The following is a 72,089-nucleotide window of genomic DNA, read 5'->3' as shown; positions in this document are numbered from 1 at the left end:
GAATAGATTACAAGATATAACCACAACTACAAACCCTCAACCATTTTATCCTTGATAAACAGGCCAAACATGCTCACTGGAAGAATGAAAGTCTCTTTAATAAATGGTGTTGGAAAAACTGGCTCTCCATATGCCAAAAACTAAAACTAGACCCATGCCTATCACCATGTACTAAACTAAAATCTAATTGTACCAAAGCTCTGAATATTAAAACAGAAACACTGAATCTGTTGCAAGGCAAATGGGGTAAAAATCTTGAAGACATAGGGGTAGGTAGAGAATTCATGAACAGGAATAAAACTGCATGGGAAATACTTCCCTGAATCAATAACTGGGATCATGTCTTATTAAAAAGTTTCTGCCTGTCATAAGAAATCTCCAGCATAGTGAAAAGATAACCCACAAACTGGGAAAAAAATCTTAGAGAACTGTCCCTCAGGCAAAGGTCTTCTGTCTAAAACATATAAAGAATTTAAAAAATCAGACCACTGAAATTCAAAGACCCAATTCAAGAATGGGCATCTGAGATGAATCCACAGTTCTCAGATGAAGAAATACAAATGACAAATAAATACATGAAAAAATGTTTTTCATCATTAGTAATTAGAGAAATACAAATTAAAACACTGAGATTCCATCTCACTCCAAAAGAATGGCCAGGATCAAGAAAACTACCAACAACAAATGCTGGAGAGGCTGTGGGGAAAAAAGGAACTCTCCTGCTCTCTTGGTGGGAGTGTAGACTGGTGCAACCATTGTAGAGGTCAGATTGGAGATTTCTCAAAAAGCTGGGATTGGAAGTCCTATTTGAACCAGCTATTCTGCTTCTAGGCATATTCCCAGGGGAAGTGAAAATAGAATACCACAGTGATAGATGTGCACAGTAATAGATGTTTATAACAGCACAATTTGTAATAGTCAAATCTTGGAAACAACCTAAGTGTCTATCAACTGAGGAATGGATAGAAAGTTGTGGTGTTTTTATACAATGGAGTACTACTCAGCTATAAAGAATGATTCACATTGAGATATTTATAAATAAATGGACACAACTTGAGACCATAATCGTAAGGGAAGTAAATCAAACTCACATGTATAAATACCATACAGTCTCCATAGTGTAAGAAATGATAAGAGTACGTAAAAGTTTATGGTGATCATGATTCCTCATTACATTGCTTTGAAGCCTTATAATGTTTCCATTCATTAGTTGGCATGATTTTATCCCGGATTGTTTGATTTTAATATCTGAGATGGTATGAACAGCTATTTTGAAGAAAAGAAGACATTATACTAGCAAGTGCTGATTTAATATCATCTTGTTTTGAAGTCCTATCATACTTTTGTTCTTCTGTTACCATTGGTCATATCATGTGGTATCTTACTGGATTTTATTATGTACGGTAGTATAAACAATTTTTATAGATAATGAGATAATATAGTAACCATTTTTCATTTTTTGTTATTTGGTTCTGAATGCCCTGTAATACTTTCATTCTCTTGAATGGTTTGATACTATTTTGTTTTGTTTGATACTATTGTATATGAAGATATGCTCAACTATTTCAAGGAAAGAGACATTATGGTAGCTACTGCTATACTGGGTTGTCTTGTTGTGAAATACTGTAATTCTTAAATTGTTCTGTTCTAATCTGCTTTGTTATGTCCTCTTTTATCTTAGTCTAGTTAAAATAAAATAATTTTTTAAAAAGAAAATTATTACACCAAACTGTTAGATGTAAGAAGTGCTGATTTTACAGGTTCTCAACACTGAAGAAAAGCTGGATGTGGTGGTACATGCCTGTAATCCTAGACTTGCCAGATTGAGGCAGTTCAAGGCCAGCTAGGTAGTGAGACCGTGTCTCAGGGGAAAAAAAAAAAAAACACCAAACAATGAAGAATGAACCAAAGGAGCAAGTTAGGAAAGTTTTATTGGAAATAAACAGGAGAATCTGGATTTCCAAATGTGTTATCCCTTTGTCAGAGGGAATTTATGCAGCAAAATCACAATGTGGGTATAGTATGTGGCAAACTACTATCAACCTTAGTACCACAAATATATTCACTTAGCTAATCTTGATTAAGTAGGAAAGTGAATAACATATCAAGGGTATATGGAAAGAAAAGAGGCACTTTTAGCAAGGGAGAGGAGTATGTGGTCAGGTGTTCTAGTCACATCCCTATGAGTGGGATCCCTATCTGGGCTCACTGGACCAGGGGGTACTAATGACAGTGCAATCTCAATTTGCTGTTTGGTGAAGCATGCAGGCCTGTCTGCTGCATTTCCATCTGAGCCTGGCTTTCTTCAAATTTTCTCCAACCACAATTGTGATGTCTTTATTTTTGTGCTGCTCTCTTTGAGGACCCGGCCTCTCATGAATATTCTATCTAGCTTAATTACCTACAGTAATATCATCCAAGAAACACCTGATACACAAACCTATAATAATTAGTATAAACTGTTAATTGTATCAAGAATTTCAACAATTATATAAAGAAAACTTGTCACTAAAATATGATACTGATAGTCATATAAGAAACACCAATGTTAGATTTAACATTAAAATTAATCAATGCTAGAAATGAATTTTATTAAAGTGAAAAGTTACCCATGAGAAAATAATATCTCCTTTGTGTATGTCATCAAATTATACAATATTGTGGAAAGGAACTACTTACAAATCATATATTCCATCTCTGGCACTGGGGTCACAGACTTCAAAATGTAAGAGCAATGTGTCCCTAACTATAGATGTGTATCCAGAAGAGAGAACAAACAAACTACTTTTCCTGGAGAAGTATTTCTTGGCATGCACAGTGGTCCTAGAGTTGTTTCTCTCAAGAACTGATTGGACTGTAGCTTGAGGAGTGATAAAATGTAATAAAAATGAAAGCAGCATTCAATGATGGACTAAGTGTTGGACAGTGTGTAATTATTTCTTGTCTGTGAGGAAATCCTGAAAATTCCTGAACTGTACACCGAAAAAGCTCACGATTTTTCCATAGATTCCACCTCCTGCCAGCTAATACTTAATTCCATTTGTGACCACTATGTATGATTAGCACTTTTCTTAAGCATCTGGCCAATAGGGCATATTTACCTGTCCAGTGACTCAAAGGCAGCATGTTCAAAGCTAAATATAACAGCTTGTTTTTCTTACTAATTTCTTTCCGGTGTGAATCTCACTATAACTGGCTCAAAGTCTATATGCAAAGCCTGCTCTCCACTTTCTCCACACTCAGTCTATCAGGTTCTCACCAGTCCACCCACAATCCATTTCTCAGTTTACCCCTAAGGAACTAACCTTTTGTCATACCTTGGAAGGCAATAAAATTTCCCCTTCTCACATCTTCATACCTGTTATCTCATCTCCAACTTCTAGCTACCATGGTCGTTCTAAGGCTGGACTCATTTAAATCATTATAATAAGGGCAAGATGGTCCTTCATGCCTTAACTTCTACAATTTTTCCGAATTTTACTTTTTCCCATTATTACTTCACATCTCAGCTTGGACAAGGTGATGCTTTTCATGTTATAAAATAAACCGAATATTTCTTGACTTAACTGTTGATGAATTGTAAAATTGCTAAAATAAGAAATGCATGTTAGGTGACAAAGAAAAAAAAAATAAGCTATCTTCCCTTGAGGACATATCTTTGGACGAGTACAGAAGTATTCCAACATGGAGATTATAAATGAGTTATCATTCACTATACACAGCCATATCTAAAAATTTAAGTAGTATGTGGAATATTAAAATATCTTTGTCTTCACAATATTCAAACATTTCTTGCCTTTAATGAGTGTGATCCAATGATTTCTATCTTTTTTAAGAGCTTGTGGTCCCCGTCTGAAGGTAAGTGAAGTCAGTAATTTATAGTAAAGCGTGGAGAATTGCTCTTTAGCTAAGTAGTATGTTCAATATATTTGCCACCACATTGTTTTTTTCACTATATATGTGCACAATTCAATCAATGAGTCCTAACGGATACATTATTAAGTACTTCCAAAAGCAAATATTTTTAGTAAGAGAAGTGAGTGATTAACTAGGAGGCAGATTAATAGCTTTTAGAATAACTAAGTGTACTGCTACTATTCTGGTATTTTTGAATTGTGCAATTTCAAAAAACCAATTTAAAGTAATTTTTAGGAGAAAAAAAAACCTAACATGTGCTGCGAAATTAGCTCAATTTTGGATATAAAGTGAGATAAAAATATTCTTTTTCTTCACTTTAAAACTGTAGCAGATTAGCAAATACTGATATTGAAGCAGTACACTTTAGCTCCCTACTTTGGAGACTTAAGTTAGCTCAAAAATAAAAGTTATATGCACTTATTTTGTTTGTATAAACAAAACATGTACACAAAGAGTTTGAAACACCATATAATGAAATATTGCTTGTAATGAAAAACATGGAAATAAATGAAATGCCTAAAAACAAGTTAGCAATGTTTTTAAAAGTACAGTGGTTTCATTAAGTATATTACTGGTCAAAGGAAAATATTCATAATAGTTTGTTAAAAGAGTAAGTTATTCTGAGCATGGGTGGGGTGTACACACACAGGGAGAAACAAGCCAGCTCAAGGTGAGAGAACAACTTGTTTCTGAAGTTATTCTTACTTTTATTTTTGCTTGTCTGTAATTTTAAAATGTTTATGTTATCATTTATTACCTTTACTCTATTTTAAAGTATATCTTCTGACTATACATAAATGTATGTTATCATTCAAACTGATACATTAATGTAGGATGAGATATTCATGCAGCATTGTGTATCATATATACTGTATTATTTGTAATTAATATATATTTATATATATCATAAAACATATAAAATAATATATAGAGTTCAAATTCATACTCCAATGTTAAATAGATGGCTCTTTTATAAGGCGGTCAAATGTCTGAGTGTACACTTTCATGTAATACCGGGAAAAATAACATTCTGTGATCATTTCAATGGGAAAATATATAGACACAAGTGATCTTTCTTGGACTCTTGGTTATATCACTATTCCACTTGTAGCCATATCACTGTTCTTGAAAATAAGCTTCACAGTTCACAACTCATAGTTAGATTTTACATCTGTCAAAGGCATCCTTGTAATTTTTTACTACTGGTTATTAATTTTCTAGAATATGAAGAGATGTGGTATTTATCAGCTGTCCTAATAGATAAATGTTTGATTACCTAAAATAATTTTGATGAACGGTTGAATGTTTTGAAAGATTTTTTTTAACAGGAATTGAATCTGCTTAAACCTACATTTCTTTTTCTTTTTTTTTATTTAAAGAGAAAAAAGAAAGGAAATAAAAAACCTAAGCGGTAAAAGGGTACAAGTAATACAGAATTTCAAGAAAAAAATATACAGTAAGAAATCACTAGTTAATAGGTTATATATTGTCTTCTTAGAAACAGTTGTCCAAATTATAAAATTAAAGCATATAAAGTGGGCATTCATACAGTGAGATTGCAGACCGTTCTGTTCAGTGATCCAACAAAAGCTCAGTAATATGGTTTTCTATCCTACACACTCAAATATACATGCAGTTATATCCCGTAGACCACCTTCCTTTCCTCTCTTTTTTACAATAACAATTACATTTTTTGTGTTTTATTACTCCCACAGTTCTTATTACATTTTTTTTGAAGAGAATAAAACCAAACGTGACTAAGAAAAACAGAGTTAGAACAGAAAGATTGGCATAGTACATGATGCAAAAACAGAATATCAGGTGATCAAAAGTGGTTACCATTGGGCCTCTTCCTATTTTTAAAATGAGTTGCCTGTATCATAAGGTATAATAGAATTGATCAAAACAGTACAGAACAAGACCAATAAAACCTACACTGGAGACCTTATAGGACTTCAAAAAAAGATAATAGTCAAACCATAATGGGCATCATAGTAAATCTTATTGCCTTCAACTTACATTTCTGAAAAGTTACTAGATTATTAACTGAAGGAAATATTGGAAATTATAAAAAATAATAAACAGTGAAATATAATTTGGGCAGTGATAATAAAAAAGGGAAGATTGAATATGCAAATGTTATCTCCAATCCTCTTGCCTTTAAGAAGCTTGTCATGTCTACATATATATCTTACATAGGAAATAAGTCTGATTTATTTTGGTAACATCATAAATTAATTTAAACTTATATTGCACAGGACAGCCCCATAACAGAGAACTTGACAGTTTAAATTGTGAATAGCACAGTTGATTAGAAGCTCTAGTCTACAGTCCTTTTCTCTAATTCACATGTGTTACCCTTCACAAACCCATCACCATGCATTCCCACAGTTAGCCCTGCAATTTCTTCTAATGCTCTTCAGTTTCTTTTACTACTTAGCTATAAATATTGTTACAGGCTAGTATATACTCACTCAACTGCAATTATTTGTCTATATTTATACTGTCTCTAATATAATCATTATTATTTGCTATTAGCAGACTGGACTTAGAAGTATTATAAAAGGAAATATTGCATGTCAAAAAACATATCAATAAATGATAGCACAAAGGCACAAAAAATGAAGGGCATTAAATATTCTTCTAATATGTTTGTTTTTCTTATTTCTGATCTTGCTGCTGTAAATCCTAAAATTATGACAATGCATAAATGTGTTTATTACATTCATAGAAATAATATAAATAAGAGAATGAATGAGAAAGGAGAGAAGACATTGTTGCACTCAAGAGTCTATATTTTCCATAATTAAATCAGTATTAATCAGAATTAAATAGTGAAAAGTTAAAATGTTACACAAATAGCCCAAAATTTTGCTAATCAAGATTAAAAAATTCTAGATATCTACAATATAGCTGCATGAATATAACTAGCAATATGATTTGATATACTTGAATTTTCCTAAAATGTTAGAACTCAAATGATCTCATGGCAATAAAACGAAGGAAAAAAATGAAAGAAAATAAAAGGATAAATATATGAGATTATGAATAGCTCTGTTATCTTAATTGTTGTAATAATTTCATATCATATACAATGTCAAAATATTGTTACATACTTTTAAACCTATAAAAATTTTTATTTGAAAATATATCTTAATTCAGCTGGAGAATAAAAATCTGCATTACCTAATACAATTACCCTTAGGTGCAATATGCTCATTTATATAACAAAAAAGAAGTCAATAGCTGAGAGATGAGGAGCTATATAAAAAGAAAATTTCAAAACACTAAATGAAAATATAATATAGCTAATAATTTTCTTAAATATGCCTAGTCTAAGCATACAAAACAAAAAAATGAGAGACTGTCACACTGGCTAACATAATAAGAAGCTTTTATATGCTATGCATAAGAAATGTTGTTTAAACTGGGCACAAATAAATTGAAAGTAAATAGATAAAAAGTGTACTTCATGCAGAGATTTTCATAATAGAGCTGAAATTTCCTGATGGTAATGCAGGTCTCTTTCATAGAAATAAAAACAAACATAAAAGAAAAATCTGTTTCGTCATGAAGAAAACCAAAGTCCTTATTCTAGTGATGTTTAATAAGCAAACATTTTTATAAAGTATTCCATTGATCTTTTAGTAATCTAACATGGTGATAAAATACACATAAATTCACCATCCTAAGTTTTCCTAGTGTGTATTAAAATGGCATTAACTATATCCTCACTATTGACAAATCTCAAGGACTTTTGTAAAAATGAAATTGTGTGTCCAATGTCTCCTGTATCCATTTCCTTAGTCCTTGGCAATCACCACTTTATTTATTTGATTTCATGTGTTTTTATGTGTTTATTTATTTAATTTATTGTCCTTTTGAGGCAGGGTCTTGTTACGCAGTTCAGGCTGACATTGGCTCACTTTTTAGCCCAGGTTGATCTCGAACTTGCATGGATCCTCCTGTCTCAGTCTCCCAAGCACTGGGAATACATTAGTGTGCCATTATGCCTGGCTTTGCCATTGTATTTTCTATTCCTCTAAATTTGACTGCTCTGTATACTTTATATAATGGCATCACTAGTATCTGCCCTCTGTACTTTAATATACTTGTGGTTGATCAATATTGTAGCATGTAACAGGGTACTTTATTAAAGCTGTCTGTACATTTATGCACTGTGTATCCTTTCATATATCAAGGGACACCTGGGTTGGGTTTCCTTCTTGGCTATGGTGAATAGTGCTACTATGAAAATAAGATTGCAAATATCTTTTTCAGATTCCACTTTTAATTTTTGACAGTTTTGGATATAAGATTGCTGAGTATTTGGGATTTGTTTTGCTTATTTGATTTTGGAGAACCTTCATATTGGTTTCCAAAAGGGCTGTGTTATTTGTGTTATTTTATGTTATGACTGACAGTGCACAAGTTTCTCACACTTTTCTTTCCTTTTCTTTGTTGTTTTCTTTTCTTTCTCTCCTCCCTTCTTCCACTCTCCTCTCCTCTCGTCTCCTCTACTCTTCTCTGGTGTTCTTTTCCTTTCTGTTTTTTCTTTACTTTTTCCTCCCCCTCCTGTCCTCTCTTCCCTTCTTCTCTTCTGTTTTTTTCTCTTTAGTCACTTCTGTTTTCTTTGAAATAGCAGCAGCAGCGATAGATGTGAAATGATAATCGTAAGGTGGCTTTGATTTGTATTTTTCTGGTGATTAGTGACATTGAACATCTTTTCATGTAGTACTTGGTCATCTTTATATCATCATATCATCTTGCAAGCACTGTTTACTTAAACTTTTTAAATCATGTTACATGTTTTGGTTTTGTTATTATTTTGTTAGTTTGCTTTTTATAGGAGTATATAAGCAATATATTACAGTAGATGGTTTAGAAATTACATATTATCTTAGAACAAAACTATTTTAACAAATTATTAAGATCAATTTTTATTCTTTTGAGTATTAATATCTTACATATAATTAGTTCTTATATTTTTTCTAATAAATATTTATTATAAAACATCAAACTATAATTCTTTGAAAATTTACATTATTTTAAGGTAAAATTTTTTCTCCTAGATACTTCTGATGGGTCATAATGCTTGTCAAATAAATAAATTTTTGATAAATTTTAATCTTTAGAAAATTACCTAAAATTATTTTTTTCATAAACAATTCTGCTTTTAACTGTTTAGGAATGTATTCTTTAAAAGACTCAACAATTAATGTACAGAAATTTATAAATGTATTTAATATCCCAAAATATCACACAGAATCAAAAGCCTTGTATCATATATATATATATATATATATATAACGATTTTTCACTTGGTGCATATAGCATAACAAATCATGAAACGCTTTTGTGTCCTCTCAATTCAGCAGACTGAATTTAGAAGCTGTGTTCCATTGGACAAGAAAAACCACTAAAAACATTTCATTTGGATTGTAACCATGATATTTTTAATCATACTTTACAGCCTTTCTTTATTTATTTGCTTTGAGTGTTGTGTATGTAATTGATATACAAGTCTAAAATTTTTACAGTTTTTGAAATCATTTATGGAAAATGATATTTTTACAACATCAATTCATATTCAGACAAAATATGGCTTATCAGATAGCCTCTTTCTCTTTACTTCCCAAAGATTAGTTTCTATGCCTTCATATTATAAAATAAATGAAAATAAATATAAATGATATGTGTACAGCATACTGACAAAAATAAGCAAAAAAAAATCCATTCAAAATCTATTCATTTTTCAAATACTGAAGATGTGTATATTGATTCCTCCATGTACATTTGTGAATCATTGTGAAAAATTGTTCACAGTTGAATGCAAAACCAATTAAGTTCTCTTTATGTCTAATTTATGTCTCCATAATTATATAGTTTCTGATAAAAGACACATTTATTATATGTGAGTCACTTTTCAAAGTGTTTAGCATGGTTATATAATTCAACATAGTTTGAAAAGAGAATTATCAACAGTCCATGGTGGTTTAGGAAGACAAATCTTTCACTGTAAGCATACATTAATATAAGCATATTATGATCACAGTATGATTTACTATTCTGAATAATGCAGATGAGTCTGAATAATTTTAATTTAGTACAATAAAATGTTTTCGTGTTAAAGAACCTAATTGTTCACCATTTTGGATACTTTCTTCTTACATTTTCAAATTTCCAATATCTGTCTTCACTGTAGCCCTGAGGAAAATAGTCAGTGACACAGGAAACAATAATGGTTTGTAACATTTTCTTTGAACAAGTCAGTATGTTCTCAATGTTTCATTCCTATCTTGAAACAGGAGCTTACAATTTCTGAAACAGGAAAGCTTACAATTTCTGTTTGATTCAAGCCACCTTTATTTCTTATTAATCAAGCATATATAAATGTCATACCTACCCAGTTGTCATTTTTTCGGCACTTCCTAGACATGATCAGATATGTCCGTAACGTCAAATGTTAACCTTTACTAAACATGTTCATCTGTCATGGTTATTTCATACAATTTGATAAATTAGATTGTAACTTTATATGATAGTAAAATCATCTCAATTATTTGAGAACTGACTATAAGAATTAGAAGTTTTAAAACAGAAAATAACTACTAATTTAGAGCTAAAGGATTTTTGGCTTAAAATATTTAATATCAGATATGACCTTTTATTAGTCATTTACTTAGAAGTCAATTGTTTCAGATCCCATATTCTGATTATAGTGAAATAGTGATTATATTTCAAGATCAAAGCAAGGCATTGTCTAATTATCATGACCTATATTATAGTAGAAGAAATTAATCAGAATTATTTTTAAGGTCATTATTTATTATAGACAGAGTATGAACATCTGCTAAATATTAAAGTATGCAAGGAAAAAATCCTATTAAGTGATATAAACTGTAGATGAAACTCAAATCTAGAATCTTGACTTAGTTAAGGTGAACACTATACAGATAAAGAGTTAAAAGTGGTGGGGGCTGGGCAGGTGGTCATGGGTTCAATCCCCGGTACTGACAAAAAGAAAAAGAAAAAATGGCATAGGACTAGTAGAAATTATTTGATTGGAAAAATATAATATTAATTTTTAAAAAATTGAAATTTGTATAAATATTTTCCTTTTCCACAATAGTTATGTATAAATTTTAGATAAAGTTACATGAAATATTATTTGTTCATAATAAATATAGTCTCTACCTTGCATTATTTTAATTTATGGATAGATCAGTGCATAAAGAATGACTGTTTAAAAAAGGAATTACTTTACATTTCAAGTAGACATCCTTTTAAAGTCATCTTCAGAATGCATTTGCATAGCAAGGAGAAATCCAGAATCTTGATAACAGCATGCTTCATCTTATTCAGCTGATAAAAGAACGCTGAAGATGAATGAAATTTTTTATAATATGGTGAGGTACATCTTTTGAACTTTCAACTCCGCTTTTACTCTCATTGGGAAGAATATTCTTGTTATGTGTAAGTTAGAATGAAACATAGCTTCAGTAATGCACCAAGAATCCAGAAGAATATGTCTAGATCCTATTAAAGAATGTTATATGCCCTGTTTCAAGAGAACTATACGATTTCTAAGGAGCAGGTAAAGAGCTGAAAGACAGAAATAATCAAATTAGGAAAGTTGATTCGTCCAAATCAATCCAGGGTAGAATTACATATAAGAGTAAAAGAATATGTTGTTTTGTGGCTGTGGTTCAATGTACCACAACAAAGTAAATCTTGAAGAGCCATCCTCCAAAGCATGCTGTGCCAAAAGAATTGTAAACTCCTCTAGAGCTGCCTCTATTTGGTTTGGATGGAGAGTTATTTTGTCAGACTTCTGCTTTGAAATATCCAGATTTTCCATAGAGTGTGCCAGATTCTAAGAGGGCAGGAGTTGGACACATGACTGAGTTGTACTGGAGAGGAGGACTTAGAGAACTAGTGTACAGAGACTCATGTCAGTGTGATTATTCATTACAGGGTATGTTGGTCTGGAAGTCAGCGTGGCTTGGGGTACCTCAACGTACTTTTAACAGTCTCAGCCTGAGCTATTCCCCAAATGGGGAGGACTGGAGGTCCAGACTGTTCCACCACTGGTAGCAAAGAGGATGAAATTTTTCACTCTCTGATACTTTTTTGATAATAGATTCCACACTATGTCTTCTATCAAAAACAAACTGCATGGGAAAATTATGAATTCCAAATGCATAAAAATGTGGTGTGAAATGATAAACTCCTTGGCCAATTGGTGAACATAACAGGTTACCCAATGATGCTGACATGCAATGTTTATTAGTATGATATAAATTTATTAATACATTAATATATTAATATAAAGTTAAATGAAGTTAAAATATGCACATGAAATTTAAAAGAGACTAGTGTTAATAACAATTTTATTTCAACAACAAAAATATAACATAGGAATAAAAATGTGCTGTATTTCTCGATTTGATTTTTCATCATAACTTATTAATTTTATAAAAAAGGTTACAGATTATAGTGTTACTTGTAAAGCATGAAATTAAATTTGAAAAAGTATATGAATGTCAATGGCCTAACACATTAATATGATTCTTGAAAAATTATTATCTGTCATAAATTAAATTAAACATTGATATTCTTTTAAAACTATGAAAGATATTTGCCTTCCTAAGTTTCTTTCTAAAAACTTTGGTTTAAAGCAAAATATAATGGAAAGAAATTGCTGAGAACACTGAAGAATATTTGAAAGCAAAGACATGTTTAATGATAATTTATATGTAAAATTTTTAAAGTGAAATGTTTAAAGAAAACAGGAGCTGTATATTAGTCTTAGATCAGAGCAGTCATAGTTGGAAAAATACCTGTTAGGTTATCATGTTCATCCTTCTGCTAGGGCAGGATAGGCCTCAGTCCCAGGAGAGAAGAAGTTAGCACATCATAGTTGCCAAGAAAGCAAAGGCAATCTTTTAGGGCGCACAAGAGAAACCTAGCTGGAGCCAAGTCAATATAGTGTTTGACTTCTGTCCAATGAACCCGTCAAAAAAATAAATGTGCTTCTGTCATTTTAGCTACACTGATCCTGGCAACTATATTCAGTTCTAGTTGGAACATTTGCAAAATCTTATCAAGAAAACTATCCAATAAGAATATATTGCACTTCTATTTATGGAAAGACAAGAAGAAAATATTGTAAAGCAAAAGTATTAAGAAGAATATATCCCCGCAATATTATGTTGGAAGTATGAAAAATGTTAAACCACAAATGATAAATATATCTGGAAAAGGTGAACTGTCTATTACATTTACTAGTAGAACAACTAGCACTGCAAGCTATGCACATGGGAACATAAATCCTATGTGATGAGAAAGAACAGTAGGAGATGGAGGACTTTAGGGTGATTCTGTGAGTAATATCAATATAGGCTCTTTAATATTCAAAGCCTTTTCCAAGTATAAGAATCTATTATCCCACAACTTATCACTACTTGGTAGTGGATGAGGAATCTGGTAACTCTCTAGGATGTCTGCATTCAGTCTTCTCTGTTCACACATCTCCAGCCCTTTTGCTTGTTCTCTTGTTGGGATCAGGTAGTTCTATGTAGATTTTGCTTCACGAAGTGTGGATTCATAAGTGGCATTATTTTTTTAAATATTAATTAATTACAAATATTGAAAATATTAATTTCTGGGGTTTGATGTCCCTCTAGTTTTTTTTTTTAACTTTCAATACCAGAACTGGCCAAGCTGCCTAGTGTGGCTGGAATTTGTGATCTTCTGACCTCAGCTTCTCTGATGTGTGCCACCATGCTTGATTTTATATTTTCCTGCTAAATGATATAATTGAAGCATTAGTGGCAGCTAATTAATGGTTGTCTCATGAAGGCTTCATGAGCCTACCAAGTTTTTCATGTGTTTGTTGTTTCTCCAGGTTCTTGAATAACAATGTTAGTGACTGTAAGCAATTATGTTATTATTTATTTTTTAACTTCTGCATTGCTTTATATAATCTAATTAGCACTGGAAGAAAATCAAGAATGAAAGTTCCATCTCCACTCTGTGGACTCCTTCATGATGTCTCTTAGGATCTTTTCTTGTTTCTTGTTCTGTGTTCTTTCATTGAGAAGAAAGATGTCTAAGTCTCTTATTAACAGTTTCATGCTGGCAAATCTGTAATATCTTCTACTTAGAGCTCACTTTTAAGTTCTGATTGCACCTATTCACCTGGATGATATTTTTATTTTCTACTGTATAGGAAGAGCCAGTTCAAAATATATACATATCATCTCGTTACTTTTGTTTTTATTGTATTTCTTTCAGGGTTGTGTGCTATTATTCATGACTTAGGTCACACACTAGAAAGTGCTACTGAGAGGTGACATCACACCTTTCACCTATCCTTCAGTTTATACATGATTTGCCACTAACACCTTAACATTATATACCCAAACTCTCTTAAATCCTTTTACGTATTTGTGTCTCTAATATCTGTCCTGTAATTCAAACTACTGTCCTGTTGTCAGTCTATGAAAATATTGAAGTCAATTGCGTGCCAAAAGTGTCTTTTACTAATATTATTTCCTCCTGCTGTATTTTTCCTCAGTAGATGCTGAATATTAACTTGAATGATATTTACATAAACAAATCTACTCATGTAAGTCCCCTCTGTAAAATTTTTAAACATGTCTTACATAATCCCAGATGGCCTGATCGTGGTTGGTCTTCCCTGCTCTTCCCTTAGAACTCTGTACACAGGAATTATCTCTTTATTTAAAGTCCTTTAATTTGGTAAAGTTTTTCAGCTCTAGATATTATAGACAACTAAGGTAGTTTGAAATTAACAGACAGTGGGAAGGGGAAGAGCCCTTGATGGCATGAGTGCAGAAGACACTTCACACCTCATCCATGATGCAACTGGGGTGGATGGAGGTAAATCTGAAGAAAGCCACTCCTCAAAAAATCAGTGAATAGCCTGACCTGCAAGCCTCTCTTAACATAAACAGCAGTTTGAGATTATATTAAGATCATCACTCAGCCAGGCAGCAGATGGTTACCTAGGTGGGGGACCAGAATACCTGGATCATACTTCTATCCCTTTCCAGGAATGCCTTTGCTCTTTCTGCTATTAGAAGTTAGATAAACTAACAGTGATGATGTTCACCATATACCCTTGGCATACGGCTCACTTCCTATTGGACCAGTATTAGCTAAGCAATGATCTTGCAGGCCTGTAAGTTGAATGTAGCTTGATCCATAGGTACTCAAGTTGTGACTTTGTTTCATAAAATGCCTTTCACAAAGAGGTGCATCAGCTACTCATTCAGGAACACTCTATAAAATCCAGGAGCTATTCTTACTAACATTTTCAATAAAATATTCCTAATGCATTTTGATTCAAGATTTCATTCTTTGAAGTCATGACAACATGAACTCTGTACAAACAGCAATAAAGACATTTCTTGAAAATATTTTCCTTGCTTGGACCCCTTCCTCTTATCACATATTAACTCCTACTCCTCATTTAACTCTTAAGTATCATTTCCTCAAAGGAATCTTTACTGATTTTCTATACTAAGTTATAAGTCCTGGTTACTTTAGATACTTTATACTAACAGTACTCCCATATAAGATTAAAGTCTCTTTTATTGATCATTTATCTCAAACATTCAATACTGACATCTAATAGTCATTCATTAGTCATTCACTATTTTGACCTTGAAAAATCTATTGTGAAATTATAGAACATAACACAAATCACATATACATGAAGACTGTAATCATCACTAAAATATAGTAACAATACAACAGTAATGGTAACAATAACATTTGAGATTTATGAACTAATCAATAGCTGGAATCCAAACTCTGTATCAGAAGTCCACAAGAATTAAGAATGCTCAGTCTTATTTGACTTCTATTAGTCAAAACGTTGTTGAAGGGAAGCTAAGCAGTCTGAAAAATATTTAAAGTGGTTGCAAAAGATAGAAAATAGCTAAGCATTTGAGAAAATGCAGGTATAAAGCATTGTATTGTGAAAATGTACTCATAAAACTTAATGCAACTTAGAAATTGGTAAGGTCTAGAAGCCATGCTAATATTCAAAGTTAAGATAAATACTTTATATAATACTTTAATGCTATATCATTGAGCGATGTAATGTTTTAACTGTCAGAAAATTATAAAAATATTCACAACCTGGAACCACTGATTTAAGTCTACGCACCACTTTTAGGAATATAAGCAAAGTTTCTGCTGTAAAACATTTATTACTATATTTCTTTAATAGCAAAATGTGGCAAAAGATTCAACAAGCAAACAACAGCATAACTTAACATTATTAATAGTTAAGAAGTACTACACATATTAGTAATGCTTGGATGGACCAAAAAATAAATGAATGGGTAGATATATAGGGTTATCAAAAATTTTAGACTATTATACTCTAAATTTTAATAGTGCTTTTTTCTGAGTACTGGGTGGTTGGAAAATTTTATTTCTATTTCCTAATTGTTAATATTTCTATATTACAGCCTAACTTTTATTAATAATCTTCCCAATATAACATCAAACAATCTCAATGTTTTATAATCTTCTAATCTAAGAATCTCACATAAGAATCTGACAGTTGCATTCTGTCAATAATATTAACCTTTATTTCATATATACTTTCTTTCACTTTTAAACAACAATGCAGATTAATAATAAAGTAGCAAATTATGGAAATTCGGAATGAAATGAAATGGGAGTAAGACGTTTCTATGCCACTACTTTGTCTGGATGTAGTGGGACTAAGTCTCCTGAAGGGTCACGTGCGAGAAATTAGGTTCTCAGTGTTACAGTGTTAGGGTGGATGATGGAAATTTTCAGAGATAAGACCTAGTGGAAGGTAATTATGGAAGGTAATTATGGTTTATGGAAGCAGCACTTTAAAAAGGGGTTAGTGAACTCTTCTGAACCCAAATTATTTCCTGTGACAATGCATTGTTATAAGAGATCCTGGCAACTTCTCCACCCTGAATTCTTTTGCAGATGCTGCTCATCTCTTTTGAAAAACTCTTTCCACTGGGCTGCTGTCTGCTGTGAAGCCCTCACTAAAGCCAGAATCTGGTGCCACATTCTTAAACAGTCAGAGCTGAGACATAAATAAACATGATTTCATTATAAAGTCTCCAGCTTCAGGTGTTTGGTTATAGCAACAGACAACATATTATAACAAGTATTATAAAGCTTCTGCTTGTTAACTTTCACGAGCATTGAACCAGTTCCACTTTAGAGCTTCCATTCATTTTCAGGACCTGTTGAAATACTATTGTGATACTTTCATGTCTATTAATATCCATATCAATAAATTTGATATTACATTTCCATATACATTTGCTTCTGAAAATTAGCTGGAAATTCAAATAAGATTTTAAAAAAACAGGATTCTAAAACTCTGCTAAAGAAAAAAGATTTATAGATTGAGGAAATCTCTCTCATCTAGTAGGTCCAGTGTAGCACTAAGTTGAAAAGAAAAAAAAATTAAATATTGGTTGTATTGAATATTGTAGCTCTTTGAAAAGGTCTCTGAACACATTTTATTTTAGACTTCACCTCACCTGATGGGTTTCCAAATACATTTGAAAAAATGCTATTACATATATTAACACTGAATGAAATATCACAATTTTAAAACCCTGTCATTATTTGTGTCTATGTAAAATAAGTGAAATAAAAAAAATATAACAAATACCACTTATATTCTGGTCATAAGTACAAATTCACCTAAAAGTGTAAATCCCTCAATATAACTTATGTCCAAGTTCTGGACTTTAAAAATAGTCTTTACTCATGTCAAACCCAATTTGTGCAGATAGCTAATAAATAATTTATTAATTTGTGGTGGAAAAGTTGGAATTTAGGATGTTTTTGTCTTTATAATCTCTGTGACACCTCAATTACTTCAATATTTGTCAATAAGTTCTACTTTGAATTATATTTTGTTATACATTGACAACATGCCTTCATATATAATTATGATTGATATATTCCAAGGTGCTGTAGAATATTAGATCAATCAGGTCATCATATGAAATTAAGAAAAATGGCTTTGTCTTGTTAAGTAGTAAAGGAATTTACCAAAGAATATTTTAGTAGTTTGCAGAATTGTTGCACTCTCTAGAGAGTATGTTGGAGGAACATCTTCTAGAAAACATATCATGTACCACTGCTTTCGAGCACGCTGTAAAACCATGGCATTCCAATATCAGGAGTCAGGCAGCAGAGACAATAGCAGTCATGGCATTCCCATGAATACCAGCTCTGCATGGAATTGGCTAATGCTGACATTCATTTAGTCTGTGTGCTTCTTCTGCCCCCATTATCAAGCAAATAAATGAGCTCCAGTGCTTCGTCATTGTACTTAAGTAGTCATTTAAGTCTGTAAAAGACCTTAAAGTTTGGGTCTGCTTATTATTCATCAGCTCCCCTGCCTGTGAACTAAAAAATACAGGGGTAGGTAAAATTTCTGCTTCATTTTGAGAAAGCAAGATCATGGCTTACAAATTCTGTGCGTAATGTTATGGTTTTCCAGTCTATAAGGCAATTAGAGAATTGATTAATTACTTACCACATGATTTTTTTTTCTAACTTTTTTTTCTGTGTGGTACAGCCTATCCAATCCAGGGCCTTATTCATTCTAGACATACTCTCTCCCATTGGTCTTATCCCAGGACTTGTTTTCTAAAAATAGAAATGTTCCTCATTAATGTTTTACTATGAAAGTGTAGATTTTAATAAAATTTGATGAATCGAGTCCTGTATTATATTTATAATAGAAATTTACATTCTGGTCTTATTTAGAAAACCTATCAGTGAAACCTTCCAAAATTTTATCAGTTCAAAGTATTTCATTCTTGAATTAGCAACAAAGGTAGTAACAGCCCATGTTTATCACTTATAATTTAAAACAGGATGGATCTATGCTATTACAAAAATTGTAAATGAAAAAATAAAATATGAACTAAATAAGGTAAATGTTACTAAGCTTATTTGATAACTATAAATAGTGTGTTTAATTAGGAAAGGAACAATGAAATGCAATTAGAAGCCATTATTGGAACTGGTAAAATACAGCTCAGTGATATACAATTTTCTTTTGGCAAGTACTCCAAGACAGTTCAATAGGAGAAGAACATGTCATTTAACAAATAGTTTTAAGGTAACTGGACAACCACATACAGAATCATGAATTTTCATATCTTTTTGTGGCATGTACAAAACAAAAATATGCCAAATGGATCACAGAAAAAAATACTAGAGCTAAAATTACAAAATACAAAAGCAGGTAAATCTTTATTACCATAGTTAAGACAAAGTTTTATTAGTACAATGAAGAATAAATGAAGTAAGAAAAATATATAGATTGGAATTCATCCATATTAAAAAATACCGTACTTCAAAAACATCAACTAGAATGTGTCAAGATAATCCAAAACATGCAATTGTTTTACAAAAGTTTTATCAGATATGTGAGTCTTATCCAGAATTTTTAAAGAACACTTACAATATACTAATAAAAAGCAAATCATCTAGATTTGAAAATCACAAAAATTTTTAGTGAATCTTTTAAAATAATAAATATGAATGTCTAATAAACACAAATGAAAACCAAGCTCATTACTCACTAGGCAATGAAAATCAGATCTATCATGTAATAAGTCAGTTTAGAAAAACTATTTGGTAGTCCCTTAAATTACTAACTACAAAGTTATGATATGGCTCAGCAGTTCCACTCATAGGCATATACGCTAAAGAACTAAGAAAATGTGTTGGAGACCAGGCTATGTGAGAGATTATGCAGGGCCCAGCTTTGTGACCTAAGCCTCCAAAGTCCCTGGATATACTACAGGCAAACTTCTGTTCTCCTTTGTGACCTGACATTTTTCTTTTTGTCCTTATTTATTCTCCATCATCCCCAATACAGGTAGCCAAGGGTCTGATCAGAGCTCTGTAAGTATGTCCACAGAAAATCTTGTACATCAGTGCAAAGTTGCCTGTCTCACTGCAGCAGAGAGAGAAAAAGAGCGGGGGCGGGGGGAGAGGGAGGAAGAGGGAGAGACTGAGGAGCAAGCAGGAGACTAAGGGGCTAGCGATAATAGGGATAAGATAGTCCTTGGGGCATGCCCACATGGTGCCATGATGCATCTCTTCAACTGGGCACCAGCTCATAAGTTTCTATCACCTCCCAATGACGCCACTCAATTATGAAACCACCAGTGGAGTAATCCACTAATAAAACCATAGCCCTCATGATAGTCACCTTCTAAAAGACTCATCTCAGCAAACTGATGCCATGGGGACAAGTGTTCAATATGTGAGACTTTGGAGGACATTCTGCATTTAAACCACAACTTCATAAAACTGAATAAAATTCAATAATTAAGAAGAATAGAAATCTTGTAGCAAATACAGCATGAATGGATATTGGAAATATTATGCTAAATATAAGAGATCAATCAGAAATAACTGTGCCTTACTCAATTATAATTATATTAAATGTCCAGAACACTAAAATCCATAAAGAGAGTTGTACTTTCGGAAAAATAAGGTCTTACTGTTAACAGGTATAAAGCTTATTTTGGGAATTTAAAATCTTGGTGATGGTTACCCACTTTTTCAAATGCACTAGAAACTTTGGATTTTTACTCTTTTACGTATAAATTTCATGGCATGTGATACGCATCTCAACAAAACTGTTAAATATAAGAACTATGCTTTCACATCAAAGTATCAAAATTGGATATGACTTTGGGTATTTTTAGCAAATATTCTTATCAAAATATTTATTAAGAAATGCCAGAAAGATCATGTTATTCAAAGATCCCTCAATTAAAATATATAAAATGTCATCAAGTACAAATATACAGCAACAGTATTCCACCTGAAGCCAAGGTTTAATTTCCAAGAACAGAAAACACTAATGGAGATCGCTCTAAAAAATTTCTGTGGTTATAGTAAAGTATTTACCATAAGGGATTTAGCAGAAAAGTAATAGACTATGCAAAAAGCTTAGAATGTTACACAAGTTTTGCTATTTCTATCAAAATCTTCTAACAGGTGTTAAACAAAATTGGAAAGTTTACTGTTAGTGAATTAGAAGCTTAGAAATGAAAGAATTATTTTCTTAATATTTTAATCAAGTTTGTGTTATTAATCAACTACTTATGAACATATACATTACTATGGTGAAGCATCTAAGAACATTTTATTATACTGTATTATAAACAAACCACACATGACCTTATTGAGACCTACCTAGTGTATCTATGAAATGACCTTGCTTGTAGCATGTTTTAAGCAATACAAATAAAGATGTCAATACTATATGAATATACTTATTGACACAGTAACGATATCACAATAGAGAATCACTATTTCTAGTTTGAATTATCAATAATTGATGAGGTTTGATTACTTTTACCATTCTATTTTATAAACCCGAATAGACAGGATTGATTAACTAAGTGTTTGATAATAAACCAAGGGTATACAGTATGATTAAATTTACCATGAACACAAAAATGTGGTCATATAATCATGTGACTTAAAAAAATAAACATTGAATATGACGCTTTCAGAGCTCTTTGTGTTGGGAAAAGTAACACATAGCTTATCTTGTTTTAAAACCATTTGAAGTATTTAAAACAGTAAAAAAAACTAAATAAAGATATTAAATTCACTAAAATAAGTTAGGGAAATACCTGTATTTCAAGGATGTAAAAGAATTAAAGCCTGTTCTTTCCATGGCTCCATTGTGGATAATGTTCACAAAAGATTTAACAATACGAATGTGAGTTTAAAAAATTAATAAAAATAATTTCTCACGTAGTACAGTACTTTGCTTCCTTCTATATGGTAAGGAGAATTACATTATAAGAAAAATTCATATTATCCATCTTCAAAGAAATTTCAGTCTTCATAAGGAAAGCCTATACTACTGCATAAGAACATAATCTAATTAGTAAACAAGTACAATATATGACACATGGAATGTTTTTCAGAGTAAATAAATTGCAAGGCTTTAAAATCAGTCTCAATAAACATGAAAAGAAAACATATAAGCACAAAATTATGGTCTCAGACCATAAATAATATTAGAAATTAATAACCGAATTCTGAAGTATGCCAGATACTGGATATTAAATAACATACTGGTAAACAACTTAGGAGTCAAAGATATCAAAAATACATTTAGAAATATTTTTAAATGAATGAAATTATTAACACTTTCTTTCAAAATTCATTTCCCTCTTGCTCACCCCTGATCCTAAGTTTTCCTGTACCACTTACCTGTTTTAAAAGATTCATTCCTTTGTCCTTTTTAACCTATCATTTATCATTTTCTTTGTTTATACTTGGCCTCATTCAAATGAGAGATACCACGCAGTGTTTAAGCCCATGTGTCTGTTTTATTTGGCTCAAAATTATATTTCCCAAGTGTATGCATTTTTATATGAATGTATCAAAATTGTCATTCTTTATAGCAGGGTAGTATTTCATTCTGTTTGTCTAGTTGTCTGTTGATGAATATACAGGCCACTTCCAAGATTTAGCTCTTATGAATTGTGCTGCTATAAAGTCTGGTATGTATGTATTGCTGTAGTACGATGATTTACTCTTTGGGGAAGGTATCTAGCAGGGATAGCAGGATCACGTGAAACTTCTAACATCAGTTCCTTGAGACATCTCCGTACTGATTTCCATTATGATTGTGTTACTCTGCACTTCCATCAACAATGAAGGTGAGTTTCTTATTTAGCATAGCAGTTATTACGGTTGATTTCTTAATAATGTCATTCTTTCCAGAGTAGGCTGGAATGTTAGCATTGTTTTAATTTTCATTTCTCTATTGGACAGAGATATTGAGCATTTTCTCATATATTTGTTATCACTTGCATTTCTTCCTCTGTGAACTTTTGGCTTATTACTCTGGACTGGGTCATTAATTTTAGGTGGTTTAATTTTCTTTTGAGTTCTTTGTATATTCTAGATATTAGGCCTCTGTCTGAAAAGTAGCTGGCAATTTTTTCCCAATCTGTAGTTTGTCTCTTCTCTCTACTGATTGATTCTACTGCTAGGCAACGTTGCTAGTCTGAAGTATTTGTTAATTATTGCTATTTCTTGTGTGATTGAGGTACTGTTCTACACACTTACTTCAAGTTTTATATCTATTTGATTATCTCAAAAGTTTAATGCACCTGTTGTAATGTTTAGGTCTTTGATACATTTAGATTTTAATTTATTATATGGTAAGAGATAAGGGTCCAGTTTCTTCTGCAAATAGACAAGCAGTTTTCCCAACATCACTCAATGAATGGGCTATCTTTCCTCCAACATATGCCTTTGACTCTGTTGTCAAAGATCAAATAGTTGAATATATCTGGGGAGGTTTCTATGTCCTCATTTATATTCAACTGATTCCCATCTGTTTTATTTTAGTGGCATGCTGATTTTTTTAATGATTGCTTTCTAGTGCAGACTGAAGTCAGACATTGCTATATTAATTTTTGGTCCTTATTACCAAAAATCGCTTTTGTTATTCTCAGTTCTACTCTGGTTCCATGTGAATTTTTGGGGTTCCTAGATATTACAGCTCCTATAAGTGACACTGTTTTCATAATTTCCTTCTCATCTTCTGTATTATTGGTGTACACAAGTGAGAGTGATTTTTTATCTTAAATTCTGATACTTTTTGATGGAGTATTTTGGATATTCTGTTTCATCTGCAAATAGTGATAATTTGAATTCTTCCCATCTTTTTATTTCTTCCTTTCCTTTTATTTCTTTCTCTTACCTGATTGCTCTGGCCAGCTGCAAAATAACATAATCCCTTTTGGGAATCTCCTTTTAACCGTGGGGGCATAAGTCAATGTGAGCTTTGAGTCCTGTGTAACTCATCTGAAACTGGTGTCTGATCAGAGAAATGGATTCTACGATCACTTGTCCATGTCCCTCAGGGGGACACCACCTACTTTGCTCTCCAGCTACTGGCAGTGCCCCATAATTCCCTTCCCTCATCCACTCTGGGAACTTGGCATTGTGAAGCAGTCACGGAATTGTTCTGGAGACCGGTTCAAACAAACCCTGCTCTTCCCTCTCATAGTGTCCCGCGAGCTCCTGCTCAACTCGATGATGCCTTGAGGTGCTTATTCGCAAGTCAGTCACAACTGTTGAATCTGGAGGTCTGTGTGGGAAGTAGTATCTTGTGTTCTTTCTGCAGTGTCCAACTGCAGAAGACCCTCCTAGCCCTGATGCAGTTCTCCATGAGTAAAGCTGTTAGTTTTCCTTTTTATTCCAAGCTGGAAGAGAGCCAGTTGCTGTCAATGGCACCATGCTTTCTCCTCTGTGGCTTGGGCCACCTTTTCTGTGTCACTTCTATTTTCTTACCTTTTCTTGCTTTCTTACGGTTTCCATGTGCTGTTCTCTCACTTTGGATCCACTCTAAGGCAACGTTTTCCAGACTCCAGACACTTTGTCCTGAGCAGCTGAGCTGCTGGCACTCCAACTGCCATTTTGTCTAAGTATTTAAATAGTTAAAAGTCCATTAGGAGTCCAGAGAGCACCGTTGCCACTGCTGTCATCTGAATGAGGGAGCTGAGCTGAGCTGCGAGGCCCTGCTCAGGCCTTACCTGTGATCTTCTCTCAGCCCGGAGAGCATCGCCACCACTACTGCAGTCTGGAAGAGGGAGCCACACTGTGGAGGAGGTTTGAGGCCTGCCTACGCCACAGGGGTGACCTAGTCAAAGATCTATACAGGAAAAACTATAATACCCTGAAAAAAAGAAATCTAAGATAATCTCAGCAAATGGAAAGACATCCCTTGTTCATGGATAAAGAGAATAAATATTGTGAAAATGGCCATTCTCCCAAAACTGTTATATAGATTAAATGCAATCCTAATAAAATACCATAAACATACCTCACAGATCTCGAGAAATCACTCCTAAAATTCTTCCGGAGTAAGAAGAGACCTAGAATAGCAAAGGTAATTCTAAGCAGTGAAGGCAAGGCAGGAGGCATCACAATCCCTAACTTAAAGTTATAGTACAAGGCAACTGTAGTAAAATCAACATGGTACTGGAATAAAAACAGATCTGAAGATCAATGGAAGAGACTAGAAGATAAAACCACAACTACAAACACACTCAACCACCTTATCTTTGATAAAAGGACCAGACATGTTCACTGGAAAAACGACAGAGTCTTTAATAAATGGTGTTGGAAAAACTGGCTCTCCATATGCCAAAAACTAAAACTAGACCCATGCCTATCAAAATATAATAAACTAAAATCTAAATAGATCAAAGTTCTGGATATTAATACAGAAACACTAAATCTATTGGAAGACTTAGGGGTAGGTAGAGAATTCATAAACAAGAATCAAACTGCATGGGAAATACTTCCCAGAATCAATAACTGGAATCACATCTTATTAAAAAGTTTCTGCATGTCTAAAGAAATCTTCAGCATAGTGAAAAGAAAACCCACAAACTGGGAAAAAAATCTTAGTGAATTATCCTTCAAAGGACTTCTGTCTAAAACATATAGAGAATTTTTAAAAAAAATCAGATCCCCAAAACTCAAGGACCCAATCCTAAAATGGGCATCTGAGATGAATACAGAGTTCTCAGATTAAGAAATACAAATGTCAGATAAATACATGAAAAATGTTCATCATCATTAGTCACTAGAGGAATGCAAATTAAAACCACACTGAGATTCTATCTCACTCCTGAAAGAATGGCCAGGATCAAGAAAACTGCCAACAACAAATGCTAGAGAGGCTATGGGGAAAAAAGAACCCTCCTACACTGTTGGTGGGAGTGTAGATTGGTGTAACCACTGTGGAGATCAGTCTGGAGATTCCTCAAAAAGCTGGGATTGGAGGTCCCATTCGATCCAGCTATTCCACTCCTGAGCATATTTCCAGAAAAACTGAAAACATCATATCCCAGTGATATATATATATATATATATATATATATATATATACCCATGTTTATAGCAGCACAATTTATAATAGCCAGACCTTAGAAACAACCTCAGTGTCCACAACTGGACAATGGAGTACTACTCAGCTATAAAGAATGATCACATTGAGATATTTACTGATAAATGGGTGCAACTTAAGACCATACTCATAACCAAAATAAATCAAACTCACATGTATAAATACCGTATAGTCTCCCTAGTGTAAGAAATAGTAAGAGTACATAAGAGTTTATGGTAATCATGATTTCCCATTACATTGTTTTTGAAGCCTTATATTTGATTGCATTTGTTAGTTGTAATGGGTTTGTCCTGGTTTTTTGATTTTATTATCTATGATGATATGAACAGCTAATTTGAGGGAAACAAGTCATTATAATAGTACTGGTATAATATCATCTTACAATAATAGCATCTTACCATGCTTTTGCTCTTCTGTTTCCATTGGCTCTATCATGTTGTATCTTATTGGGTTGTATTACGTATGAAAGTATAAATAAATTTTCTATGGAAAATGGATAATATAGTAGCCATTGTTTGTTTTCTGTTATTTGGTTCTGAATGCCTTGTAATACTTTCATTCTCTTGAATTTTTTTATAATATTATGCTATTTTTGGTGCTCTTGTACATGAAGTTATACTCAACTATTTCACAGAGAGAGACATTGTGTTAATTACTATTAATTATGGGTTGTCTTCTGGTGAAATACTGTGTTGCTTACATTGTTCTGTTCTGATCTACTTTGTTATCCTGTTTTGCTTTAATCTCTTTAAAATAAAAATTTAAAAAAGAGATAAAAGTCCATTAATGAGTAAGTGGAACAGGTACTTAAATATAGATATTCATAAAGCAAGGCCAGGTCACTTGTCTTTAGTGGAGATTTCTTCCAAATATGTAAAGAAAGTAGTGCTGATACTTTAGAAATTCTTTCAGAAAACAGAGGAGGCGTAAGTACTCCTAAATTAATTCTGTAAGGTAATCAATAGCCACATACTAAAATCAGACAAAGACATCATAAGGAACTACAAGGTAATATCACTCTGTGTAATATAAACATAAAAATCAAAAGCAAAACATTTACCTCTGAACATGGAAATATTTTTAAAGTATTACACATTAGGATCTGTTTATTGATTAACTTTCAATATAAATAAATGTAATTATCTTGCTAAGAAAAAAATGGCAAAAATTATCTCAACAAAGCAAAGGAAATTTGGTAAAACTCAACACTACAAGAAAATCTCACAATAATACATAAATACTAAAATAATTTACTCAGTCTGATAAAGAATATGTGACAAGCCCAAAGTAAAGCGTCAATGAAAGGTGACAAGCAAAATTTTTAAACTCAAAATGGAAATGAAGCAAAGATACTCAAATCATCAGTTGTATTCATTGTGGCGCTTGTTCTGGGCATCACAATACGTGAGTACACGGGAGTGTGCAGAGGAAGCTGGGGTGCAGTGAAAGAATCAGAGAGAAAGAGGCCTCCAAAGCAGAGAGCCAGAGGCAGGTAACTGAGCGTGCCTTAATTTACTTACACGTGGTGCTACCCAACATGCAAATAGGCCAAGGGGTGCACACACACGCCATCTAGACACAGATTTTTTGGGGGGGATATACACAGAATCTTCAAATTGATAAACCACTTTCCTAGCTTGGAAACAATAAAATCGTTGTAAAGAAGCCTTTGCATTTCTAAAACCTAGCATGGGGTAATGTGAAAATAAAATTAAGAAATACTTCTGAAAAAAAAAAAAGCAGCAAAAGGAATTAAACTACCTAGCAATATAGATAACAAAAGAAATGGGTTATTTATATACTGAATTCCATAAAAACTGCAGAAAAATTAAAGACGCCCTAATTAGTTAGAGAGTCTATGTTTTATAAATTAAAAAGAAACATTCTGCATGAGAATTCACTCCAAATAAATTCATGAAACTCATTGTAAAACTTAAAAATTCTAGGAAACTTATTTTGTAATAATTTATAAACTAGCATTAAAGTTTCTATGGAAAGGCAAAGGCCAAGAATGCCCAAAACAATAACTAAAAAAACGAAGCAGGTCAGCAGACTGACACTACCCAAGTTGAAAACTCCTGAAGCCATGCTGTAATAAGCACAGCGTGGTAGTGACATAAAGATAGACACAAAAGATAATGAAACAAAATTGGGAGTCAAGAAACCAATGGTTAAGTTGAGAGCTAATTTATTTCAAGAAACATTTAAGATGAGTCAATGGGGAAAATACTAATTTTAATTGAATATTACTTTACACAAAAAGAAAATAGACACACAACCACACACACAAAAATTGACAAATAGTCTTACATAAATATAAATTTGTTAGAAAAAGTCAGAATAAGCTATGGAAGAATGCATTCATGAAATTACACTAATCAGGGATTCTTAGTAGGGTTCAGAATCCAAATTTATAAAAGAAAAAATGGAATCCTTACCTAAACATAATGAAACATTTTTGCATTTCCAAAGATGGCATTAAGAATAAAAAGGTAAGTTATAAAACTGGGAAAATATTTGCAAATCATACATTTGAGAAAGAATATGTATACACAAAATATGAAGCAATTTTATGAGAATGAAATAACCATTTTTTAATGATGTAAGTTGGTCATTTTACAGGTTTCTTATTTTCTCAAAAAAACACATGAATAGCTAAGTATGGGAAGCGCTCGCTCAAAATCGTTACATATTAGAGAAGTGTCAGTTAACACCACAATGAGATACCACTTGACACCCTAGAATGTGGGCAATAAAATCACAAACTATACCAAGTTTGGAGAAATTGGAACTTCTACATATTGCTTGGTACGATATGAAATGGTACAGTCATTTTACAAAATCAACCGTTTCTTAAGAAGTTAAACATAAGTTTTCCATATGATCCAAAAATTCTATTATTACTAACAGAAGGACAAAATACGTATCCACACAAAGATTTGTAAGTAAATATTCAGAGTAGTATTATTCATAATGGCCAAAGGCTGTGAATATCCCAAATGTCACAACTGCTTCACTAATAAATAAATGTGCTGTTTTGATGAGACAAACAAATTATTAAGGGAATAAGCTATCAATACATACCAAAACACGGATGCATTTCAGAAAACTAGCAAACAATCTATCACATTTCCCAGTGGAAGAAGTTAGACGCAAAACACCACAATTTGCTTGATTTTAATTATATAATATGGCCAGAAAAGGAAAATGTGCAGACAAGCTGAAGATTAGTGGTTGTCTAGGACTGTATTTAGAGAAGAAATTACCTGTATACACACATTTGTACTGGGGCACATATTTAAATGGTGGAAATATTCTTATAGTAGATCTTAAGGTATTATTTCACAACTTGATAGATTTATTAAAATCATTAAATTATATACTTTCAATTGGTGTACTTTATGACATATTCTCATTAATTATTTCAATAAATCTGTAGAAAATAACACAGTGAAAAGATGTTTTTGCTATTTTTGTGGTAGTTCAGGGATAGAATTGAATCAGATCAACTCTGATTTTATGTCCATTACTGAAATAATCATTATGGCTATAAGAAAGGGACACATATTAGTAAACTTATTAGTTATGTGCAAACTTATCACTCTGGCGCCTCTGGTAAGCATCTCATGATCAACAGGGAAAGGAAGCAAAAATAAGTTTACCTGTGGGAGCCACCGGAAGGAGAGCAGAGAGGTCAAAAAGTTTTAAGGTGAAAAAGAGTGAAGCAAGAAAATGCACGCCACCGTTTCTGACGAATGTGCGTATCTGTGTTAAGTGAAGCCAGGATTTTCTTTTGTCAGGCTGAGATGGAAAGCAAAACAGGATGGGCTCGGTACAAGATGTAAACAGAAGGAGGAATATCATCAAAGTCACTGAAATCACTGTATAATTGTGTACTTGGGGAAGAGAGTACATAATGAAGATTAAGACACCTGCACATCTTGTCCTGGATACTAGTCCAAAGAGGCGAGGAGACAAATTAGCTTAGTTCACAAGTTGTGCATTTATATTTCCATTGTAATTCATAATCCTGCCATAAAATATATGTAAAAGCTTTTTTTATTTACAAGTAAAAATGAAACATCCTACAATGCTGGGGGAGGGCAGGGAGACAATGTGAGATTGTATTGTATATTTCTTTATAACAGAACATTATTTAACCTTGTATTCTTTAAAGTACAGAAAGTATATTTCAGCACTCTAACTTGTTCTTATCTTTTAGAAGACAAAGGTCTCATAAACTGCTCTTATTTTTTCATGGCAAAGTTGAATATCATCAATGTACGAAAGAGATCATTTTTGATCTCTGAACCTTCCACGTGTTCGCTCTCTTATGGCACTGAATACATCATTTAACTTAGCTGAACTTCAGTATTGTCATTGTGAATTTACAAAAAGCAATGTAGTTTCCTACCTGTTATGCAGGGAATGAGTGATTGCGTATGAAATTACTCAGTAAATTGCAATGCTCTTTAGAAATTAAAGTCATGCCTTTATTTTTATTTCACTTGGAATAAATTATTTATCCTCCATAAAGACATATTAACTTCTAAAAGTAAATTATAATATCTCTAAATAAATTTAAAATGCATATTACAGAAATCATTCTTAAAAAAAACGAATGTTTTCAACAGAGTATAAACATTTAAAAAAAAAACCTCTTAATCATGTTACTTACCTTTTAATTATCTCACTCAGTGTGGAAATTTACTTGTAAACTGTCTGTGGAACTCAGAAAAATGTCTACACAAATTTCCTAAATAATATTTTTGCTTTTTAATACTACAAATTTTATTTTAGAAATATTTCAAATATTCAAATCAGCACAGAGTTCTCCCACATGCCACACCCGCTTTCCTTTATTCTGACATCTTACATTTCTTACGGTACATTTGTCATAATCAAAAGACAATCACCTGTCCATCATTTTAAATTAACTACACATTTTCCTAAAATTTCTTTTGTTTTTCCCTAATGCCTCTATTCTCTAGCAAGATCTTATAGAGGTAACTACAATACACTGAGTCATCCTATTTTTGATCCCCTTGTTAGTTTTCAGGAATGTTCATTGATAATTTATAGAATGTCTCTGAATTGAGTTTTTTGTATATACCTAGAATAAATGTATTATTTCAGGGGAACAACACAACAAAATGGCATGCGATTTTCATCACATTCTAGTAAGCGGGTATACTATGAACATGACTGATCAGTACATATCTAATCTTGATAGATTAGATTAGTGTATCATGTATTGTCCTTCTGCATTGTAGCATAGTTTTCAATCCCCATTTCCCAACTGTGCTCTTTGTAAATAAGTTGCTATGTGAAGTCCACATTGAAGGAATTGGGAGATACAATGCATCTCTTCAAAGATACAGTAACTGTATGATATTTTTGGAATTCCAGGACAGGAGATTTTATCTCAGATCTGCCATGTATTTATAGTATTTATTCAACTTTTTATATCGGTATGGGTTCTTGCTATTTAATTTTTAGGGTGCTATTTCAGTACTATCTCACTTATTGCGATTCAAATTGTCCCAGTTTTGGCTTTTTGGAAGCTTGAAATTTGGATAGTATCATTTGACATAATTTAATTTGGTATTTGTTGGTTTCCTGAACTGCTTTACTTCCTGTCACTACACCAAGACCCTAACCATTCTGTGCCTTTTCTCTCTTAGTCTTTAAAGCTACAATTTACCCGAGGATTATTGCTTCTTTTACGTGATCTTAAAATCAAAAATCCAGATTCTGGGCATCCTCTTGGTCTTCTGAATCTTATTTTTTGATTCCCTCTGCTACCCCAAACAATCAAACATGTATTTATATTCACTCTTGTGCATACAGACATCTAGAAATGGTTCTATACACAATCATCTATATTTATGCTAAAACATGAGCTTGTTCTGATGTCCACATCTCTAATCTGATACCACATGGACCATTCTTGCTTTTGCTCTTGCTTAAATCTTATTCTCACTAAAACAGTGAGAAACTTCACTGCTTGATCTCTAAAGTATTTGTTTAGATCAACACCGTGTTCTTTCACCCTCGTGTGGAAAGTTGTTTCAGGCACTGTTAGTACGTTTAGATTATGTTGTCACATTCTGTACTCTATCCTAGGATCCCTGAAATTTTAAGTATTTTTTTTTAAAAAATGGAAACATTGTTTTTTTTATTTTATTGAATAGCTATTGTTTTCACAGATTTTTTTTAACAATTTCTGATTCATATAAAAATCCTTACAGATCTTCCTGTCATGATTATCCTGATTTGTTATACAATTTTCTGTTCATATACAACTATTGGTCACAGTTTTCTTTCATGTAATGTCATTTTCCACCTGCATCTGAGTGGAAATTCTATTACCAAGCAATGTCATTGTGAGGAAGGTTTCTTTCTTTCTTTCTTTTTTCCTACTTGCTACTTATCTCAGTTAAACAATATTTACTAATTTTAAAAATGTATTATATAGCCAGAGAATAGCATAGACTTAAGAAACATTTGAAAAATGAAGAGGCACCAAAAAAGAGTATATTGAAGATTAAGCAGAAACACCGGGGTAGCTGTAAATTTAACTGATTTTGTACACTTCAAGATTGTATTAAAGTTACAATCTGCTGAAATTGTACGGAACAAGCCCAAAGCAAACTCAACTTGACAAGAGATCTTCAGATTTGCTTTGGTGCTAGGCCTCTCTCATCAGGGTTGATCACCAGGAAGACTGAGCACATGGTTCTCCATACACACACTGTGGAGAAGTTAAGGATGTACAAATTTCAAATGCAATTCTGCTTATAATGTGGTGGGTAACCTCTTATATTATCCATAATATATACTATGGGGTGTGCTTCCTCATCATCTCTGTTAAAAAAGATAAGTTTTTAGTTTTGTTAATTGAATTAACTTGAAAACAAGTAAGAATTTTTGAATAGAGAACTTACGGAAGCCACTAAACTATCCATCAATTTATTATTTGTTTACCATAAATTCTGGCTATGCTTGTAATTATTATATATGTAAAGAGGTAAAAAATTCATTGAGAAATAAGCATTATAAAATGTATAATGAATTAACCAAAGCAAACAAACCACTGTAGAGAAACATATTTTCATATGGGAAATGGTGATTAAATTTTAGAGAGATCATTGCCTTACATAACAGAGGAATTAAATTGTTTGAAAAACTAAATGAATTATTTCAAATGTAAAAAAAATCTCAGCTTTGTATGGCAATGAATTTAAAAGGAAAATGAAAAATGAACAGAGGAAAATAGAGTCACACAAAATTGTGCTTTTATTGATGCAACATTAAGGAAATGATCTCTCTCCAAAGTGTTATTTTTCTTAAGCATTAAAATATATCTTTTAAAATTATTATTTATTTTTGTATTCTCAATTTACAATAATACTGTTAATAATTTATTGTGCTAATTTCTTTCTAGACATTACTTCATTGAATCCTCTCAAGGATTTCTGTGAGGCTGGTATAATTATCTCAAGACATTTCCAGACACACGCATCCAGACTTAAAAAGTTTCCATGTTTATAGTTCATGGTTACCCACCTAGAAAATTCAGACTTAGTACTTAAGCCAAGAGTTCACTTGGTTTAAAAGTCATTTTTAACTGCTATATATTAAAAATCGTTCAGTTCCTATTATCTTGTTTTAAAATTTTGTATCGTTTTTACTGTTTTATATCTTTAAAGAATCATTCTTAAATACTATGTTTAAATAGCATGACTTCAGGCTCTTAAAACTATTGTACTGTCTTGAAGATTCAAGAGTTCTATTTACCTGTGGCTACAAGAAAGACACATTTTCCAAAGGATCACGAAGAATGGATGTCACCAGCATGCCCAGGATTCTTCTGAAATCAGAAGCTTTCAAATGCTTCCCATGACATGTGCCATACAGAAACTAGAATATTGAATACAAATTAAGAGTATGCACTGACCATATGGATGGTGTGTGTGTACACTCATATGTGTAGGGAGCACATGTGTGTCTGCTGATAGAGATGAAGAGTTTTCACCATTTTCTACCCTTGAAGATCACTATATTTCTGGAAAATCTCCTATGCCAAAAGTTTTGAAACAATATTTCAGAATTGTACTATGCGCTATCGTGCACTAGAAATGACAAATTAATCATATGTGAAAATTTAGAGATATTTTAAGAGCTCTTTCATTCTCATGTACTGTCTCCTGTGATGGTACAAATTATATATTTCTGGTTATTTTATGGACCATAATTTGGAGTAATTTGCATTCCAAACATTCATCGCCTGTAATATGTTTTAAAAATGATTTTCTGTATAAAGATATGATACACAAAATATTTGTGTAAGTATACTTTCTTAGTTTGAAGGAATTCCTAGTGAGAGGGAAAACACATTTGCTTTATATTTCTCAAAATAACTGTGCTTCTATTCATATTCTATGAAATATGGTAAAGTAATAGCAGCTGTTCATGATGATTTCTCTATAATCCATCAAGAGGGTGAATTTCAGAGGAATTTAGAAACACAGAGTTTGAATATTTCTTTGGCTTTAACTTCATTCAACATTGTGAGACCTCCCAGCAGTCTAATATCCCATAAACATTGAATTCTCTGACATTGTTTCACATGTTTCCACATGGTGTTAGCCATTCTTCTATTCCTGTTCTATGCCTTCTAATGTTTGCTCTTGTAGCATAAAAGACAGCAATGATGATGCCTAATCATTACCACTAAAAAACAGGTAGATTACTAAAATGAAAAATACTAACCTGACACATTATATTCAGACTATTAATATACTATATTTGAGTTCAAAGCTACTAAAGCAACTACCTTATAATTTTGTCTCAAAAGTGTCCTGACATATCTCCAACAGCTTCTTCGACACAAGTGCCTTGTGTCCCTAATTTATAACAGGTATATCAAGGAAAGACTTTTATTCTGCTATTCATTCTCCTAAAACTTCATGCCATGAGTATAGGGAGGAAGAGGCAAAACCAGTCTTAGTGATTAGCACACAACTTGCTTTGAAATAACTTACTGTGGCCATAAGTTAAGTGGACTGTAATCATCTTAACTGGTTTTTTCTTGGGAAGGTATCTTCCATTTGAGGATTTCCTGTCACTCTTGCTCATGGTCACATTAAGAGTTCTGCAGATCTCTTCCTTCACTGCCATCCCCACATCCAGGGATATCACCAGAACCGTAGATAAAATACCATCAGCACTGTGCTTAAATCACCAATGTAAGATTTTTGTAAGCTCACATTTCTAGACATTGAAGTCTATCTCTATTGTTGAACACTAGTAAAAAACAAAACTGGGAAAGTGTTTATCCTATTCAAATATGATAAAATACCTACTTTTTACTGTGTAAAGAAACTATGGGGAAATTTGTCTCCATGACATAAATTTTTCCCTGAATATCTACCTATACTTGAGAGTTAATACTTCTTTTGGTCAAGTCTCCTGGAATGTCTGAACAAGGGTTATCCAGAGTTAGAGAACTGTGGGAGCTGAGAAAAATATCATGGCACAGACAGCATTACTCCTCTGGGGGCTGGTAGAGTGAAATGCAAGTGTCCTCAGATGGCCATAGAATGGCAGCTAAGAAGAGCATCAGCAGAGCACAAGCCAGCCAGCGTCTCCTGACATCTCCACCATGTTGGAACTTAGGGCACTGGGCAACAAAGCGTTCACCTCCCTGGTAAGCAGCCCTGAGCCTAGCGGTTTACAGGCTGAGAATCAAACATCCCATCCTCCACCCCCATTAGCAAATGGGAGCCAGACCTCTGAGCATCTCTTGGGAGGGTGACCATATGCAATATAGCAAATAGGGGGTATTTACTTCTACTAACTCTTTGAAGGCAAATACACTGTTTTGCTTTGTTCTGATTAACTATCGCTCTATTCAATACTCTGTTTTGATAGGTTTTATAATGTTCTGTATTTGGTTTAATTTTTCTATATCTGATTGAAGAGACAACTATTGTGAAGATAACGAGATATACTATGGTTATCCTGGTAACGGGCTGTGAAGGTCTATACCGATTTCACTGCAGTATCTTGATTAGCTTTTTTCTGTCTTGTTCTGTTGTATTTTACTACCTTCAAAATAGAAAAAAAAAAAAAAAGAAAGAAAGAAAAAGGAAAAGAAGAGTATTAGCAATGTGTACAAATGGGAGGCTCAGCAAAGCCTCAGCTGTGTTGGGCCAGCTTTGGGCACCACAGATTTCTTGGTAATGCAGCTGACTGAGCATGCTCAGATAGAGCTCAACAAGGGTTCCTACTGATTCTTATGCTAGTCTATAGATTCCAACTCTAGAACTCAGCAAGTGAAAACATGACTCATTTTGTGAACAGTGAGCAAACAAATAGAAGAAGAGGCTTTCTTGAAGTTTTAAACTTTATACTTTCGTCTAAACTGTGCTAATTTTTAAAACTAAGATTTTCACTCCTTGTTTGCTGTTGTGTCTCTAATATTCTGCTCCTATAGCAATTAGTGGTACATATCTGAGATGGTACGAGCCTGAAGAATGGACCCTAATAAAGAAGAAAAGAAATTAAAAAGTAAAGATGAAAATAAACGACTTAAACGCATTTCTCAAATCTTGCCCATCGTGTGTCACTTGCTTTGTCTAAAAAGTAGAGAAATGTCCTTGTTATTTTGCAATGAGTTTCAAGAGATTTTCCACTTTACAGAGTTGTGAAAATAATCACTATGAACAAATATGGTTCTTTTACTTTTCTTCAAAATCAGAATTACAAAGAATTTTACACAGTCTTTTGAAAATCTACTAATGCTTATATAAATGCGTCATAAGAACTAAATAAAAGAACAGTAATAAATCAATGACAAAGTAAAATGGAAATTGATAATGATTTAAATTATTTATTTTTTAAATAAAGTAATATTCTGTATACCTCATGGTTGATGATAAAATTCTCTATGATGGAACATGAGGGAGATTTAACACATGCATGTGCATACACTCACCCACAACACACACATATATCCACTCACATGCACAAGGGTTCTATATTTTTGAATAATTGTAATAGAATTTATATTTGTAAAATAGCCTAAATAATTAAAGCATGGTTAGGTATGAAATACCTAAGTGCTGTAAAAGATATTTCTTTGAGGAATACTACAAAAAGATAACTACACATATCAATAGAAAAGATGCAGGCTTAGAGCTAACATTTGAGATCCGAGGATAATATTAGGAAGTAACTAGGGATAGGCTGGTGAGTACTAGTACAAGAAATTTCAGACAGAGGATGACATATATGCATCTTCCCTGTGGTATAGAAAACAGTGTCATGTCCCACAGAATGAAGCAAAGCCACGTAACTGAAGTGCAGAGATGGAGGGAAATGTAGGGAGCTGAGACTCCCGTGTGAAGCAGAGCCGTATGCTGCAGTTGAGAGTTCATTCTGAGGTTACTGATCTCTAGAAGAACTCAGTGATCCAGAGATGACTAAGAGGTAAGTAGTTTAATTACATTTGTACATTTGTACTCTAAAATATCAGAAGGGTATATGGCTGAGTTTTTAATACTCTTATATAACTTAAGAATGTCTTCAAAAGTTTAAAGCATTTTATGTAGCTTTAATATAGAATTTTTAACCACATTTGTAAATGTATTTTGATGATGATAGATTTGAGGTCTATAGATGTAAAATAACTCATTATTTTTTTCATTGATAAGAATTAAATAGCATATTTTAAAGAATGTATCTGAAGTGTATATCTGAAGTAATAATGAAACAATATATCAAAACATATGAAATCCATAAAATAACACTTCACACCTTATTTAACGTAAGAACTTCTATTTGATAGAAGTCATTCAACATTCCAATTTTACCAAATCATTATTTTCAAGTCTTTTAATTCATTTCTCTTCTTTGTATTAATACATTTTTGACATCTCACTTTTATTCACATAGGTCACAGTTTGCATTCAGTGTGAACAAATTAATGTAATAAACTATTGGAACAATTTGCAACTGCTCGATTTGACATACACTATATATATATATATATATATATATATATATATATATATACATATATATATATGGTATGAAGACTTTATATCTATGTAAATAAGAAACCTATAGATGTCATTTAGAAAATCAGACAGCCAATTTAATGGAAAAATAAGCACTAATATAAATAACAGAAAAAACAAATGCAAATAGACAATTCACAAAAAAGAAATCCAAACTCATAATGGCCAAAAATTAAAGATAAACTGAAGTGGGATATTTTATCTATCCTCACATAACAAGCATTAAAATATTTGATGATAATCACAAATCCTGCCAGAATTAGAGGTTGCAAAAATTTGTGTTTATGGTGAGAACACAAATGTATCATCCCAGAAAGTTTTCCCCTATGTATCTTATAGAAGTGTTTAATTGTTGTACATACTCCTACATATAATGAATTTATGGAAGGCATGTTTTGGATGAGAGAAAACCTTAAAATACACATTGTGCTCTTCTGTATGTCAATCATTCAGCCTACAATGCAGATGTAATACCTGGAGACTCAGGTATGAGCTATCTGTGGATAGGAGTCCATCCTGAGAATGGGACCTGATTTCAGGATATTTCAGTAGAAAATATGAAAATAGACTGAATCTGTAGTGACAGTGAGTGCATGGCATGTTTACTTGAAAAGGGTTCAAAAGGCTGTCACTGGTCATTGCCCTTCTGTGTAATCTTGAACATACATTTCTGTGAGGAGGTGAACACAGTCTTACTGGGCTGAGGGTACTCTTGTTCTCACTTACTTTCTGTGTAAAGTCCTTTTTCTAACATCTGGCATAGTAGAATGCCAGTAACTGTCATGGTGAAATGTGGACTGGTGTTTAAAAAGTATTTTTTTTCCTTTCTTAATTGAATCTATACAGAATTGTGTTTGATAAACTTGCTACTATCAGTTGCAAAGTGCAGAACGAAAAAAAAAAAAAAAAAAAAGAACGGGTTTCAGAGGAAAGACAGTCCTTCAGAAACTGGCGAGGACCCTTGGTTTTTAGTTATGACATTGTGAATGTCTTTATTCCACTTTTTAATGATGATCAAGATATTCTGAACTACTTTAATGTGAGTCATTCCAATTTGAAATAATGTTACATTTTAAGTTACAAATATTTAAAGTCTATTTTGTCTCTTTCCAAAAGTATATACTTTGCACATGTGACTTAGAAAATACTTTTTCCATGTTGTCTTATGCCCTTAATTCTTTCATGAATGTTTACTTTTAATATTCTCCTTTTTCCTCTCAGGCCCATCTTGCAGAATTCACTGCTAAATTTGATTTCTTCCATTTCTATAAATTCCTCATTCACCTATCTGTGATACTAATATCTTTCTTTCCTGTACTATACATTTTCTACAGTTTCTTCCCGACCTTTTCTGCCCTAACTGCGTTACTAAAGCTTCAACCTAGTACATGACTCATATGTACAAGACTTAAATCATACGCAGTCACTAATGTATCACTGTTAGCATTATATTATTGATAATAAATTCCAGAACAAAATATCTTTAGATGAAATAAAATATATAGTGCTCACATGAGTATAGTGTGCAATTTCAAACTGCATATAATTCTACACAGGGCATGAGAATCTCTTGACAATAAGTTGTTTTTTGTGAAACTTTTTCTTCCTGATAATATATGGCAAATAACCCTGTAGGAGAATATTTAGGTTTTATTTTTATACTGAAAACCAATAAAAATTATGTATTGATCTGATATTTCAAAAGAATCAATAGATCATTTCTGGAGTAGAATTTATGTGGAAAAATTTTTTATGCTTAGGTTCTACAGAAGGGATTGTCTTAGTATCAGGAAATCTGATGTGAGATATAAAATAATATTTTAAAAATATGCTTCATAAAAATCATTATTACTTGTTTGTTCCTAACAATTCAAATTTATTCTATTCTAAATATATCATTTGGTGATTCCAAGATTTACTTTTACCTTTGTGTTTTCTTTTAACTTCATAATCAATATCTTTGTGCTGGTCAAAGCATATTCAGATCCACTGATTTGGGGATAAAGAATTTTCTGGCTCAGTGTTTAGTCTGTGGCCATAACTTATTCTGACACAACCCCACAATTGAATTCTAAGAAAACTTTGCTTCTCCAACATCTGTGCCTTTGGCAATGTCATTTGTCACATTTACTTTTTGTTTGCCAGCTATCACAATTTCTTATATTTAAACTTCAGCTCTCTCTATAATAAAGTGTCCTTTACTCATGAAGTGTTTATCATTTTCCTTTTAAGTATAATCATTTTTATTCACCTATTTATGGACAGCTTTCATTTTTGATGGTCCAGCATAATTGTGAAAGTTATCTGTAATTGGTAACTTGACTTTGGGATGTGTCTGAAGAGTGTTTCCAGAGATGTTTGACATGCAAATCAGTAACTCAAGAGGGGAAATATTCTCCTTGACTGTGGGTAGCATTATTCAATAGGTTGGCAGCCTTTGGAATGAAAGGAGAAGGAAGGAGTCAGCCTGTATTTGCAAAGCTTCATTGTGCTTGGGTCTGAGTGTCATTTGCTGTGTCATTGCCTCCACCTGACATCAGACTCCAGCTGTTTGAACCTTTTAAAGTGGACTCATGCTAGTGGCTGTCTAAGCCTTCAGTATAAGATTGGCAAGGTATCTCCAATCCCAGTAAATCCTCTTGCACAATTTTAGATAGATAATGGTTTTCTAGAGAATCTTAAGCAATACAGTAACATATTGCATTTTTATTGCAAGTTGTGCATTTAGTTGAGTCTCAAAAATTTCTATTTGCTTAATGCAAAAAATGTGCTTATGAGATTCATTGTGTCTATTATAATTATTAGAAATTGCATATATATGTATAATATTATGCAGCATCACTTTTTTATAATAATGTTGTTCTGCATAAATCTTAAATAATAATTACTTGCTTAGGGTAATGAAATATTTCAGGCTTGGTAGAGTTGTGTGTATCTGTAGTCACTGAAACGTGAGGTTGTGTACTGTGTCTCTTCACTGACCTCTGCCTTTCTGGCTGCCATCAACTGAGCAGCCTGGCTTCTCCATGCTTTTTCACTGTGCTGTTTCTGCCTCATTGCCAGCCAGGCATGGAGTGAACCTCTGACCTCATGAACCAAATAAACCATTTTCTCCTTTAAGTTCTAAATTTATGATTCTTTGTTCCAGTAGCAGGCAAGGTACCTCATGCAGGATCTTACTGAAGTGAACGCTGGCCTCAAACTGGGATCCTCTTGCCTCAGCCTGAAAGGTAGCTGGAATAACCTTTAAACCTGGCTAATTTGAAAAATTGAATACTTAGTATCTATTTTATACTCTGACAATTGTGGACATTTTGTAAATCAGCTACATGTGAAGAAAGGTGGTAACACAAACCTGAGTGCATTAATAGTCCCTAATTTCAAGGTGTTCATTAGTTCATAGCATAATATGTATAATATGGTTATATAATAGCATAAGTGTAGCATAGAGATTGTGTTGACAAAGTTACAAATGCAAATTCTACATGGTAACCCATTGAATATGAAATAGCACTTGCATGTAAACTTACCTTGTTCGCATACGCCCATCTGCTAAGGCATTATTCAACTTGGTAAAGAAACAAAACAAAAATATAACAGTGATATATTTTACATTTGTTTTGTCTTTTCTACTCTCCTTTGTGTTAATAAAATCAATGAATAGCTGTAAAAATCAGAAGGAAGCACATAATATATACTAAAAAGTTTAATTAATATTTATTAATGTAATTAATATCGCTCAAATACATTTAATTAAATTAGGCAATTTAATCTTTAGATGATTAGATTAATAAGGTTACAGTGGTGCTTACTTAGCGGTCACATATTAATAAAACCCTGCTGCTAAAACGGAAGCATCTCAGTTTTTAAACATTCATAACTATGTTTTTAGCACATTGAAAATGTTTACTTGCTCTCCTGTAAATAAGTGAAATGGACTAATAATTATGGATAGTGAAGGCAAATGAAGAAATCATGTAGTTACAGTATATTGCAAAGAATGTTGCAATGACGAAATGTAGTTCCCTCTACAAACTTTGGATTTTTTTTGTTTGGTTTTATTAAGTAAATACTTAACTTAATTATTTAAGTTAATATTTAATATAAATATAATTCCTACTACTCTATTCTTATACATTGGTATAAAAAATTTGAACTATTAAAGCTAAGAGTCTGTTGACCAGAGTGTAAGTCTTTATTAGTGTGAAAAGAATTAACACTCTGCTGTTCACCAGATGAATCTTTCAATTTCTTCTTTCTGAGTCCATCTGCCATTATGAGAGGTACAACTATTAAATTAAATCTCAATTATTATAAAATTCAAGATATCATTAAGTTATTCAAATGGACTACATGTGTACAATGACTAATGTCGCTACTGCAACCATTTATTTATTCTCCTGGACAAGATTGTATATGTTTTTTCAGACACAGCAAATTCTGATGTATCTTAAAACTGGTGTTTACCATATGTTAAATGGTTATAAAACGTTTTACAAGTGCATAAAGAAAATAGATTAATATATTAAACATTAATGCTTTGCATATGCAATTGATTTGAATGATTCATGGATTCTCTGTTAATGAAATTGCAAGTCCACAGCCATTATTCCTGAAGATTCTAAAGTCACCTGGAGTCTTTCTTGGAATCCTGAACATTTGGGGTCATCTGATGCATATGTTCCCAGCTGCGATCAAACAAACATTGCTTTTTCCATTTTGCTCTTTTAGCATTCATTTACTTTTGGTAGTGATTTCATTTCTTAAAATCTTCCTAAAGCAGAGTGCTGAAGCACTGTGCAGTGTGAGTAAACTCAAAATCTCTGGGATTAGCCTAACAGAAAGGAAAGAAATGAGTTTCATTCAGGCATGAGACACTATGATGTTGGCTGTGAGTTACATACAAAGAAATTGATTCCAGCCAGAAAAACGATCCACAAGTGCCACAGTACTGTCTATAATTAAGGATGAGACTATGGAAAAGATGAAAAAATTGCAATTTGCAAATTCATGAGATGACCACTGATAATAAAAACATAGCGGAGAGTGTTCTTGTGTGACTAAGAACCCAGTAAATTTACAGTCATATTACCCAGAATCATGAAAATGTTAAGCCCTTCTTGGCTGGAACTGGCTGGCTCACACTTTTGGGAGGCACTAGGACAGACAGGAAGGGTTCAGCGGATCAGGAGGCTCAGGAACAATTTTTAAATAGCTCCTGAGTACGGAGCAGGGAAAGAAATATAGGAAGTATAACTAGATGAACAGAGAAATTTTTCAGTAACCTTGTGAGAAATGCAAATACAGACCGTAATTTATAATTTGTACCAGTTCTCAGCTTTTAATTCATTCTCTTAGAGAAATATTCTCTGATTTTCAGAGTGGGAAACTTTGTGTTTGATCTCACAGCACGTTTTTATTTCCTAATCAAAGCCTTTATCACATACTATTTTAGGTGTCTTATGTTGTCTGGATTCTAATAAAGTTTGGAAAAGACATTCCAGGAAAATGCAGCAGATTTTTTTACAAGTTATTGTAATATATTCTATGTCTTGTAATATATATTTAAACTGTGTAAAACTTGAATACAAATTTCTAGAGGAAATGTTGTAAAAAGATAGAGTTAGACAATGAGATTAAGAAGTAAACTCTGATAAACTACTATTCAATATTCGTATACTTTATGTCAAGAAGTATATCTTGTGTTTCCCAAATATTATGTAGTTCACACAATCAGATTACAAAGTGCTGATCACCTTAAAATTCAGTTTCGTTTCAGATCCTGAGTTGATCAGTTATCCATGTCTGTGCGATGAGAAGCAAGTAAGATGCCATCTACAAGTACTAGTTTTCTTATCTAATAAAATCGAGCAATTATATTGTAGTGTTTAGTCCTTGTGTTAAATAATTACAAGTATACACACTTAGTATGCAACAGAAACTAGTTCTTCTACAGTTTGTTCATTTACTGGATTTTTTTCTCCCCATTTTCCCCATGTACCTTTTTCTCCATGTACCTTTTTTCCTGCTACTGTATTTTAAATCATCCTTTTTATTTAAGGTTAGCAGCGTATGTTGGTTACTTTCAAATCTTGGCAAACTTTCTCAATGTATTTGTCCATTTGTATCCCTGCCTGTCTGTGTCTGTCTGCCTATTTACCTCTGTATCTCTGTCTATGAGTGATGGCTCTATTCATGAAAAAGTTTCTGCACAGATGGGAGCACTTCTTATGATGTTTTAAAGATAGACTAACAGATTATAATACGTATATAAGCACTTCCCTTTCCCAAGGTTGTCCAGTAGATAATAACTTCCATAAGTACTTTAACAGATATGCCTGTGATTCTTGGAGCTCAATATTTTTCATTAGAACTTTACTATGTACCCTACTCATTACAAATGAAATCTAGGTCATTATAGGTCTAATGTAAATTAATTTAAACTTTGTCAACCAAACAGTTAAGTATTTTTGTTTCTTTTCTTTTTTTGTGTGTGTGGTTCATTTTCTAACTGACTTACTCCTACTCCATATATTTGGAATTTAAATCTTTTAAGAACAAAGCAACAGATATATTTTCAAGTTAGATACTAATCATGAAAAAATTCTAGTGCTAAAATAGTTTTTAAACATTTATATATTTTAAAAATCACTATCTCAATCGTATTACAACTTACACTCCTTGAGAATGGACTATTATTTGCCATATTTCTTATTATTAATCTTGATGATGAAATAGTGTGCCATATGACTTCAATGCACAGTTTTTTAAATTCCTTCCATAAATTATATTTTAAAACAAACAGGGCATTACAATATTTCAAACAATCTAAACTAAATAAAATAGTAGAATTCAAACCTGATAAAATGGAAAAATCATTGAAGACAGTATTTTTATACTTTAACTGTCTATATTAAACTATGTATTTAGTAATTTTGTTTAGGATTATTTCTAATTTTACCTCCAAAATTCCAGCATAAAAGTAATTATTAACTAAAAGAAATTGTTTCAAGAAACATTTCAGCTGGCTTTCTAATAAAGCTAAGTTTTGCAAGTCAAGTCAGTAGATTTTCTGTGAATAGAATGAGCTCCAACATCTTATTAGACTTGTAAATGTAAATTTTAAATGGAAACATTCTTTTGAATATGAGAATGGTTTATTGCTTTATTCTGGCATAAAGTAACATAATAAACTGCTAGAATTTTAATTTAAAGCAAAGTTTAAGACTATTGTGGTTTGCCAAGATAATCCTTCATAAAAATTTCTTGAATGTTTATTTGTCAACAATTTATGTAATTATCCCAAATTAATCTGAAACCAAAATTGAACCCAACACTCTCACATAGTTTTGGAAAGCAAGAAACTTTGTTTTGTCATGCTTTAATGGCCATGCAAAAAAAGAAAAAGAATCTGAATTTCATAAGGAGAATGGGGGAGGTAATGAGAAAGAAAGTTAAGTTTTGTTGTAAGAACTACTACTGCCCACAAACTTAAATAGAAATTATTTTATTCTAGGTACAAAAAATTATTAAAATTAAATCAGTGGTGTTTCTTTGTTATTTTTGTTTTATAGTTGACAAGAATTTGATATTGGAGAAAATATTTCAGATTTGGTATGACTTTATCCTTGATATAGATGTGTCAGATTAGAAACCACACGTGTCAGGAATAAGTGGTTATCTTTTTCACACATTTTCGAAAGATTCAGTAATATAGAGTTAAATAACACAAATACATGTTTTGTAAAGACAAACTAAATATAATATTTGGTAGATAGATAAATGTGACTAATCTGTTCTGGAAGCTGGGCTGAGTCTGTGAGATTTTCAAAGACACATCATATTTTCTGTGTCACACAGAGTGACATTGTATTTTGGGTAGCAGATTTTAACGTAACTCAGAGGGTGAAGGATGCCCTGTTGATAATTCAGACAGGTTGAAAAAAAAGCAGCAAGAAGCAATATTGCAAACCTGTAAGGGACATAGTGAACAGGGTTAATAAAAATGTGTATATTACTCTTTGTTATGTGTGTACAACAGGAAATACGACAACTGCACGATAGTTATCCTGTCACTGCATATTTTAATAGAACCATGTCTGACTGGACACATAGCTTATATTTTTGTAAAAGAAACGTTGCAGGACAGATTTAAGCTTTTATGCTTAGATGTCAAGCAATAAGATGAATAAGTCTTTTAACTTCTTTTTTCTTTGAAAATGGAAAAGATCACTTGTATACAACATAGCATTTATATGTTTTTTGTTTGCTTTGTTTTTGTTTGTTTGTTTGTTTGTTTGTTTGTACTGAGTATCAAACTCACAACCTTGTGCTTGCCAGGCAGGCACCTATGCAGCTGAGCTAAATCCCCGGCTCCCACATTCATATGTTATATATCATAGAGTAAGCTTTTTAAGGTCAAATGAATTTATTTATAATATGCCCCTAAAAATAACAGTCATGCTCATAAATTGTCTGATTTTAAAATAGATTCTTTTGAGGTCCATAGTTTTTTCATAGCTTTTCAGAATAAAACATGTATAAAGACTTTACACCATTTCAATTTTATAAATCCTGATTTTATTCTATTGTCATAACTATTTGGTGTGTTGTGCATGCTGTAGTTGGCATTACAGATTAAATGAAAAATATAAATAAAAAAATAGAAACCCACCACATTATAAATGAAAGAATGTCCCACAGAATGGTTAAAAAAAAGTCTTTTAAATAGTCCCATGGAATTAGTGAGTGATAAGATCAAATTAAAACATTACAATTTAGTGGAAAACATGATATGAATGATAATCTTTACCTGATAGTACATATTAAACATAAATACACAAAGAAACTTTACACAAAGGCATTATACAAAGATAATAACAAATTCTTTCTCTATGCTCTAGTAATTTAGCATTAAAAAGCAAGGACACATAAAGTTTATTTTCCTTTTTTTATATATGAACAGTTGAGTTCTGAATCTTTTATCTTGTAGAATAGATTTTTTAGTGAAATAGAGTTGTCCAAGGTCAATAGCAATTCAAGCAAATCTCCTAATGTTGCAGGAAATCTGGGGAATTGTCCTAGTTACTTTTCTCATGGCTGAAACACAATAACCAGAACTTAAAATTAAAGTAGGAAAGATTTATTTAGCTCCTGGTTTGTAGAGGTTTGAGTCCATAATTGGCTCCAAGGCAGGGTGGACATGGTAGTGGGCCAACAGTTTTTATTGACAGAAGACGGTAAACGAAAAGGGAGGGAGGCAGAAAGAAACAGAGAAAGACAGACAGACAGACAGAGACAGAGATGGAGAGACAGAGAAAAAGACATATAGTCCTACAGAGACAGAGACAGAGACAGAGACAGAGACAGAGACAGAGACAGACATATAAGACACTTTCTGTCTCTTATATTGCAAGCAGGCTGGCCATCCTTGGGCAGAGAGAGCATTCACACTCATAATCTCAGCATTGGGCCATGAGTCAATCACCGGCTCTAGATTCATCCACCTCCGGATCCCATGCTCTATGACTCTATGAGGCTTTGAGGGGGCATCCAGATACAAACCATAGCATTCTACCCTTGGTCACCCCAAAGATGCATGTACATGCCTTTATGCAAAAAGCATTTAGTCCCTCTCAAGAGCTGCCAAAACCCTAACAGTTTCAGCACTGTTGAGAAGTACAATACTAGTGTCTCCTCTGATATTAAAGGAAAACTCTCAGGTGTAATCCCCTGTAAAAAAGGAAAATTAAACATTTCCAGCATTCTATGGTGCAAGATAAACATTTCCATTCTAAAAGTTACAGAGGTTTACAAAGGAATGGTACCAAAGCAGGTTCAAAATCCAGCAGGGCAAATATTAAGTCCTGTAGTTCCATATGTATCGTCTGAGGCAATCTGTGGCAACATATGAACTTCAAATGATTTGAGTGGCTCTGCACTCAAGTGCTATAGCACTTCCAGGGATAGTAGCTTCTATGTCTTTTTTCTTGGCTACTCTACTCCTTCCTTCCATGTTTCCTCAGATGGCCCACTTTATTGACTTCTCTAACCTTGTGGAGTCTCCACTGCACCTCTGGCCTCACTCACATCTTCATACACTGCCCTCTCAGCGGCACACTGCCTTCTCTCCCTGGCCTCCTTCTAAAGTTGGTATGAAAATCTTCCTGATCCACAACTCTTGTATTCTGCATTTGCCTAAAACCCATATCTCATGGATGATGGCAAGGACTGCTGGCAGCTCAAGCAGTAGCCAGGCTTTCATCTCTCTTGACTGTAGGGGTCAAGTGCCTGGATTGCTAAACACTCTAAATCTAATTCAGAGAAATAAGTTATCCATCCTTCTGCCATTCTGGAACATGGTAGTCTGTGGCTTTTTTTCTCAAAATAAAGTCTTTCACTTTTGCAACTTTGGAGCTACAAAGGAATCCTGATGCTTCTTGTGACATGCTCAGGTCATCTTTTCTACTGTTCCTTGTCAGCAATCAGGATCTCCTCTGCTCTATCTTTTCAGTCCACAGTTTTCCTGGGGCTTCCTCTCTGGCCAAACTTGTCATCTTTTAAATCAATCTGCTGGACTCCTTTCTCTTGATTCTCAACATAAATTTGGCTGAAAGATCCCAACCATAGCTTGGCCACTGCTTCAAGATTAGATTGGCTTTGAAATTTCTTCTGCCAGATTAATTAATCTGCTTTCCTTAATCTTAGTCTAAAGCAATGTCTCTGCACAGGAGCAAAAGGCAGGCAAACTTTCTGCCAAGTCATGGTACACAATGCCTTGAGTTCAAGAGCCAGTGCAGTCCTCATTCTCAATAGGAATCTCCCAGGCTTGGTCTTTACTGGCAGAATTCCTGTATGTCTTTTGCATTTCAGTACTCTGACAAGAATCTCCCACACAGAGAATCCTACGGCATTCCATTTCTACGTTTTCAACTGTCATCTCTGAATTTTCCAATATTTATGAATCATTTACAAATGCTCTTGAATCACCTGGTCAGTTATGGTTATAGCAATGACTCCACACGTGGTACCAAATTCTTTCACTTTTTTGTTGCTAAAATAAAATATATGACACCCACGTGAAAGGAGAAAAGGTTTACTTAACTCACAGTTTATAGCAGTTTCAGTCTGTAATCAGCTGACTCCAAGTAAAATGGAACATGGCCGAGGGCTAACAGTTCACTGTAGCAAAAATAATGAGAGACAGACAGACAGACAGACAGACAGACAGAGAAACACAGATATACATTTTGTGTTCATAGTGTTAAGAGGAAGCCACCTACCCTAAAGATAGTGTAGTACTCAAACACATAATCTCAGCATTGGACCATGAGTCAATCATAAATTCTAAATTCAGCTTCCTCCTAAGAGTCTCCCTCCCATTACTGCATGATGCTTTTGAGGGGCATTCAGAGATAAACCAAAACAGGAATTTAAGACACTGTTCATTTGCCCTCAGTTTACTCATGTCACCTCGGGGACTGAAATCATTTATCTCTGAAAGCCTAAGAAGTTGTTGAGAATTAGCTTGAAAAGTTAATTGAAAAATAACGGCCAGGAATTTAGATCAACAGCATAAGCACCTGCCTTGAAAGTGTGCAGTTGTGAGTTCAATCCCCAGTCCAAAAAAAAAAAAGAAAGAAAGTTACCCCTGTCCTTTTCACTGATCCAAAGCATTTGGCATAGCTAAGAAATCCATTGGAATGTATGAACAAAATATTTCAGAAATTTCTTTGCCATATATATATATATATATATATATATATATATATATCACCTGCAACCACAAGACCTTTATTCTTATTTGGCATGGTCTCTAGAATTCGGGAATATTTAAAATTTTATGAAGTGCATGAGAAAAGTAAGAATAACTATGTGATAGTGTCTAGGTCTTTTCCCAGGTTATCATTCCCAGGAATTTTCAGCCAGATGTCTTTAAACTATGTTATGAATTTTGCCCTCAAGAAAGAGCTGATAGTGTATATTTTTCATGAAAACTCTGCTTTTATTAACTTCTTAAATATGTGAAACAATGCCTTGGTCAAAGTTTATTTGAGGATGGAGACACACATATTTCCATATTCATATGTTTTATATATATATATATATATATATATATATATATATATATATATATGATATAACACATTTGCATTGTTCCACACAGTAAGAATCTTGATAATCAAATAGTTCCCACCTGATACCTGAAAAACTTGAATGGAAGCCTACACTATAGACCTACCTCGTATATGATGTTAGAGTCTTCTCTAGGGCCCCTGGTGCAGTTTATTACAGTTGCTCTTGATATATTAAACACTTTCAGAAGGCTTGATACAGGGAAGTCTTGGCAAACCTCAGAAAAATTCCAAGTTTTCCTTTTTAATTCTGTGCAGACCTCTGTCTTTTGCTTGCTTCATTCCCCAACTCATTTTACAATTTCCAGGATTCATGAGGTCATGCATGTTTCCCTGAGTGAGTGGTGAACTATAGATTACCTCTTGAAATCAGTGACAGAATGGGAGGAGCAAGGTAAGGTAGTTCTTGGCTTTCCAGACATAACAGTACTTGAAGACCAGGACAGTCATCCTGAAGTTCCAAGTGGCTGAGCTAGGATTATAGATTCAGGGGAAACAAAACTAGCGCTCAGGCTAAAAGTAAAATTAGAACCCACATACCTTCCCACACTTCTGGTTGTATTACTTCAGCTTTCTATCTTGTGGACAATTATCTTCCAGAAACATTTCTATTTAAAACTTTATGCTTTCGCACCACTGCATACCTAGTCTGCTCTGTGTGTCCCACACTGGTTAATAATGAATCCTATCACAATCTACCGAAAACCGCTTTTACACTGCCCTAAGAATGTGAAATGTGTGTTTCCTTCAATTCTCTGCCATGGGAATTAATTACCTGCGGTTTTCTGCACAGTGTGAAAGTCTTATCTGCTTTCTTTGGCAGTAAAATATTACTGCAAAGCTTTAAAATAGTTTTGAAGTTTTATTGTCCTTTTTCCCCTTAGGTTTTAATTATGGATGTTTAAAATACTTCAAGTCAGTAGGTAATCTCATGGCTATTATGGTAAAAAACAATGAAAATATTCAGTGAATTAAAATATGAGAATAAAACTTTATACACAAGGTTGGGCAATGTTTTAAAGAGCATTTATTTAACTGGGTGTTACAGAATTTTAGTGACTTGTATAAAAGAGAATTAATATTATTTACTAATAGGCAGAACTATGTTATTTTCCAAAACTGTATCCATTACATTTAATCAGATCCAGATGATAATGTTAATATTTATGATGGATCCAAAACCCAAAACATAATACAAGAAGGGGAAGAAATAATGATTAAACTTTCAATCTTACTGAACAGTTTGTGCTCCTGCTTTCAAAGAGAAATGAAAGGTGTAATATAAAATTTGAAAGAGTGAGAAATATAAACAGCAATATTATCTTCTGAGAGTAACATCTGTTTCTTTAATAGATTACACTTTAAATCATATAGTGATTGCCCTTAATTTAAAGCAAATAATAAAATTCAATAAACTCTAGGAAATGACATAAATACACTGTCAAATAAGTCAGATATTCAAATATAACATTTTCTATTAAATATCAGTTGTGATTTATGAAAAGGGTGACAAGAAATGCAAAAAAATGTTATACTTGATCTGTAAGATTTTAGATAGTCTTATTTGATTTTTACACAATTTGCTTCCATTTGTTTTTTTGACTGTTAACGCATCTGTACATAACAGTTTGACTGGATATTTCTACTAAATAAACTAAGTGGTATCTCAGTTCACCAACACTTTTGCTTGTGAACAATGTTTCACAACAAAAAGTGTTTGGCAAAATTGTGTTTTTGGTTGTGGACTCTGAATTAGGTGATGAATATGACCAGAGCATTTTTTCCTGAATTGTGGAATAAGTTAAGTTTGTGAACTGAGGTACCACTGTATTTTAATTTATTTATTCTGTACTTCTGTTATACTGGACTGGAAAATGAGATATAATATTGTGCATGTGGCAAAGCTGCAACATACTTGAAGATATTACTGTATAAACAATTATATCATGCTACGATACCTTGATTCATGGACGCATTTATTGCCAAGAAATTTGGTTTCTCAGGGAAAGCTTTTGGGAAAATTTTGCTTTCATTTGCAAACTCTACACCAGATGGCAAACATGGCTGTGGTCATCTTTCCCTCACCGACACAAACATGGTCAACAAATCCTAAAAAAGAGGCAAAAGTAATTGTCTTTGGATAGATTTATTGTTAAAATTAACAATGAACAAAAAGAAAGAGTCCATCAAGCTATTAGAAAGCCGAGATTCTGTTAGTGATAACGTAAGTCATTCCACATAATAACACTCCTCTCTCCTCACACAAGTCATGACGATTTTCAAAGGTAAATGCAGATTAAATGTTTATTTTTCGTTATATTTTATATGTTATTATTTTGTATTATCTTCCAGTATTATAGTCATTTATATGAATATTTTTGGATTAAGAAATGTATCCATTATTTCTTGTGGGGAAATTTGCTTAGATATAAAAGAGATTTCGGGTTACAAGCTTGTTTCCAAAATGAATTACACTTGCAAAACAAGGATTTGCTATATGTTTATTTTTTTTCTTTATAAAGTATTTCTTACTCTGTCTTAAGTGTTTAAAAGGTCTTTGGATTATTTTTTATGTAAATAAAATGAAAGATAATCCATACAAGAAACAGAACTGATTGTCCTGGAGGCAGCACCTACAAAGGAAAAACAAAGTTGGCCACCCTACTGACAGAACAGCAAAGCATAAATTTATTTTGTTTCCTTTTCTCCTTCAGTTATTAAATCCATAATGTTATTAATACTAAACATTAAAACAACTAAATTCAGCTGTAAAGTACACTGATTAGTTCATATATATATATATATATATATAGAAAGAGAGAAAGAGAGAAAGAGAGAGAGCGAAAGAATTTTAATACTGAATTCTAGCAAGTCATGTGTATTGGTCAAACTTTGTTTCTGGGATAAAATACACAAATTAAAGTACAGAAGGTTTCTGTTGACTCACTACTTTCCCAGCTTAAAAGCCACATATTGCTGGTTCCCAGGTGCTAATATGGCATCAAAGGATGGAAGAAGAAGGGTCACAACTCATGGCATCTAGAAAGCAGCAAGCAGAGGAAAAGCCACAGGGGAAGGAGCGAGCAATCCGATGTGGTCCCTAAAGTCAAGCACTTTTATGACCCACACATCCAGAAGCATGCTTTATTTGTCTCCTAGGTGCACTCAGATTAGTCAAGTTGAACCAATCAAGACTAATCATAAAGACATATGACACAATAAGAATGAATCTGAGGAGAAAACAATCTGATTTATTTTTATTTTGCTCACTTGATTTTCTTTAATGAATTTCATCACAAACATCAGAATTAAGCAATATGCTTAACAATCAACATTGATAAATCATTATGTAAATAATTGAGTTATGTCAGAAATATTTTGGTAAATAAAGGATCATTGCTGCTGTCATAAAGAAATAAAAACTCATGTAACTTCATTTCTCTGTGGTATTAAGGCTCAGCTATTTGATAAGATAAATAGCTTATTTGTCTTAATAAGCTATTTGTCTTGACATCTCAGCTGTGACACATCATCTGGCAAATATATTTAAATACCGAATTCTTGTTTGTTTTAGATACATGATATTAATGTGTAATATTTCAAATAAATATAATTGAAAACTTTGTTAAACAATAAAAATCCAAATTTAACATGTCCCAAGCAGAATGAATAAAGCCAATCAGCACCTTAACACTTTATATAAATAGCAGAAATCAAATACAAAATGATATTCTAGAAAAACACAGTGAAAGCTGACAGATTAGTAGTTCTTGATGACCAATCCTCAAAAACAATTCCCACTTTAGAGTAAGAAAAATAAATGCAAAGTTATGTCTTTATTCTAAAAATTCCATGAAGAATATCATGGAATAATTCTTCAATGTGCTGGTAAAAAATAACCTTTCATACAAACATTTGAACAAAAACATATTTTTCAATAACAAGCATGAAGAGAAATTTCAATTTTACCACCCATTTTGCATTTCAAATTTACCACCCAGAAATGTGTAAGAACTTACAGACTGTCTTCAAAAAAAGAAGGAAGGATCCTCGGAGATAACTTGAAGTATATACAGAAATACTGAACAAATATAATTACAAGAAACAATGAGAAAAATTCTCAGCAAATAATATTAATAATAATATTAAAATGGTGATGGTGGTTATGGTAGTATATAAATCAAGAAGAATTCAATTATAGGTGTTTTCATTATTCAGGAGAAGAATAAAATATTTTTATTAAAAATAATCATTTGCCCAGCTTGCCTATCACCATGTCACATGCTTATAGTGCAAGCCCCGCCAATGCCCAAAACAACGCTGCCAGCCCACCCTTCGGGGACCTGCCTACCCGCTGGACCTAGAACTGCTATTGATCTTTAGCTCCCACCCCTTCTCTCAGAACCTTGGACTATAGTGAATAACTGTGCAGGCTCAATTGTAGACTCAAGAACCCCTCACCTAGACAGAAGACTCAGCAGGCTTCAGTCAGTGTGGTGAGTTTGCCCCTAAAATAGAGGTCTGCAGTGGGAAAATAGGAGCAGTAGTGAAGCTCCCTCCAACTGTAAGGCAACCTTGGCAAACCTGGCAAGAGGATATGTGATCCTCTCCTCCACACAGAGAACATCAGACAGGTTGAGGAGTGTGCCAATAAGGCTTCCCCCAACTTGGAGAAAATTAAAAGGGCTTATAAAACACCCAGCGACAAAATAGTGCCTCGGCCAACACTAACATTATAGATAGGGAGATCAGGTGACCTGCAATAACTGGAGGACATAGCAACAGCAGGAACCAAGAGTTGACTTATATCAATACTTCTAGGCTAGTTAGCCTAGAAAAAATAGACTCTGCAGGAGGAACCCAGGTGACTGCCTGTCCTCTTCATTGTGGTACCTAGCAACTGGACAAACATCAACCACACAGTTTTACCCTAATTCAAACTATTGACAGTTGAGACCATTAAGATTGAAAGACCAAATATTTGTCTAAAAGGTGAAAATGACACAATGAAAAGGCAAAATGCGATCTCAAACATCTAGTCCATCAGGAGCAAGTACAGGCAACAATGAAATAGAGAACTTAAAAGACACACTCCAGAAATCTCTGGAAAGATAGCAAATGAAATAAAGAAGAAAATTCATGGGGCTATAGAGGTAATCAAATTAGAAATAGTTGCCTATCAAAACAGAAGTAACAACCTTAGTGAAGGAGTTACTCAGCATAGTCAGAGAAGAAATAGATAAAAAAAAAAAATTCAGCAACATGGGAAGTTGATTGAAACCTTGAATGAACAATACAGAAACAATTTGAAACAAATTATTTAAAGAGCTATCCAAGAAACAAAAAATTATATTGAAAGTTAGCAAAATTGTTTAAATGAAGCGGAAGATAGAATTTCGGACGTGAGGACAGGATTATAGTTAGTGATCATGAAAGGATAGAACTTCTAAAAGTAACAAAGCAGCATGAAATGACAATACAGCAACTTCAGAATGATGCCAAGAGAAACAATCTAAAACTAATAGGTATCAATGAAGATGCAAGAATCAACACAGATAACACTGGTAAGCTATTCACAAAATAGCAGAAAATTTCCAGAACATGAGGAAAAGATCTGATATACAGAGAAGTGAAGCACATAGAATGCCAAACAATCGCAACCAACAAAATCTACACCTAGACATATAATAATTAGAATCCCAGCCATAAAATATAAAACAGAATACTAAAAACTGTTAGAGAAAAGATATAACTCACCTATCAAGGAAACCCCATCAGAATTATGGCAGACTTTTCTGCCCAAATCCTCAAGTTAAGATGAGCTTGGAGTGCAATATCCAAAGCCCTAAAAGAAAACAATTTTTAACTCAGAGTAATGTACACAAAACAGGTACAAGATTTCTTTCAAATTTAATGGAGAAACAAGATACTTCCATGGCAAAGAACAACTAAAGAAATTCCACCAAATGAACCCTAGAAACACTATTGAAAGACACACTAGACAGAGACAAAAATGCCACAATCTCCAGAACAACAACAGAAAGACACCACTAGACAAGAAATTAAACAAGGGGGAAAAGCAGAAAACAAAGAAAAGGAACATAACATGACAAATTTGAGCCAGTATATGGCAGTTATATCTGTATGTGTAAATGGTCTCAATTCATCTGTCAAAAGAAATAGATTGACAGATGGATCAAGAAACAGGATCCCACAATATGCTTTATACAAGAAACACAAGTGACTCAAAAGAAAACTCACAGACTAAAAGTCAAATGATGGAAAACAGTATTCCATGCAACAAGAACCCGGAAATAAAGCAGAAAAATGATTACATTTGCAGACAATGTGAACTTCAACCTAAAAGAATTAGAAGAGATAAAGAAGGTCATTACATACTTGTTAATGGAAAACTTTAAGAAGAAGAACTGATTATGAGTATATAAACACCAAATGCAGGAGCACCCAGCTATATAAGAGAAATACTAATAGACATTAAAAACCAAATACACAAGAACACAATTGTAATAGGAGACTTTTAATACCCTGCTGTCACAAAGAGATAGACCAACTAGACAAACAGTCAGCAAAGTAATAATAGAACTTAATCACACCTGTGAGCAAATGGACTTAGTAGACATTTACAGAGTATTCCACCCAACCACACTGGAATATAGATTCTTCTCAGTAACACATGGGACATTCTCCAAAATAGACCATATATTATCCCATGGAACATTGTTAAGTAGATGCAAAGGTACTGAAATTATCCCTTGCATAATATCTGATCATAGTGCACTGAAATTGGAAATTAATGGCAAAAGAAATTGCAAAACCTGCATAAGTACATGGAAATTAAATAACAACCTTCTGAACAACCAGTGGGCTCCAGGTGAAATTAAAGAAGAAATAAATCAATACTTACAATTCAATGAAATGCAGATACAACATACTGTAACCTGTGGGATGAAATGAAAGCAGTTCTAAGAGGGAAATATACAACAATAATTTTCCATATCAAGAAGACAGAGCAAGCCCAAATAAGCAATGTGATGCTACATCTAAAGCTTCTAGAAAAGGAAGAAAAGTCAAACTCAAAGTTAATAGAAGAGAAGAAATTGTAAAGATCAGAACAGATACTAATGCAATTGAAACTAAAAAAAAAAGTATAAAGAATTTAAAAATCCTAGAGTTGGGTTTTTGAGAGAATCAACAAAATTGATAAATCTCTAGCCAACCTTATCAAGAAAAAGAAATAAAAAACTCAAATCCACACAATAAGGACAGAAAAGAGAGAAATCACTCCAGATCTGATGGAAATTCAAAAGATCACGAACACCTACTTTGAAAATCTCTACTCACATAGGATGGAAAACAGAGGAAATGTGCAGATTTCTAGAAACATATGAACTATCAAAGTTCAATCAAGAAGATATAACAATTTTGAGTAATACAATACCAGCTACTAAAATTGAAAACGTAATTAAACACTTACCAACAAAGAAAAGCTCAGGGCATAATGTATTCATGGCTGAATTCTACAAAAAAAAATTCATGAAGATTTGATGTCAATATTCCTTAAACTTTTCAACAAAATCAAAAGAGAAGCAATCCTCCGTAACCCATTCCTGGAGGCAAGTACCACTCTGATAACCAAACCAGAGAAAGATCCAACCAAAAAGGAGAACTATAGGCCAATCTCACTAATGAACATAGATGAAAGATTCTCAATAAAATACTGGCAAATGGAATGCAGCAAATCATCAAGATTATACACCACGACCAAGTGGGATTTATTCCAAGAAAACAGGAATAGTTTAATATATGCAAATAAATCACATCACATCATCAGAGCCAAAATCCAAAATCAAATGATCATTTCAACAGATGCAGAAAAAGCTTTTGATAAAGTCCAATATTTGTTCATGATAAAAACCCTAAGAAACTTAGAATAGATGGTATCTACTCAATTTCATAAAGGCCATCTATGACAAACCAACAACCAACTCTATGCAAAAACTGAAAGCCATCAATCTAAAATCAGAAACAACTCAAGAATGTCCACTATAACCACTCTTACTCAAAATAGTTCTGGAAATATTAACAAGAGCAATCAGAATAGAGAGTGAAATAAAAAGGAATAAAGATAGGAAAGGAAGAACTTAAATTATCACTATTTGCAGATGAGATGATACTATATATAGAAGACCCAAAAAAAAAAAAAAAAAAAAAACTCCATTAAAGGACTACGAGAGGTAATAAACAAATTTAGAAGTTTAGCCGTATACAAAATCAACACTCAAAACTAAATAGCATTCCTGTACACAAATGAAAATCTCATTGAAGGAGAAATTGTGGAAATATTGTCTTTCACAATAGTTCCTAAAAAACTGAAATACTTAGGAAACAATGAAACCAAGAAAGTAAAAGACATATATGCTGAAAATTATAAAACTCTAAAAAAGGAGATTGAAGAGGATATTAGAAAATGGAAGGATATTCCTTGCTTTGATTAGGAAGAACCAACATTGTGAAAATCACCACACTCCTAAAATTGTTATACAGATTTAATGCAATACTAATAAATATACCATTAACATACCTTACAGGTCTAGAGAAAACACTCCTAAAATTCATTTGGAAACAGAAGAAACCTAGAATAGCAAAGGCAGTTCTCGGCAAGAAAGGCAAGGCAGGAGTCATCTCAATTCCTGACTTGAAATTGCTACAGAGCCATGGTAATAAAATCAGCATGTTACTGGCAAAGAAAAAGACCTGAAGATCAATGGAACAGATTGGGAGATGCAAACACAATTACAAAGACACTCATTTCAAAGCTGATGGTATATATATATATATATATATATATATATATATATATATTAGATTATTCATGACCTTTTCAGGTTGATGTTTCCACTCAAAGTTAACTCCTCCTGAGCCACCTAATTTCCCAACTCATAGTAAACTAACTTTTCATATTACATCTGCAAATTCTAGCTTATCAGCACAGGCTACTTCTCATCTTACCATTCTCCCATAGACAGGGTAATTTTAAGCTTATCCTCTTAAGAAAAGGAGATTGATAATTCTCCTGGTTGTTGAGTCTTAAAACACAGACTTCCAGGAGAATATGGCAGACAGATAAGAGCAGCCATGGAGGCTCTCTGAGATTGTCAGCTTAGAATCGAGGAATGATGCAGTGTGAGGAATCTAAGCAAGGAGAGATATACCCTGCCAAACAAGAAGGAACTAAGGTGAGAGAAACCAACTGGAAATGCAATCCTGATGCTATAACAGGAACAGATAAAATCTCAGCTCAGAAGCTGGAACCCGCACCTCTGGAAGCTGCGATTTGAATTTCCTGCTGCTGCTGCTGCATCCCAATTGGCACAGCAGGGAGAGAATGCATGTGAAATCTCTGAGAATGGGAATCGGCGAACCAAATAGAGTTGAGAGTGGGACTGGCAGAGAGTCCTGCATTGACCCACAGTGAGGTGAGTGAGAGGAACGGGGACCCTTTCATACTAGGAGGTTCCAAGAGGACATTCTGGCACCAGGCAGACTAGTCAGAACAGGACGCTGCAGTGACTTTAGTCATACTCCCCTCTCAAGCAGGACTGGTGGGGAGTGTTTGGCCTGATGATGCCACAGACTAAGATCCATTAGGCTAGCCCAAACCAGGTCCCAGTGCCTGGCAGTGCACCCCAGCAGTGAAGCCTTCAGTAGGTGACCTGGAGGGGCGGGCCCAGCAGAAGCTCTCCAGCTCTGTGTCTCCCTAGTACACTGCAGTGGCGGGAATACTTAGCCAATGGATTCAAACAGTAACAGACAAAGAGAAAGAAAAACTGGGCCTCCTATATATGCTTGTATGGAAGGAACAAAAGTTATGGGAAGAGGGAGCAATAAGAAAGTCTCAGTCCTCAATCCTGAGAACACTGATCCAGGAAAGGTAAATGCAAAGGAGAATGAAGACAGAAAACATGCAATATCACACGCGGCACCAATAGATATAAAGCGATATCTCCGGAACCTCATAGATAAGTTCAAAAATGAAGTAGTTAATGAAATAAAGCAAGAAATAAGTAGAACAGTTAGAGAAATGCTAAGCACCGCCCAAGAAAAAACAGATGGTAGAATGGAAGAACAGAAAAAAAGGGGAGAATTGTTTGATGGAGAGAATAGAGAAAACATAGAATACATGAAGCAGGTTCAAAGGAAACTAAAAACTCTATTGAAAGCTGGCATAACAGCTTGAAAGAAACTAAGGATAGATTATCTGAACTGGAGGACAGATTTGTAAGGTGGGAGCATGAAATGAAAAACTTCTTAAAAATAACAAGAAAACAAACAGCAATAATACAAAGGCTAGAAGATGATAAGAGCATCTATAACTTAAGAATTAAGAACATAAAAGAAGAAGTAGACACAAACAAATGAACTACAAAAGCTATTCAGAGATAATAATCCAGGAGAATTTCCCTAATTTAGCAAAAGGTAAAGATACTCAGATGTATGAGGCATACAGGACCCAAGCCACCTACAACTCAAACAGAGCTACACCCAGGCATATAATAATCAAAATTCCAGAAATACAATATAAGAACAGAATATTAAAAGCCGTCAGAAACAAGAAACAGATCACTTACAAGGGAACGCCTATTAGAATTACAGCAGACTTCTCCACACAAACCATCAAATCATGTAGATCATGGGAGGAAATAATTCAAGCTTTGAAAGATAATAACCTCCAGCCAAGGTTGATATAATCCTGCACAACTGTCCCTAGAAATTGATGGAAAAATAAGGTGCTTCCAGGATATAGAGGAACTAGGGGAATTTGCAACCACCAATTCAACTCTACAGAGAATACTGCAGGATATTCTAAAAAAGAAAAATACCAAGATTCCAGAAACAGTGGCAGAGAGGCCACAGTGAAAGCAGAAAGCAGAAAGCAAAATAAAGAAGACAAACTGACAACTAACGACAGAAATAGAGCTCAAAAGAAATGAGGCAGAGAAGATTGGATGGTAGGAACAGCTGTTTTGGAGAAAACAATACATCATAATAGCTAGTGCTGATTTAATATCATCTTATTTTGAAGTCCCATCAAGCTTTTGTTCTGTCTCCATCGGTCTTAACATGTTGTATCTTATTGGATTTTATTATATGTGATAATATAAACAAAAACTTTTAGGACAAGGAGATTATACAGAAACCATTGTTCATTTTCTGTTAGTTGATTCTAAATGCTCTGTAATACTGGCATTCTCTGGAACGGTTTTACATTGTCTTCATATGTTTGGTGCTACAGTATATGAAGTTATACTCAAAGATTTCAGGAAAGAGACACTATGGTAATTACTTTTTTGTTGGGATTATCTTGTGGTGAAACACTATTTTGCTTAAATGGTTATGTTTTGACCTGCGCTGTTTTGTTGTTATGCCCTCTTTTATCTCAATCTCCTTTTTTTATTATTTACTTTTCATTTTTATCCTTTTAATTAAGGGAAAATAAATAAAAACATACCAGGATATATTATAGTAACCCACTTTGTTTTCCTATTAACTTGATTCGAAACCCTGTATTGCTCTCACCATCTTGTTTTGACTGATTTTCCTCTATTCTGTTTTGCTTGATAGTACCAAGTTCGAAAGTATAGGCAACAACTGTGAAGACAATAAGATTCATTATGATGCCCATTCTGGTTGACTATTATCTTCTTTTAAAGTCCTCTAATGTCTCCAGTGTGGTTTTATTGCTTTTGTTCTTCACTGTTTTGTTCAATTTCATTATAACTGATGATATAGGCAATTCTTTTTAAGATAACAAGAGGCATTATGGTAACCATTGTTAATCACCTTGTATTTTGTTTTTACATTATGTATTACGTCCATCCTTTTGATTTGACTGACTCTGTCCTGTTATGTCACATTTGGTTTTACTCTCTTCAAAAAAAAAGTAATAAGAACAGTGGGAGTAATAAAACCCAAAATGTGTAATTGACATTATACAGAAAAAGAGGAAAAGAAAGTGTTTTAAAGGACATAACTGCATGTATATTTAAGTGTATAAGATAGGTAACCATATTACTGAGTTTTATTGGATAATTGAATAGAACTGTTTGCAATCTCACTGTTTGAATGTCCACTCTATATGCTTTAATTTTGTAACTTGAACAACTATTTCTAAGATAACAAAATGCAATCTATTAACTAGTGATTTTCTACTGTTTCTTTTTTCAGAAATTCTGTATAATTGTACTTTTTTATGGTTTTTTTTTCTTTTTTCTCCTTAAATAAAATTTAAAAAAACACAATCTCTACTCTTAGGATGAGGAAAAAAAAACACCCTGTTTGAATACACCTGCTTTAGATAACTGAGTGAGTTCACCGAATCTATTTCAGAAAGTGATTCTTTATATAATGTAAGAGAAATTTTAGAGAGATATCACTAGTATTTAACCTTTTAAAAACTAGTTTTGTATCATGTTTTGCCCCACATCTTTAAATAGTTCCAAAATTATTGCAATGAAAATACAATAGACCTTGAGTTGGTCCATAGGAATAGAGAATAGCAAATTAGCATGAGCTCAAGAGGATAGACCATTTTGAATTTGAAAAAACATAATACAGGGCTTTAAAGTTGTACTGCCTTCAATAATATTTCTTTTGCTTTCTTATATTCTTATTAGTATATGTTTGGGTTACATAATAATTATATTCATCTTCGGAAATTAGTAGCTATAATTTTGTAACTTAATCCCTCTTTTACTCCTCCTTTTCCACCCTACGCTTCTGCCTTTGTCCTCTCGAGATCTCCTTCCCCTCTCCACAAATCTGATGCTCTGTCTGGTTTTCAGTTTTTTTTTTTTTTCTTTTTTATTTGTGGTCCTGAGGTTCAAAGCCGAGGCTATGTTCATATTAACCCAGCACTCTACTGCTGAGCTGTATATGAAGGAGAAAATTGATGGTAGTATAAATAAATTTTTATTTGTAGGGAAATATTAAAAGTTAAAAGAAGAAAAAATGTTGCATAATCTCAAAGAAAGGACACTTGTAATAGATATCTGGTTCACTCTAAATACTCTAATAATAAACATCAAAAGTACATATAATATGTGCTACATTAGAATTTGTTACTAATACTATGACAGTTTTAAATGGGACTGCACCAGAAATCTTAAAATAAACTCAGTTTAGCTTTCATCTAGTTGTACAAATATAAATGTTGAAATATATGATGAATAGTTAAATTTAAAAATATTACAGTAAAGATATATTGGCATTAATGTTCATCAAAATATTTCTCCTCACTTCAAACTCATACAGTCATTCTTACAAAGTTTCTGAGCAGTTCTGGAAGTCCTTATTCAGAGGTGTTTTTATCAGTTTTCATCAAAAATGCAAGTAATGCTTCTCCTGAGAGATTTCAACAGAAATCAGGCTCATGAAAACACTGCAGTGTGTCTTCATCGGCCTTATTCACCAGATGGAGTACTGCAAGGCTGCCGACTCTTCTACAAATTCAAAATGATCGTAGAAGGGAAATGTTTGAGTAGATTTACTGTCCCAAGGCAGGCACAAAAGCGCAAATAATGACACTCACAAAAAGGACCTCCAGAGCTTTTTCAGAAAGTAGCAAGCATTGAGATAAGTTTTTTTCAAAACAAGAGATAATATTGTGTAATTGCATTTTGCTGCAATGCTTTAAACATTCATATTTTTCTGTCACAAATCATAAAAAAGATTTTTAAACTATATTTATAATTAAGTTCTTAAAATTTGCCATCCTCAGGCCATGAAATATGTGATAAATAACCTTTGCATGGCTAACAAATATCATGTAATATTGTCCACTAAGAATTCTCAGAGTCAGAAATAAAAAAGGAAGGCAAAACGGTGTTTTTATTTATGTAGAAGTTTTTGAGTGAAAACCATAAGGTTTATCCTTTCAACCTTTTGAAAATAAGGATTCTATTATTACTATTTTTTCCAATTAGGAAATTAGACTGCAGACAGTTTAATATAAGGCTTTAAAGCAGACATCCTGGCTTAAAATAGTTCTGCATTTTCAAGTGGTTGGAAAGCTTTTTCAACTTACCACATCCTACCAATGACAGGGGTAAATCTTAATGAGCAGGACATAAAACAAATGGTCTGCAATTAATATTACAACCTGTAGTTAGTTATTTAAGATATCTATTAGCTTTTTATATGTTTTCAGATAGACCTCGGTATAAACAAATAAAATCACATATTATAGATTTAAGCAAAAAGTTATAAAAATCACAGATGTAATAGTGGCTATTTTCCCCCAATTATTGCAGCATTTCCAGAGAATTTAATGATTGGAAGATTAAACTTGGCTTTGAAATGTTGAAAATCTAACCAACAGATCCTCATTAGGAAAATCTATTTCTTACCAACCAACAGCAGTGCCCTGTTCTTCCTATAGCAATGATAACAACAAAACCCAAAGGAGTCAGTCATCCTCCACCTCACATCTCCTAGTAGTGTTGAGGTTGATCGAAAGAATCCTACTGTATTATTCAAAATATTCAGGATAAAACTGAAAACCTTTCTTTATATCAATATCCAAGAAAATAACCCAACAATATCATTTACAGTCCAACTGGATTTCCACATGTAAAACAAAACAAATAAAAAACTAAAAACTACAACAACAAAAGAACATAGATAGGCCTGATATTTTTACAAAAATAAACTCAAAGTAGAACATAGAGTTTAATTCAAAATGCAAAATATAAAATTATTAGACACAGGATTAAGTAAAGGTAGACAGAGGTTATGATATATTTTAAATATGATTAAAAGGCATGAACTGTAAAATAAATCATTATTAGGCTAGGTTTCATTAAAATAAAAATTCTTCCTTGTGAAAGGTCAAAGGTAACAAAATAAGATTGGAAGAGTATGATAGGAAAATATATATCTAACGTGTATAAAATACAATACAGAATTCTTGAAATCCAACAGTAAGAAAGCACTGTGATATTAAAAAGAAGCCAAATATCATTAATATCCACCTCTTCAAAGATTAAATATGGAAAGATATTCTGTATTATATGTAACTAGTGTATATGCTAAATAGGGACAATTAAATACCTCTGCAAACCTGTTAGAATGCTGAAGTCTGAATCGCTGACTAAAGCAAATGCTGCCAAGCCACAGACACAGTGAGAGCCCTCATTCCATGTTCATGAGAATGCACTTTGAAATTCTTATAAAACTAAACATAATATTAACTATCATAATATTTTAAGATTTATACTTTTGGATTCAAAAGCCTGTATCCACATGTCTATAGAAGCTTTATTCATAATTGTTTCAATTTGGAAACAAGCAACAGGTCCTACAGTACATCTAGAAAATGGAATATTATTCACTGCAGAAAAGAAGTAAGATTATAAGATTATTAAGAAGTGTGGAAGAAACTTAAACATATATTTCTCAGTGAAAGAAGAAAATGTAAGAGAAGTACAACACTGCTGTGTTCTAATCACAGACCAGGCTGTAGAAGGTAAAACTATGCAAACTGACAAGATCAATAACTTCTAGGATGTGCAGTAGAGGACAGCTGAATAGACAGAATACAGGAAGTTGTAGCATAGTAAAAATGCTTTGTATGAACTCATTCTTTTCATTTAGCATCTACACATACTTTGTGACATCTATAGATATATATGGGTGTTATAAGTCAGATTCTATTTTTTATTTGTTTAAATTTTTATATGTTCATTCATGGTATATAAGAAAGCTTTCAATTTTTCCGTGTCATGGTATTTTCAAACACATCACAGTTGCTTACTAGTTGTAAGAGTGTTTTGTTAATTCTTTTAGATTTCCTACACATATAAATATGTCATCTCTCATTCAATATAGTTTCACTTCTTCCTTTTTAAATACTATATTTTATTTATTTCTATTCTATTATTCTATTATTTCAGGCTTTTACTAAAACATAAATACTGAGAAAGGGACACTGTTATATGGTTTCTGATTTAAGTGTGAAAGCTTCCAACTTCTCCTTATTAAACATGTTGCCAATTGCAGGATTTAAAATTAGATGTTCACAATTAAGTTGCAGAGGTTCAACTTTGTTCTAGTTAGTGAGAGTTCTTATCTTGAAGGATTAATTGATTTGTCAACTACTTTTCTTTACCTTGATATGATCATGTGAATTTTTAAAATGTTTAGCCTTGTTGATGTGATGAATAGTATAATTTGATTTTTCAGGTATTGAACCACTTTTTATACCTGGAATATATATTCCATTTGGTCATGATACATATTTTTAATATACTATTGAATTCTATTTGAGAATTTTTTGTGTAAAATTTCTACAACTATGTTTACAGAACATACTAGCATTTTAAATAACAAGGAATAACTGGATAAGGGTCAAAAATGTGGTAGTATGGTAAACTCTGTTTCTCTTTGTGAACTTTTAAAATTATATTGTATGATTAAGGTAAAATGATGTCATTTGTGTTCAGCGTGTGTAGACAAAAATTGAGACAGATACATGTAACACTAGAAGTGTACATAATATTATAGTAAGTAGTCTGACCTCAGTAAGCTTTGCTTTTCCAAACTGTCTTTGCAGACAATCTAACTGTTTAGGAGCAAAGGCTGTTTTATGGATCTCATCCTCCTCCCTAGAGATGTTTTTGGTACACTGATTCATGTTCACATTAGGTTCACAAAATGGATTAGCCATTGTCTCATACATAGAAACTCCAATATTTCTATTAAATCCTTAAAACATATTTGGACAACTAGTGGTAGTTTCATTGTTGGCCCTTTCAAATGACATTGTTAAGAAAAACTCCAAAGATATGTAAATCTTTTTGGATTCTGCTGGCAATTTATTTCTCTTTTAAAATGATGTCATGCTATTTACCAATCTTATATCCCCTTAAGTGAGATTTCCTACATCATAATCTATAGATTCGGTTCAAATTGTAATATGACTAATGTCCTTATTATTGCTTCCCAGGAACTTCATTATAGAGGCTCTCACACACTTTTCTTATGCCCTCTGCAATTTTTGTTCCCTGAGGAATATATACTAGTTGCTCATGAATTTCTGTGCAAAAAACTACTCTCTTGTGTTCTTTGAGCTCATGAATCTTGCCATTAGTGAGGCAATTACTGGCTAAATACTGGGCTCTCTTGGAAAGAAGACTCGGGTAAGCTCCAAACCTGTAATGCTATGTACCAATTCAACCATCATACTTTGTGTCATGAATGACACACTCTTTAAGTTTGGAGCAGCCACCAATGTCTATTTGCTAAAAGAAAAAATGGCACTTAGATACCGAGTTAACCTAGGCTTTATGATATGTCATATCAGGGAGAAATGGTGCCCTCTACAGTTGTTTTCTGAGTTGTAGACATTGAAAGCGACTAACTGATTATATTTCAGAGAAATGGGCTTACGAATTAGATTTTCCATGTGAATTTGACTTTGTATCAATCTTTTATACTTCTTTACAGCCTCAGGCTAAAATTATATATTAAAATCATTCAATTAAAAAGATTAAATTTATTTAAATGAAACATGATATATTTCAGTCACTTCCATATAATACAGATAAATATTTTAAAAACCAAGTCCATTTTACATTTGGTGATGACCTCTAAACCTCATCTCTGTCCGTCGTCTTCAGTCCAATATATGGAGAAACCATTAGTAAACGCTAATTAAAACCGCAATAAGATCTTCCTACATACATATTAAAAAGACTAAAATAAAAGATAATGGCAACACCAAATGCTGGTGACACTGTGGAGAAAGAAAGTGAATCATTTGTATATTGCTGATAGGAGGCAAAATAGTATATTCATTCATGAAAACAGTATGTTACAAAATTGAACATGTGATTATCACATTACTCAGAATTTTATTTTGTGCTTCTCAAATAATTGGAAACTTATGTTCACACAAAATCCTGGTCATGAATGTTCACAGTAGGTTTATTCATAAGAACCGAAGTGTGTAAAATTCTGCATGCTGTGTAATAGGTAAGTGGTTAAGCAAACTGTGACCCATCCAAAAACATGAACTACTACCCAGCAATAAAAAGAAGCTAAACTTGGGTTGAATCTCCTGTAAATTATGCTGGTTAGAAACAAGCCAAAGCCAGTTCAAACTCATGAAAAATAAGATTTTGTAAGTGTAGTGTTTTTAAAATTGACAAAATTATGGAAATAGAGACTGGATTACAGGTTTCCAGAGACAAGGGATGATATGGATGGAAACGGACAAGGATGATACAAGCCTGTGGGGATCCAGCTCTCTGAACCTCATCTGTCATGATAATCATAATACTTTACAAGATAAAATTGTATAGAACTGTGCACCTATAGACCTCCATGTGAGGACACATATATCGGCTGAATTCACAGCAAAAACAATGGATCCTACCAGTGCACACTCATGGTTTTGATATTGTTTGTTATGGAAGTCATTGTCAAGGGCCTAAGGTGGATGGATCAGTGCACTTCACTCAGAGACACCTCTTTTCTCTCTTAGCTTCCTGACTGCCCTAAAGTGACTAGCTTTCCACAGTGTTAGACCCTTCCCCATGCTCTTCATGCCTTGGAACCTACTCACCATGGACTGAAAACATAGCCAAAACAAACCCTTTCTCCTCCAAGTTTTTGTTCTTGGATATTTTTTCCTAGCAAATAGAAAGTGTCTAATGCAATTTGTATATATGTGTGTGTGTGTGTGTGTGTGTGTGTGTGTGTGTGTGTGTATGTGCAGTACGTAAATCTGAAGCTTTTTTTTACTTGTTTCATGCACAAACATCATTAATTTAAATATTAAGAAATACAATGCTTAGAATATATTTTAGCTGAAAAATAAATTCAAGTGAAACTAAGTTAGTTTATAGCTTTTAATATGAACAATATGCTCCATATTTTTACACAATTATTATAATGAATTAGGAGCTCTGTGGGATCATTTGTGGTAATTATATGTCAGTCTTCTCCAAAATATATGCTAAAAAGATAGAAGAATGGAAAATCACTCCAAAATGGAAGATTTCAAACTCAATCATTTCTTTGAAGATGAAGGTCATTTTTATAATAAAAGTCAAAATAATTTTTACAAAAGTAGAAAATAGTGCTTCACAAGAAATTTGAAGTTTAAAATCATAATCCTCATGAAATAATTAAAACAGTAAACTATGCTATTTTAATTTCAATAATTTCATTTTGATTTTTGAATTAAGAAAAAGTTTTCAAGGATGTGTCAATACACTGAAAACTGCAATAGTCTTGCTAAAATATTCTCAACGAGACAGATCATAAATCACCTTCAAATTTTCAGTGAATCTTAGTTTGGGTCAAACACAAAAATGTTTGTGTGTTTTCCAAATGACAAGTTTTGGTTCATCAGTCCTTAACTTTAATTTAGATCAGCAAAGATTCATTAATATTTATGTACTTAGTTTGTTCGCATGTGACACATGTATTGAAAACCTACTCTGCACCAGTCAGTCTTCCTGTTTGATCAGAAAAAAATAAATAAATAAATAAAGTCTAAGCTCATAGATTTAATGTCCCACAGCAAGCAGGCAGGCAGTATATAAAATAATATGCTATTTTATATAATCAAAATTTATACATGTTCTGGAGAAATAATTAAAGGAAAGAAATGAGTCTTGATGAGAAAATGTTTATATTTTATGTAAATGTTGAGAGAAGACCTAATCCTGAATGTGGTGTTTGTAAATATTACTGTATTCCACTTAATATAAGTGTTGCGGACTCTCAGGAGGTATAGTATGTGACTTTCCAAGTAATCTGACAGGAAATAGAGGCCTTCATTTATAACTGCTAAGTATTGGAAATTGTCACAAGCCAACTAGGGCAGACCAATGAAAGCCAAGGTCAGGAGTTAATTGGAAGACCTCAAAGACAGTGAATGTCTGACAGAACCAGCTAAGGCAGGGGCGTCAGACAGCACAATAATGTGATTCCAGAGAGACACAGCACACTCCAAGTCTAATGATTGTGTGGCAACAGGAAAAAAGCAAACTGAATGTAAAATTCAAGTGCACAGCCTGAGGTCATCGGCACAGTTTCCAAATAGAGTGAGATAAAATAGACAGGAAGCAAAGACCAAATAAAAAGAGTAATTTAAGTGCCAGAAATTCAACTCCAATTGTGAGTGAGTGGCAGAAGGTCAAGTCAAAAGAAGTAAGTGTATGTCACCACACCATTACAGAAAGGAAGCAGGTGTGTATAAATTCAGGCAGATCCACAAAGAAGCGCAATAAGAGTCCAGCAAAGATTGGAAACAGATTGACCGGCTTCTCTGCCTCTCTGACAGAATCTGGGAATTATTGTGTGTGTGTGTGTGTGTTTGTGTGTGTGTATGTGTGTGTGTGTGTGTGTATACTTGTGTAGAATCTGAGCTACAGAAAGTACAAGCTCTAAGACTCTCTCTCTCTCTCTCTCTCTCTCTCTATATATATATATATATATATATATATATTCTTTTTTTAGAAGTAAAATTGTTTAGATGTGATGAGTCAAGAAATAGAAATATCGTCTACCTTTAATTTACTGCTTTTGGTTATTATTCTAAATTTAAGTATGTCTATTTTCAAATTTTTATTCTTATTTCAAAAATAATATGAATCATTTTCTAAAAATGTTCAAGATAGTCAGATAGATACATTTTCATTTTTATTAACTTTTCATAGTTTCCTATGGATTGAACCCAGGCCATTCACACTGAGCTTCACCTCAGCTCCCTTTATTTTATATTGAGATTCATCATAAGTTACTAATTTGCTGAGGTTGGCTGAACCTTGTGATCTTCCTGCCTCAGTCTCCCTCAGCTTCTCAGAATGACTGGATTATCCCTAAACTTATTTTACTATTATTGTATTCAAGTCTTATATTATATGGCTATATAAATGCATAACATGTGAAAAGAAGTCCAGTTGTGACACATTTGGGGAAAATTGCATTAAATTATTTATTGTTGGATTTTAACTGTATGAACATATTAATTTATATGATATAAATTAGTATATGTGAATTAGTAAATTTTATATAGTAAAGTATACATAATAATATAGTAAATTATATATAGTAAATTAATAAATGCTGTTGTTGCTCTGTCTAAAGTCAGTTTATTCAATTACGTGGGCCTATTTTGGGCGCACGTCAATGTTCTGTCACATGGATCTATATATCCACGTTAACCAATATTCCTCTCTTCTTTCATAGCAAGTCTTCCTGGTGAACAATGTCAGTGCTCTGACTCCACTCTGGTGTTGGAATGCTGTGTCTTTCCCTCTTTCCTCGGGACCTTAGAATCACTTTGTCAGTCTCCATAACATAACATGGACATTTTATTGGGATGAAAAGAACTGACATAGTTATCATTTTCTTAAGTCAATTGGTACAATTCAGATATGCATGATGATCAGATTCATTGTAGCTAACGGGTATCTGTGTTTGGTTCCTCTTTTCTTCTTCCTCCCATCCCCTTTCTTCAAATTCTTTTCATCTTGACAATATTGAGTATTCATTTATGTGAATAGAGATGATTTCTCCATTTATTTAGCTCTCTAAAATTGTTTTTTTTTTAGAGATTTATAGCTTTCCTTATATACTGATTCTTTTACATGGACAAGTAAGTTTTGCATTAGAAAGGTATTAGTACAAATACTATCACGTTTTTACATCCACTGCTGAAATGAAAAAAAGTTACTGATTACTGATACTAACCTGATATCCCTAATCATTATGAATTTCACATTTATTGTTCAATTCTTTAAATGTCTAAGCTTAATAATTTAAATCATCCATGAACATAGAAAATTGGAGAATTTTTCTTCCCATTTGGCATAACTTTTTTATTTCCTT

This window comes from Cavia porcellus, unplaced genomic scaffold, assembly GCF_034190915.1.
Source record: "Cavia porcellus strain 051 isolate PalLab524CR breed Dunkin Hartley unplaced genomic scaffold, mCavPor4.1 scaffold_14, whole genome shotgun sequence".
Lineage (NCBI taxonomy): Eukaryota > Metazoa > Chordata > Mammalia > Rodentia > Caviidae > Cavia > Cavia porcellus.
This window is presented reverse-complemented; position numbering follows the sequence as displayed.